This window comes from Muscardinus avellanarius, assembly GCF_963383645.1.
Source record: "Muscardinus avellanarius genome assembly, chromosome: 13".
Taxonomy (NCBI): domain Eukaryota; kingdom Metazoa; phylum Chordata; class Mammalia; order Rodentia; family Gliridae; genus Muscardinus; species Muscardinus avellanarius.
The window spans coordinates 28246971-28319059 of record NC_137799.1 but is presented as its reverse complement, the minus strand read 5'-3'; the positions used below and the strand labels follow the sequence as shown (position 1 = coordinate 28319059).

The 72089-nt window shown below is 40.1% G+C and overlaps 1 protein-coding gene across 1 annotated transcript; it reads left to right on the top strand.

The window, feature by feature from the left end:
* Positions 1 to 20800: 20800 nt before the first annotated feature.
* On the top strand, positions 20801 to 66284 carry RAD23B (RAD23 homolog B, nucleotide excision repair protein; the record flags this gene model as incomplete). Its single annotated transcript, XM_080709517.1, has 10 exons — positions 20801 to 20866; positions 38143 to 38224; positions 41727 to 41806; positions 48416 to 48690; positions 52744 to 52799; positions 54378 to 54505; positions 57325 to 57460; positions 60282 to 60409; positions 61553 to 61771; positions 66171 to 66284. The coding sequence occupies 10 exons, from the start codon at positions 20801 to 20803 to the stop codon at positions 66282 to 66284; spliced, it is 1284 nt and encodes a 427-aa protein (XP_080565643.1).
* Between the last annotated feature and the right edge of the window lie 5805 nt (positions 66285 to 72089).

Here is a 72089-nt window from a genome sequence, read left to right as displayed (position 1 = left end):
TTTAAATAATAAGTAGTCATTGGCTTTGTATGTATCTGATGAGTTTGCTAAATACTGAATGTGCTTACTGGGCTTGTGGGAGACAGAAATGTGATTTGTGCCAAGTTTACCAAGATAAAAAAATATTTCCAAAACATGACCTCTTCAAAGAAATCCTATTCCAAACATCATAACATAATGCATTGGTTTTTTAAGAATTTGAGCTTAAAATAAACATGTTTTCATTTATTGATTGAATTTGAAATACATCTTATAATTTGTTTTCCTTATTTGAAACAAATAAGCTGGGCATGGTGATACATGCCTGCAGGAACACTGGATCAAGGCCAACCTCAACAACTTATCGAGGCCCTCTGCAACTTAGTGAGACTCTATTTGGTTGAAGGTGTAGCTAGAGGTAGAATATCCCCAAATTCAACTCTCAGTACAAAAAAAAGGAAGGTAGATTCATTATTGAAATTTTGTAAAAAATGGTAACATTTTAATAATCAGTTATTCCATTACCATGAGCTAATCATAATTCACATTCTGATTTTTTCTTCAAGTGACTTTTTTTGGCTTTATACATAAGCACTTATTGTGGTGATAGTGGTTTATTATTTTTCAAAACTAAGATTATGCTATATAAGGATATCAATGTGGCATCCATATATATATATATATATATATATATATATATATATTTTTTTTTTTTTTTTTTGGTGGTACTGGGGATGGAACCCTTCTACCTCTGGGTAGTTTTCAGAAGCGGCTCTATCTTGAGGTGGCCCGGGTTCTCTCTTGAGCGGGTATCCCCACTTTCCTAAATAAACCTCTGTCTTTAACTGGCGGGTGCTGAAATTCTTATCAGCCACGAAAGCCAAGGACTCCATCCATCCTGACTTCCGGAGGTGAGGCCTGGACCTTTCGCTCCCTGACTAAACTCCATAAAATCTCTGCTTCAAATCAGCAGGAAAATAGGTTTTATTCAAAGGCAGCTTTGATGGAAGATAGAGGAAACTTTTATGTCTCAAATCTCCATCTTCAGACAACTCAGGGGCCGGGAATGCTTTTCTCAGGCAACAAAGTGGGATGAAAGGCAGGAGATATACATATGCAGACTTAGATATCCAGAGCCTGCCCCTCTCAGCCTCCTGGCCTCCAGCAGGCCAGGGGTGGGGGGCAGCCTGAGCCTGTACTCTTCCCACAAGAAAGTACAGAAAAAGAAGGTATCAGGAAGGTCAGAAGTTAAAGCAATTTGTAGATTTTAATCCTCAGTATGAGGAAATTGCCCTTAATTTCTACGTTTCACATATGCAAAAAATAAAATGGTGTTGGACTTTACCTGACAACATATACAAAAATTTAAAATTTATAATGATCAAAGGCTTTACTTTTTTTTTTTTTTTTAAGGTACTAGGGATGGAACCCAGGGGCATCAGGGGCATTCTACCTCCAAGCTCCACCACAGCCCAATTTTTTATTCTTTTTTTTTGAAACCCGGTCTCACTGAGTTGCAAGGGGCCTCACTAAGTAGCTGAGAGTGGTCGCAAACCTGCCATCCTCCAGTCTCAGCCTCCCAAATGCTGGGATTACAAGTGTGTGCCACCGCCTAGCTTAAAGGCTTAACATTCTAATTTTTTTTTTTTTTTTTTTTTTTTGGTGGTACTGGGGGTGGAACCCAGAGGCCTTCTACCTCTGGGCTATACTCCCAGACCTATTTTATATTTTTATTTGGAAACAGGGTCTCACTAAGTTGCTGAGAGCCTCACTAAGTACCTGAGGCTGGCTTTGAACCTGTGCAATCCTCCTGTCTCAGCCTCCCAAACGCGGGGATTACAAGCGTGCACCACCACGCCCGGGCGAGGCTTAATATTCTAAAACCAAAACACTATTGGACAAAAAACACAGGGTAAAGCTTCAAATCATTAGATTTGGCAATGATTTCTTGTATATAAACTGAAAGCATAAAGATCTTTTTTTTTTCTTTATTTGTTTGTTTTTGTACTGGAAATTGAACCCAGGGGCATTCTTCCACCAAGCTATACCCCCAGATCTTTTATTTTTATTTTGAAACAGGGTCTTGCTAAGTTGCTGAAGTTGGCCCTAAACCTCAGGCATTCACCATCCTCTGGCTGACAGTGTATTCATCAAATTCTACAAATTTATGCCTCCAACGACACTGTTCACAGGGTAAAAAGGCTGATCAAAGAATGGGAGGAAATATTTGCCAAACACTTGTCTGATAAGGGATTAATATCAGAATATAGCAAGGTTGTAACACTCAACAACAAACAACGCAATTCAAAAACTGGCCAAGTACTCAGACTTTTCGCCAAAGGAGATATACAGATGACTGATAAGTATAGCATATGCATCAACATCATCAATTATTAGGGAAATGAAATCAAAACTGCAATCAGATAATGACCTCCTGCTCTTTGATTATCAGAAAGCAAACAAAATTCCACATGCGGTAAGGAAGTAAAGAAGTATAATTGTACAGCCTCTATGGCATAATCTGAGTATGGCAGTTTCTTGTAAAATTAAACATGGAATTAGTATTTGATTTAGCAATTCCATTTCTGGGTGTATTGAAAGAGATTTGAAATTATATTTACATATTCATATTTGCAGCAGCATTGTTAGCAATAAAGGGTGGAAATAACCCAAATATCCATTATTAAGTGAATAAAAATAGTACCTATATATAAAATGAAATAATATTGAATAATATTAAATATTGAATAATATTAATTTCATTTTTTTGTGTGTGTGGTACTGGGGATGGAACCCAGGGGCATTCTACCTCCAAGTTACACCCCCAACCCTATTTTTTTATTCTTTATTTTGAAACAGGGTCTCACTGAGTTGCCAAAGGCCTCTCTAAGTAGCTGAGGCTGTCCCTGAACTGTGATCCTCCTGTCTCAGCCTCCCAAATGCTGGGATTACAAGCATCCGCCACCATGCCCAGCTTAATTCTATTTTTAAAAAGGAATGGCTTTCTGATACATGCTACAACACAGATGTATCTTGAAGATACGCTAAATGAAATAAGGACACACAAGGACAAATATTGTATGATTTTGTTTATATGAGGCAGCCAGAATAGTCAAGTTCTTAGTGACAGGAAGTAGAACACAGTTTACAAGACAGAGAAAAACAATGGATAAAGAGTTTCTTTTTTGGGAGAAAAGAAAACTTGGGGAGATTCATATGGGACATGATTGCTCAACAGTGTAAATGTAATTAACGCCACAAAAAGCACACATTTAAAATCTATCAAAATGATCAATGTTATTTGTCTTTTGTTGTGATTAAAAAATAAAATTTAAAAAGCAAACAGCTTTCCCAGAAAGTGATAAATGCTGTAAATACCGCACAGATAGTCTTTCCCCTAGGGTGTTTCTCAGACACCTACTTTAAAACTTCAGTCCTCATCTCACCCTGATATTTCTTATCCTTCATATTGACTTTAATGTCTCTTGTGACTACCATTATTTAATATTTTATAATTTTACCTTTGTTTTAATTGCATATTTCTTTAGAATATAAGCTCCATAAAAACAGAAATTTTTGCACCCTGCCCTTTTTTTTTTTTTTTTGCTTTATAGTTAGTGACTACTGTTACAGTGAAAACACACAGTAAATAGTCAATAAATATTTTCTGAATGAGCAGATAAAATGCCAAGGGAATTGAGAGGAAGGAAAAGTGACTTCCTGGACAGTTAAAGAAAATCTTCAAAGAGAATGTAAATTTACCACTGCCATTAGTTTCATTGTTTCTTGGTTGTTTTATAAATGCTCTTATGTTTTCTTTTCCTCTTGTTGTTTTCTTTTGTGATCTGATGATTTTCTGTAATGGCATGCTTTGATTCTTTTCTCTCTTTTCTTTATTACTATAGGTTTTTGATTACCAAGAGACTTTCACAAAACATCATGTCATCTTACAAGTCTGTTTTTAAGCTAATAACAACTCTGATTGCACACAGCATAAGTACTGTTCTTATACTCCCCCACCCCACTTTGGTTTTGATGTAACACTACGTTTATTTATTTATTTATTTATTTATTTATTTATTTATTTATTTTGATGGTACTGGGAACCTAGGTACATCAGTCCTTTTGTGTGTGAGGGGAGGGTACTAGGGAAGGAACCCAGGGGCCTTCTACCTCTGGGCTACAATCTCAAATCTATTTTATATTTTATTTGGAAACAGGGTTTCATTAAGTTGCAGAGTGCCTCACTAAGTAACTGAGGCTGGCTTTGAACTTGAGAGACCTTCCTGTCTCAGCCTACCAAGTACTGGGATTACAAGCATATGCCACCACACCTGGTTTATTTTTTTTTTAATTTACTAAGTTACCCCATGCTGGCCTAGAACCTTTAATCCTCCAGTCTGAGATTCCTCAAGTACTAGGATTACAGGTGTGCACCATCATAACTGGCTACATCTTTTTATACTGTATATCTGTTAACAAGCTAATGCAGTAAGAGTTATTGTTAGCACTTTTATATTTTAATTTTTATTCTAGAACTGTGATTTATGTATTACCAATGCAGCGTTATTCTAAATTTGGCTCTATATTTACTATTACCAGTCAGTTTTATACAGTTGTTTCTATATATTCAAAGGATACTGGTTCAGGATTCTCTCCCCCTGCAGACACCAAAGTCTGCAGATGATCAAGTTCCTTATATAAGATGGCATATTATTTACATCTAACCTATGCACATCTTCCAATACAATTTAAATAGTCTCTAAATTACTTTTAAGAATACAGTGTAAGCTGGGTGTGGTGGTACAGGCTTGTAATCCCAGTACTTGGGAGGTTGAGATAAGAGAATCGTGATTCACAGCCAACCTCAGCAATTTGTAAGGCCCTGTGGAACTTAGTGAGACCCTGTCTTCCTTCCTTCCTTCCTTCCTTCCTTCCTTCCTTCCTTCCTTCCTTCCTTCCTCTTCTTTCTTTCTTTCTTTCTTTCTTTCTTTCTTTCTTTCTTTCTTTCTTTCTTTCTTTCTTTCTTTCTTTTTCTTTCTTGTGGTGCTGGGGATTGAGCACCAGGGCCATTCTACCTCTGAGCTACACCCCTAGCCTGATCTTTTAATTATTTAGAAACAGGTCTCAGCCAGGTATGGTGGTGCAAGCTTGTAATCCCAACATTTAGGAGAATGAGACAGGAGGATCAAAGTTTGAGGACAGCCTCAGCTACTTAGTGAGGCCCTATGCAACTCAGCGAGACCCTGTTTCAAAATAAAGAGTAAAAAATAGGGCTGGGGGTTTGGGTCGAAGGTAGAATATCCCTGGGTTCCATCCCCAGTAAACACACACACACACACACACACACACACACACACACACACACACACACACAGAAATTTGCTTATGTCTTCTGTTTCTGTTTGACTTTGTTCATTTACTAATATGTCAGTGGATATCTAAAGTTTTTTATATTAATTTCCTCTCCTTGTTATAACTAAATTCCATTAAACTGAATGGACTAAAATACAATGTATTATTTCACAATTCTGGAGATTAGAAGTCATAAATCAAGGCGTCATTCATAGGGCCTCTGAAGGCCCTATGGAAGAATATCCACAGGTACCAGAGTTAGAATTTAAACATATCTTCTGCAAAACTGGTTAGCCATATGCAGAAAAATGAAAATAAACCCCACTTTCTCACTCTGCACAAGAATCAATTCTAGATAGATCAAAGACTTGGAAATCAGACCAGAGCCCCTGAGGCTCCTTGAAGAGGGCATAGGTCCAACACTGCAACACACAAGCACAGGTAAAAACTGTCTCAACAAGACCCCAAAGGCACAAGAAACTAAAAGGTGAATCAATACATGGGATTGCATGAAACTGAAGAGCTTCTGTACAGCAAAAGAAACTATCAAGAACTTCAACAGAGCCAACAGATTGGGAAATTTTTGCGAACTACTCTTCCAATAGAGGGCTAATATCTAGACTATACAGAGAATTCAAGAAACTCAGCACTAAGAAAATAACCCAATCCAAAAATGGGCAAGTGAATTAAATAGACACTTTACAAAAGAAGAAATTCAAATGGCCAATAAATGCATGAAAAAAATGCTCAATATCATTAGCAATCAGAAAGATGCAAATCAAAACTACCCTGAGATTTCACCTAACTCCAACTAGAACAGCAATCATTCAAAACACAAACAACAACAGATGCTGGCAAGGATGTGGAGAAGTGGGAACTCTAATGCATTTTTGGTGAGATTGCAAATTACTGTAACCACTTTGGAAAACAGTATGGAGGATCCTCAGAAGAATGGGAACAAGCTTACCATATGATCCAGCAATACCTCTTCTGGATATTGACCCAAAAGAATGGAAACCAAACTACCAAACTAATGCCTGAGTATCTATGTTCAGAGCTGCACAATTCACAATTGCCAAACTATGGAACCAGCCAAGATGTCCATCAACAGATGAATGGATTACAAAACTATGGGATATGTACACAATGGAATTTTACCCAGCCAGAAAGAAAAACACAATTACATCATTTACAGGGAAGTGGATGGAACTGGAGCACATTATGCTAAGTGAGATTAGTCAGTCACACAAAATAAGAAATCTAATTCCCTCCTTAATATGTGGAAGCTAGGGAGAAGATGGGTCATAGAAAGGACTCTAGATGAAAAAAGAGATACCATAAATGAGCAAATAAGATGACTTAACTGAGGGGGATGAGATGGTTTGGGAAGAGCAAAATTCCCTAATATACATGATGTACATTAACAAACATATCAAAGTCAATCACTGAGCCATACATAAGAAGCAGGGAGGAGGAGGGAATGGGGTGAGAATTGATAAGGGCTAACCGGGAGATGTGTGCATGTATGCCTTTACCATCTTGTACTCCATTAAGATATATGACTGCAATGCACCAATAAAAAATAAATAAACATATCTCTTGGGCAGACACAATGCAACCTGCAGCAGTTTTAAAAAATCTAACATAATTCTAGCACTAACACTTTTCTCTACTGAAGGGGGTTAACTAATGTTTACACTGTACCCTCAGATCCTATATTAATTAGGTATGTACTAGGATCTTTGAGGTTATCGTTTTGATTCTTTGCTCTATATTTCTATTCTTGTACCAGAAGGAGATAGAAATATATCTTTAAATAGTTTATAATAATTTCAACAAGTGGTTGACTATGAAGATATTGAAGTGCTGTATAATGCAGCAACACAACTGATTTATTTCCATCTGCCAAAAACCTGTACTCTGACCACAGAAGCTTCATTTCTGTCTCTGGGACAGTGTTTTTGTTTTTTTTTAATCATAAAAGCTGTGTGATAAAGAGAGGGGTACAAGTTTCACTTTATTTAGGAGTATACCCTCTTTATCACCCTCCCCTCCACTGTGCCTTTGATTTTATTTTTAACTTAACCACAATGTGGACTGTTTCAACTTTATAATAATTTGTAACTTCAATGAGGAGCCAAAGAAAGAATGAGACAGATTGGGAATACAAATGGGAACCAGAGACTATAAAATCAATTTTACTTAACATTGAATATGCAAGAATAGATATATTAGTGGAGCAATTGCTAGCTGAATTTCAAGCATTTTTAGTCCTGAGGCGCGCGCTCTCTCTCTCTCTCTCTCTCTCTCTCTCTCTCTCTCTCTCTCTCTCTCTCTCTCTTTTTTGTGGTGCTGGGGATGGAACCCAGGGGCATTCTATCTCTGAGCTACACCCCTGCCCTATTTTTATCCTTTATTTTGAAATAGTGTCTCACTAAGTTGCATAAGGCCTCACTAAGTAGATAAGGCTGGCCACAAACCTGGATCCTCCTGTCTCAGCCTCCCAAGTACTAGAATTATAGTACTGAAGCCTGAGACTCTTCTTAATTAATATATAGTATAATAGCTTTGCAAAACATAGGCAGGCTTATATGGCAAAAATATCAAAACTAAATATGAGTCCATGAAAAGAAAACTTTCCATTTCAAGTCCTAAGAAATATTTTTAATCCTCTAAATAAAGTTTCTTCTAAAGCCTATAAGGTTGTATTCATTTGCTCAGAATTTATTTCGTAAGATAATATTCTAATTCCAATGTGATTTTCAGAACATTTGGCCAATCCATAGATTAGACAGCCAGCTATGAAAAACAATATATGAAAGCTGAAAAGCTGACAGGGCCCCTATCTGTTTCCCACCACACCCAAAGTCAAGCAGTCCTTGCTGGCTTCCTCAAACATTCTTCAACCCCAGGACAGAAGACTGATCTTTCCCTTGTATATTTCTCCTGATAAACTACTCTCACAGATTCAGAGGCTCATCCAATACAGCGCTTGACATGCAAACACATCCCATTAAGTGCTGAAGAATAAACAGTAAGAATATGTGATTTCAACAAAATGTCCCTTCTGATTTTTAGCTCAAGAGACAAGCCAGATATATTTGAACAAAACAACAACAACAACAACAAACAAAACAAAAAAACAAAAAAAAATGTGTTAATATCAGCCAGCCAGATGTGGTGGCACAGGCTTGTAATCCCAGTACTTGGGAGGCTAAGACAGGAAGATCGTAGGTTCAAAGCCAGTCTCAGCAACTTAGCAAAACAAACAAACAAACAACAACAACAACAACAAAAACCCTCAACAACTTAGTGAGAACCTATTTCAAAATAAAAACTAAAAAAGGGATGGAGGTTTAACTCAGAAATAGGATGTTCCTGGGTTCAATTCCTAGTACCAAGTAAAATCAGCTTTAACTGGAAATGAGAAACCTTGTTGGAAGGAGACAAGAAATACTGAGTTTGACAGGGGGTAGGGAGAGACTGCTTAGACATATTGAACTTAAACAAAAGCTCTATTTCACAATTTGTTGCTAGCAATTTTTCTACTCTCTCTTGCAAAACTGATGAAAAAAAAATCAGTTCAAATAAGAAAAAGAATGTTGAGTTGCGTAAATGGTACTGTTTAAACATAAAAATTGTGAATGCCAAGCCTTTGCTCCAGAAACTTGCTGATTGCGTCGTAGAACCAATTTCCCGAATCATACTTAGATAGCTGGACCAAGAAATGTCTTTAGGGGTCTTTACGTAGACTGGACAAGGCTTTGGTGGGTACAGGAATTGAAGTTAAGAACCACCTATATGGACAAATGTCTTTCCAAAGATTGTAATAAATGTAAACTCACCAGCGAACTGTAAAAATGTCACTCCTATCCATATTTAATTTTATTTATTTTTTTAATTTTATTTTTTAAATTTTATTTATTTTTTAAAATTTTTTTAGCCTCCCAAGTACTGGGGGTGGAAACCAGGAGCTTTTATACCTCTGGGCGATAATCCCATACCTATTTTATACTTTATTTGGAAACAGGGTCTCACTAAGTTGCTAAGAGCCTCACTAAGTAGCTGAGGCTGGCTTCAAACTTGTGCAATCCTCCTGTCTCAACCTCCCAAGTGCTGGGATTACAAGCATGTGCCACCACACCTGGCTCATACTTTATATTATTGGAGGTTATTAAGGTTTTTTTTTTTTTGGTGTGTGTGTGTGTGTGTGTGTGTGTGTGTGTGTGTGTGTGTGTGCACGGTACTGGGGAGCGAAGCCAAGGGGATTCTACCTCTGAGCTACACTCCCACCCTATATATATATATATATTTTTTTTTTTTTTGTGGTACTGGGGTTCCTGGAAGCCCTTCTACCTCCGGGCTACACTCCCAGACCTATTTTATATTTTTATTTAGAAACAGGGTCTCCTAAGCCAGCGCGCGCGGCTGGCTTCGAACCTGTGCGATCCTCCTGTCTCCGCCTCCCAAGCGTGGGGATTACAGGCGTGTGCCACCACGCCCGGCTATTTTTTAATTCTTTATTTTGAAACAGGGTCTCACTAAGTTGCAGAGGGTCTCACTAAGTAGCTGAGGTTGGCAAAGAACCTGTAATCCTCCTGTCTCAGCCTCCCAAGTACTGGGATTACGGGCCTGCGCCACCACATCTGGCTTGGTTTTTGAGTTTTAATTACTTAACTGTAATATGTAAGAGCTGGAGGAGTGCTTCAGTGATAATAACATTTGTCTAGTGTGCATGATGCCCTAGGTTCAATCCCCAGCAGCACACATAAACACAAACACACAATACACATCCATATATTTATACATAAATATATTTAATATATCAATTAAATGTTATATAAAAGTATGTTAAAATATTTATATTTATATATTTAACTTTAATCTAAAATAGCTAGAAGTGTGCTTCAGTGATAAATGGCTTATCTCGTATGCATGAGGCACTCGGTTCAATCTCCAGCAACACACACACACACACACACACACACACACACACACACACACACCTTGTTTCAATATTCACTTTCTTAATTGAGCTCTTTCTTTTTCTCTTCTAGACACACTTCTTGGTGCCTATAGAATGAAGAGTCAGCAAAACTAAGGTCCCTGCCTTCTAAGAAGGGAGATGGTACTATACAATGAGTATGATAAATAAAGTAAAGGACCTGGGCGTGGTGGTGCACGCCTGTAATCCCAGGACTTGGGAAGCTGAGACAGGATTACAAGTGCAAGGCCAGCCTAGGCAACTTAGTGGGACCCTGTTTCAAAGTAAAAAATAAAATAGGGCTTGTAGGTGTAATAACCTTAATAACCTCCAGTAACATAAAATTGTGGGTGTATCTCAGAGATAGAATGCCCCTGGGTTTGATCTCTGGTAACATATACACAAAATTAAATCATCTAGTGCATTAGACGATAGCAAGTTTAAAGGGGGAAGAAAGCTGGGTAAGGGGCATGAGGGAAGGCTGGCTTGGGAAGTGTTGGGTGTTTTGTCATATTAACTAGGGTAATCAAGGGGTCAGGAGAGAGTTGGCGGAGAAAAAGATATTTAAGCAATGAGGAGTGGAGGAAAGGGCAGCTATCTACAGAAGAGTGTTTCTGGAAGGGAGAATAAAAGCCTTAAGTGGGAGTGGAAGTGGGAGTGGGAGTGGGAGTGGGCCTGACCAGCTTGTGGGACAGCAGGGAGGCCAGAGAAGATAGAATGGAGTGACCCCAGGGAAATGTGTAGTAATGAACTAAGAAAGATGAGGAGGAGAGAGAAAGACAAGTCATGTCAGGCGGGTTCTAGACCATTTTAAGGACACAGGATTTTGCTGAATGGAGTAGGGAACCATTACAATGTTTTAGTAAGAGTGGACTGACCTGATATATGCCGTGAAGAATCCGCTCTTGTTTTTCGAACAGACAATAAAGATGCAAGAGAGGAAGCATGATGTGCCCATAAATGGAGCAACCATGGTGGCAATGATAGGGAAATTGTGGTCCCTTGCCATTAACTCTCACCAAGCTAATATAGTCACCATTGCCTCTGAATGCCCAACCTGCCAGCAACAGAAACTGGTGCTGGATTCCCAATATTCGAGGAAGCAATTGGCCTCTTGGCGGCAGGTTGAGTGCATTGGGCCCTTTGCATGCTGCAAGCAATTTGTTCTTATAGATATTCCTGGTATATATTTCAATTTCATGCCCAGAGAGTTTCAGCCTACACCACTATGTAGGAATTCAGAGTACTTAGGCATAGTATTTCAAACAACATAGCATCTGACCAGGGGACCCACTGGGAAATACACTGCTCATCTTACCCTTTAAGAGAAACTTACCTGGGAGAAGTGAAGTTAGCTGTGAGCAATTCCTGGGCAACCTGGAGGTACTGAGCCTGGCTGCTATACTAGAGCCTGGCTGGTATACTAGAGACTAACCAGGGATCACTGTAATGGGCAATCTTCACTCCAGAGCTGCCCCACTGGGTTGGCTGACACTGTCAAATCTGCACAGAATATGAATCTTTCTCTGCCCAATTCTGCTTCCCTCTCTCCTTCCTTCTCCTTCATTCCAACAAGAACCATATCAGCATTGTGGTATCCTGCTTCCGCCCCTTTAATTTTCACATTTGATGCCCACCAACAAAATACTCATACTCCTGTGTTTCAGTGTCTGACTTTATATAGTGGATAGAATCTCTTATAAATAAGTGAATCATGGGACTGAGAAACCTGGGGTGTGGGAGCAGAGGGAGATTGAGGAAGCCAGAAGTCTAAGCTTAGAAGATAAAGATAGTTTATAAGCTCAATTTTTATGGGCTGAAATTACTTTTGAAAGTATTTTTAAATTGTGGTATGCTTCCAATGTGCCTTTAATAACGAGTTGAAAAACCTTTATTACACTAAGAAAATATTTTTGTACTTGGCAAAATGTTAACATTCTACAAACATCTAGAATTTGGAAAGAGGTTTTATGAATATAAAATTAGTGTCATAAATCACTAGGCAGCTTATAAACACTAAGGGAACCATGCTCACCAGCTAGGCAAGGCTGTGGTTTTACTGTGCTTTTTTTTTTTTTTTCTACTTTGGTGTTAGGACATCTCTAGAGTGGCCATAAGCTTGTATAGTCAATCTCTAGGACAAGGTCTGATGGTTCAGGTGTGTTGGTCAGGTGATACACAATAAAAAGTTGGAACCAAAATGCTCAAAGCAGAAGAAAATTATTATTTACAGATCCCAGAGGTTAGGGGTGCCAACAAGAGGCCTATGGGGGGTCTGGAGGCATCAGGGAGCTCAACCAGCTCGGGGTGGGGGGATCAGGACTGAGGAACCTGTAGAGCTAAGCCCTTATTGAAGCCGTCAAAATTATCCCTTAGGCTTTCCTGCTGGGGGAGGTTTGAGGATTGCTTAAAGAAAACATGTACACTGAGCCGGGCGTGGTGGCGCACGCTTGTAATCCCCGCGCTTGGGAGGCTGAGACAGGAGGATCACACAGGTTCAAAGCCAGCCTCAGCTAATGAGGCTCTCAGCAACTTAGTGAGACCCTGTTTCCAAATAAAATATAAATTAGGTCTGGGAGTATAGCCCAGAGGTAGAAAGCCCCTGGGTTCCACCCCCAGTACCACCAAAAATATAAAAAATCAAAAAAAAAAAGACATGTATACCAGGTATACATGTTTGTAATCCCAGCATTTGGGAGGCTGAGACAGGAGGATCAGCTACTTAGTGAGGTCCTTTGCAACATGGTGAGACCTTGTTTCAAAAGAAAAAGAATAAAAAATAGGGCTGGGGGTGTTGCTTGGAGGTAGAATGACCCTAGGTCCCATCTCCAGTACCGAAAAAAAAAAAAAAAAGTACAAAGGGATGGATGCTTATTTACCTGACTCTGGCGTTAACTATTTAGTTTTACTGATGTCACAGTTGTGCATAACAAGTGGGTTTTGAGTCACTGCGATACAAGACAAGTGGGCTATATTGCAAACAACCATGTGGGAACTAGGTAAAAGGTGATAGGGTACAAATGGGTTTCAAATAACTCATATCAGGCCTAAAAACAGATGTTAAGGCAGCAATGACATTAACCAAATTTATGACATGTTTGCCTATGGAAGAGCTTCAATGGGACTGTTATTTTTCTGGATAGGATCCAGCATCAGATTTTGTCCATCATTGTATTTCTGACACAATGCCTGGTAGAGTGTAGGCACTCAGAGAACATGAATAGATGAGTAGACTGATATCCTGCAGAAGGCCATCGGTTAGGGTAGGCCTCCAGGATTCCAAGGGAGTTCTCTGACACGAACTCACATTTGATGAGTCTCTCTCACATGACACATCAACGCCACCAGCAAAGCCTGTCAGCTCCATCTTCAATAAATCCAGAACCCGGCCACTTCTTACGCTTGTGTGGCTTCCACCCTGATACCAGTCACCACTGTCATTTGAACTAATTCAATAATCTCCTAACTGATGTCTTTGATACAAATCACTATCATTTGAACTAATTCAATAACCTCCTAACTGATCTCTTTGCATCCTTGCCTTCTCTAGGAATCTCCCCATCTGGAAACCAAAGCCATCCTTTCTCTTAGAAGGTAGCTTCTCTGCTCGAACACTCCCAGGACTTCCCATGTTACTCAGAATTAAAGCCTAAGTCTTTACCACATTTTCCACCCTTGGGCCTGCCTGCGTTATCAGCAGAGTTCTTTTCCCGGCTTCTTCGGCTGAGCCCTTTATTTTCCTTCCCTATGCCTGATGTATTTCTACCTCATGGCCTTGTGTCTATCTGGACATGATAAGTGCAATATGTGTGTGAACATTTATGGCTAATATTATTGCTTCCCCTATTTGGTCCCCTCTCATTTTCCACAGTAACTGCATGGCTGGCTTCTTTGCTTCTGTCTACTCTAGTTTCACCTCACTAGGGAGACTTCTCTTGATTAATCTGTGTGTCAGTCTGGAAAATGTCACAATGCCAATTAGGTATTTTATGGGTTGAGTTGTGTCCTCCCCCTCACCACCAAAAATAAAAAGAGACATTGAAGACCAAAACCCCAGTACCTCAGAATGTGACCTTATTTGGAAATAGGGTCATTATAGAAGCAATTGGTTAGATGAAGTCACACTGAAGTCATTCAGGGTGAGCGCTTCATCCAGTATGACTGGCGTCCTATGTTTCAGAAAAGCCCAGTGAATGAGAACTGGCTGCCAACAGTGGAAGGTGCCAAAGAACCAAAGAAAGAAGCAGATGAATCCAGGATTGCACTAAATGTAATTTATTAGGGACTTTTGTACAGAAGTGTGCCTTGGGTGGCAGCAAGGCAGGAGGAAGGATTATGTTGTTAATTTAGACAAAAGTGGACCCCAGCCAACCCTAATATACCTGGGCTTTCTCAAAAACTATTAACATATTAAATGTTGGTTAAGAAACAATGCAGGGGCATAGCATAAAACAACTATCTTTTATTGTGCCTGTGTGGTACTAGAGACTGAACCCTGGGACATTCTTTTTTTTTTTTTTTTTTTCTTTTTTGGTGGTACTGGGGTTCCTGGAAGCCCTTCTACCTCTGGGCTACACTCCCAGACTTATTTTTTTTTTATACTTTTTTATTTGGAAACAGGGTCTCCTAAGCCAGCGCGCGCGGCTGGCTTTGAACCTGCGCGATCCTCCTGTCTCTGCCTCCCAAGCGCGGGGATTACAAGCGTGCGCCACCACACCTGGCCGAACCCTGGGACATTCTAACACTGAGCTTTTTTGTTTTGAAACAGGGTTTTTCTAGGTTGCTGAGGCTGGCCTGGAACCCGTGATCCTCCTGTCTCAGCCTCCCAAGTACTAGGATTACAGGTGTGTGCCACCATGCCTGACTTCTTGTATTTTTCTCCCCAGTACTGGGAATGGAACCCGGGGGCATTCTACCTCCAAGCTACACCCCCAGCCCTATTTTTTATTCTTTATTATTTTGAAACAAGGTCTCACTAGGTTGCAGAGGGCCTAAGTAGCTGAGGTTAGCCGTGAATTCAGATCTTCCTGTCTCAACTTCCCAAGCACTGGGATTACAAGCGTGCGCCACCATGCCTGGCTTGACTTCAACTATTTTGATGACTGTTTTGTCTTATAGGGCTTTGAACACATGCCAGGGTCACTTGGCAGGAAATGAGGGTTATGACCAAATGGCATGAGTCAAGATAAGATGGATCTCTATACCTTATAAGAAGAGACACAGGGACATAAATGCAAAAAGGGAGGAAGTCATATACTGATGGAGGTGGAGACTGAAGTGCTAGAGCTGCAAACCAAGGGCTGCAAAGAACTGCTGCAAAGCCTGGTGTGCTGGCATACGCTTGCAATCTAGCAGTTGAGAGGCTGAGACAGGAGGATCACAGTTCAGGGACAGCCTCAGCTACTCAGTGAGACCCTTTGCAACTCAGCGAGACCCTGTTTCAAAATAAAGAACAAAAAATGGGGCTGGGGGTGTGGCTCGGAGGTAGAATGCCCCTGGGTTCCATCCCGAGTACCACATTAAAAAAAAAAAAAAAAAAAAAAGTCAGCCGGGTGTGGTGGCACACACTTGTACTCCCCGCGCTTGGGAGGCAGAGACAGGAGGATCGCGCAGGTTCGAAGCCAGCAGTGCTGGCTTAAGAGACCCTGTTTCCAAATTTAAAAAAGTATAAAAATAGGTCTGGGAGTGTAGCCCGGAGGTAGAAGGGTTTCCAGGAACCCCAGTACCACCAAAAAAAAAAAAAAAAAAAAAAAAAAATCAGCAGCAAGGAGACAGAGAATTCTCCCTGGGGGGGAGGGAGGGAGGGAGAGAGAGAGAGAGAGAGACAGATAGACAGACAGACAGACACACTCTTTGGTCTAGCTGCCCAAACAAAGTAATTTAGGTATAATTCCAGGAAGAAGGGACTCTACAATGTGGAAGACTATAGGGAAACTACAGGGAAAGTGCAGGACTCTGGAGTGAGAAATAAGGCTCTCTGGGCCTGAAGGGGCAAGGTAGGGAGCAGTTACTAGAATCTGTGAGTCACCAGGAGAGGAGCCACCTTACAGAAGCAATGCCCTTGTACTGCCGTCCACACACAGTAATGAATTCCCTCACTTCACTTTCTTCCTCCTGCCTCCTGCAGAGACGCTCCAGGAAGCCAGCTGAGGTCCTCTGGATAGGTGGATAGGTCAGCCTTCTTGGGGCTAATTGCTGGGTGAAGAAGGGGAAGAAAACATATTTAAACATTCTCTGTAGCAACAGTCCCTTTTCCCCAGCTCGATTGATCCTCAAGTGCTTTTTTAGAATAGTACTTATCATCACCTCATATTTTATGTGTTTTGATTTTTAGTTTCTTCTATTCATCTAATTATTATCCTACTAAAATACAAACTTCATGAGCGCAGAGAGTATCTGCCTACTCTATCTCCAGCATCTTGAACAGTTTCTGGTTTGAACAGTCTCAAAAACTACTTGTGGCCTGGCATGGTGGGGCACACTTGTAATCCCCATGCTTGGGAGGCTGAGACAGGAGGATAGCACAGATTCAAAGCCAGTCTCAGCTACTTAGGCTCTCAGCAACTTAATGAGACTCTGTTTCAACGTAAAATATAAAATAGGTCTGGAGGCCCTGGGTTCCACTCTCAGTACCACAACAACAACAAAAAAATTACTTGTGAAATGAATGAATTGTACCAAGTCTGGTATTTACAGCCTAGTGCTATGGTTTGGACACAGTTTAATACGTCCCTCAAGGGTTTGTGTGATAAAATTTAATCCACATGTGAGGTATTATTAAGATGGTAGAGCTGGGCGTGGTGGCGCATGCTTGTAATCCCAGCACTTGGGAGGCTGAGACAGGAGGATAGCACAGGTTCAAAGCCAGCTGCAGCTACTTAGTAAGGCTCTCAGCAACTTAGTGAGATGCTGTTTCAAAATAAAATATAAAATAGGTCTGGAAGTATAGCCCAGAGGTAGAAAGCCCCTGGGTTCCACCCCCAGTACCACCAAAAAAAAAAAAAAAGAGGATGGTAGAAATTTCACTGACTATAGTATCTATGGGTAGGGCCTTTGAGAGGTGATCAAAATTAGGTAAGGTCACCAGGGTTAAGCCCTCGATTGAATACTGGTAATTCTATAAGAGGAAGAAAGCCAGACATACACAGACATGCACACTTTATGTCTCTTTCCCATGTGGTTCCCTTGTGATACCTTGGACTCTTTCAGGAAGGAATCCATTAACAAATGAGGCCCTTAGACCTTGCACCTCCAGAAACATGAGCCAGAATAGACCTTTTTTCTTTACAAAGTTCCCCAGCCTCAGATATTTCATTATAGTAACACAAACTGGACTAATATACCTAGTATTTCCTAGGTTGGCAGCTGCTGCCTATTCTTTTGTTCATCCTATTCCCTGAAACTATTTGACTGATTTCCAAAAATGCAAGCAAAATTCTTTGGCTTGTTTTTAACAAGTATCTGGAATTGATGACTCCCTCTCATCATTTTTTTCTTGGCCTAATAACTATAGAAGCGAAGCTTGAGACCTTGCCTACTAGCAAGTCATCTTAGTGGCTTTTGTATTGTGCCACAGGGGTATAATCTTATTATATAGCATGTGAACTGTAGGACTCTGGAGTCAGGCAACTACATCCTACAGAGATCCAAATAGTATACACATTTTGTTTTATTGGGTAAAAAATTATTATGTCTGAGCTGGGAATGGTGGTGCACACTTATAATCCCAGTATTTGGGAGGCTGAGACAGGAGGATCGCAGGTTCCTAGCCAGCCTCAGATACGTATCCAGGCCCTCTGCAACTTAGTGAAACCCTGCTTCAAAATAAAGAATAAGCCGGGTGTGGTGGTGCACCACTTGTAATTCCCACACTTTGGAGGCTGAGACAGGAGGATTGCGCAGGTTCAAAGCCAGCCTCAGCTACTTAGTGAGGCTCTCAGCAACTTAGTGAGACCCTGTTTCCAAATAAAATAGAAAAATAGTTCTATGGTTTGGACACAGTTTAATACGTTAATAGGGGGAGTATGGCCCAGAGGTAGAAAGCCCCTGGGTTCCACCTCCAGAACCCCCCCCCCAAAATAATAATAATAAATAAGGCTGGGGGGTGTAACTCAGAGGTAGAATGCCCTGGGGATTCAATCCCCATTACTGCTATGTGTGTGTGTGTGTGTGTGTGTGTGTGTGTGTGTGTGTGTGTGTATTATACCTGGCATACAGTTTTTTATAGAAATTAAAAAAAAAACAATTTTTATCTCAACCCTACTTTTTTTTTTTTGCCGTAGGGGGATGAAACCCAGAGGCTGCTGACATTTATTGTGTGCCTGCAATATGTTAGGATTCTTAGGTGCTAGACATTTATCAATGAGCAAAACGAAATCCATGCCTTTGTGCAGCTTGTTTTGTGTGTGTGTGGTAATGGAGATTGAACCCAGGAGCATTCTACTTCTGAGCTACACCCCCAGCTCTATTTTACTTTTATTTTGAAACAGGTCTCACTAGGTTGATGAGAGTTTCACTATTTGCTGAGGTTACACTCAAACCTGTGATTCTCCTATCGCAGCCTCTCAAATACAGGGATTACAAGCATGGGCCACCACGCCCAGTGTGCAGCTTCTGATAAACATAATAAATATGTACAAAGCTGGGTGTGGTAGCACACACCTGTAATCCCAGTACATGGGAGATGAGACAGAAGCACAAGTTCGAGTAACAAAATTCTCAGCAACCTAGTGAGACCCTGTTTCAAAACAAAAAATAAAAAGGGCTGGGGGTGGGGGAGACCTCAGAAGTAGAATGCCCCAGGGTTCAATTTTCATTACTCCCTCCACAATAAACGAAGTAATTAATAAATGCACTATATGGTAACCAGAGGAAAATAAATTCTATATAAGGGATGGAACAGAAGCTGGGACTGAGGCACACGCTTGTAATCCCAGTACTTGGGAGGCTGAGACAGGAGGATATCAAGTTTGAGGTCAACCTTTGCTACTTAGTAAGGCCCTCTGTAACTTAGTGAGACCCTGTTTCAAAATAAAGAATAAAGCAGGGCGTGGTGGCAGACACTTGTAATCCCAGCAATTGGGAGGCTGAGACAGGAGGATCACACAAGTTCAAAGCCAGCATCAGCTTCTCAGTGAGGCTCTCAGCTACTTAGTGAGACCCTGTTTCCAAATAAAGTATAAATAGGTCTGGGAGTACAGCCTGGAGGTAGAAAAAAACCCTGGGTTTCACCCCCAGTACCACCACCAATAATAATAATAATATTAATAATAATAATAATAAATAATAATGAAAGAATAAAAAAATAGGGTTGTAGTTATAGCTAGGAGTAGAATGCCCCTGGGCTCAACCGCCTGTGCTGCAGAAGGGGGGAGGGGTAGGGCAGGATAATGGAGCTAAAAATCTTGCAATTTTAAGTAATGTGGCCCGGGTACATCTCACTGCGAAGGTGACATCTGAGCAAAGGTGTACTCTGGATAAAATCAACAATCCCACGCGGGAAAGAGTAAGACGAAGCGGTGAAAGGAGGGCTGATGTACCCAGTTCTAAAAACTTCTGGATGAGAGGGGAACCACAAGGCAGTTCTGCCTACTGGAGGGCCATAACTAGAACCTCCGTTTAAAATCTGTCCTCCTGTTTAAGACCAAGGTCCAAAAGCCAGCGAGAGAACTCCAGCCTGGCGCTGGGGTCTGTGCCCCAGGGTTAGAGAATCGGTCGACACCACAAAGGCTCCCGCAGCGTCGGTGCTGGCGCACGACCGTGGTTACGTGATCCTCCAACTTACACTCCGCCCCGACTACCGCCCTGGGTCCCGGCTCCCAGGCTCAGCATCCGTCTCCACGTAGCGCTTCCCCGGAGACGGATGGCGCAACTCGCGCAGCAGGGCGGAGTCTGGACATGGGCGGAGCGGCGGCGAGCAGACGACGCGCGCCGAGCTGCGAACGCGACGAGGAAGCCCGGAGGCCCGCCGCCGCCCGCGGTGTGCGCCTGCGCACGGCGGATCTAGGTCGCCGACAGCCCAGAGCCGCCGGCCCCGCCCCACTTCCGGGGCGGAGCTCCTGTTCGCGCCTGCGCACAGCCTCGCCGCACCCTGCGCCTGCGCGCTTCGCCGGCCCGGCCCCATCCCCCCCAGGTTTTTTCTGGTGGGGGAGGGGGCACGTCTCGGCGAGTCACGATGATGGCGGCCACCATCCCGTGGTGAGGTAGCGGATTCTCTGCAGCTCTCGCGGAGCCCCTGGCGCCTCCGGCGCGCTCGGCGGCTGGCGCGTGAGGAAGCACGGCGGCCCTCGCTCGCGGGGAAGGCCGCAGTCGCGGGCGCAGCGGCGCGGCCCGGGGGAGAGGCCGCTGCGAGGGGCGAATGTGACCAGCCCCCACCCCCACCGCCTTCCTCCCGAGAGCGCGGGCGACCCCGGGGCGGCCCGGCCACAGACCCCGCCCAGCGGCCAGCACCCGGCGAGGCCCGGCGGCGAGCTCGGCGGCACCATGCAGGTCACCCTGAAGACCCTCCAGCAGCAGACCTTCAAGATCGACATCGACCCCGAGGAGACGGTACGCGCGGCCGCGTGCGGGGCCGGGGCTCGGGAGCGCGGCGCGGCGGCGGGCCGGGCGGCGGGCCGGCCTCCCAGCGCCCGGGCTTTGTGGCCGGAGGCCCCCGGGAGGCGGTGGCGGGGCGCAGAGGCCCGGGCAGATGGCGGGGCGGCCCGGAGCGCGTGGTGGGGCTGGGGGAGGGGAGGGGAGCGGGCGGCGGCGGCGCAGGTGGGGGAGGGCGGGGACCCGGGAGGCCCGGAGGTCTAGGACTGGGTAACCCGAGATGGTGAGCCTTAAAAAAGTCTCGGGTTCCTTCTGCAGCCACCGAGGTGAGTGGCGAGGGGCTGTGGGAAGGAATTCTGGGCCCCCTTCTCCCTAGAGTCGCAAATCCTCTTTTTCTTTGCGTAACCTGGGGACAATTTACGACCGCGTTTTCAGCCTCCGAACTCACGCCCACCCGTAAATTACACTCAGGCCTTTTTGGTAGTTAAAGTTTTTTTTTTTTTAAATTTTTTTTATTAGAAACCTTCAAATACAGGCTCAAACTCAACTCTAGATTTAACAGGTCCTCTCTTTAGAAGTCTTGGAACGACGGACATTCCACAGTATAGTAGCATTTGAAATGAAGAAAGAATATAGTAACTTAAACTTTCTTCTGCTGATTATGTCTTAAATACTTAACAAGGCCACTGATAAATTCTAATTTTGTCTTCTGTGTTTCTGACTGCAAAAAGACGCTGTGTTGAAGTAAATAAAACTATACCAAGAATCTAAAAAGGCAGTGAGTGTAAATTTACTCATGTTCTAGAATTGAGATATTGTACACCGTTAAGAATGTTGTAATGCAAAGTTTAAACCACCAACTTGCCACCCATTTATATTTTAAAAAGTAATTGCTTCTATTTCGGGTGGAGATCGGGGCTTGATAATTAAATAAACAACAGCCTTTTGTGGCTCTGTAACTTACTTGCTACGACCTTGGGCAGATTACCCATTCCCTACAATAGGAATAATACCTGTAGAGATGGGAGGATTAAATGGTGTTTAGTTGGTGAACAATAAATGAGACTCGTTTCTCAGTGGATACTTTTGAGTGAAAATATAATGCTGTGTTTTATCTTTCACTTAGTCATCTAAAGTTTTCTACATCTTTAATTGCTTAATATATGGAGAGTTCCCGACATTTTTGGAGTTGTGACACAAAATGACTTGATGCCAATATTTTTCATTATTTGAAGTATGATATGCAATTCTTTTGTGTGTGGTTCTGGGGATTAAACTCAAAGTTATTCTACCTCCGAGCTACACCCCCCCCCAGTCCTATTTTATTTTTATGAAACAGGGTCTTACTAGGTAGATGAGCGGCTCACTACTTTCTGAGGCCGTCTTAGAACCTGCCATACTTCAGTGATAGCCTTCCAAGTCGCCACCCCCCCTCCCCTCCTTGGTGGTACTGAGGATTGAACCTAGGGGTGATCTACTTCTGAGTACAGCCCCATCCCTATTTTGTATTTTGAAACAGAGTCTCTAAATTGCTGAGACTGTCCCCAAACCTGTGATCTTCCAGTCTCAGCCTGCCAGGTACTGGGATTTACAGGAATGTGTCAAACAAAACTACATAAAATATCTCTCTGGCTTTGGTTTTTTGTTGTGATATTGGTGCTAGTCTAACTTTATCACCATTTAATATTGAGAATTCCAGAATTACTGAAACCTAAAAACAAATATTTGTGGGTTTATTGAAGTTTTACAATGACTCCCCACACCACTGAAGTATTGTCTGTAAGATTTATTTAGCTCTTTAGGCACTTTACACATACATTATTATCTAAGAGCCAGTGTTGTTGCTGTTTTTTTTAATTTAATTTAATTTTTATTTATTTTATTTATTTTTTTGGTGGTGGTACTGGAGGTGGAACCCAGGGGCTTTCTTAACTCCAGGCTACACTCCCAGACCTATTTTATATTTTATTTGGAAACAGGGTCTCACTAAGTTACTGAGAGCCTCACTAAGTAGCTGAGGCTGGCTTCGAACCCATGCGATCCTCCAGTCTCAGCCTCCCAAGTGTGGGGATTACAAGCGTGCACCACCACGTCCGGCTTCCGGTGTTGTATTTGTATAAAATCCTTAACCACATTTACTGTTTTACATTTTATTTCCAGGGAAAGTAGTAAGATTTTCTGTGAGGCTAACATTACATAAGTCTATTTTCAGTACATTGTTAGAGTGGTTTCAACTGCATATACTATTCATACAGTTTGTTGCTGTTAACATAGATGTAAAAACTAACACACTGGCCAGGTGCAGTGGCGCACACTTGTAATCCCTGCGCTTGGTAGGCTGAGACGAGGATCACACGGGTTCGAAGCCAGCCTCAGCTACTTAGTGAGGTTTTCAGCAACTTAGTGAGACCCTGTTTCCAAATAAAATATAAAAAAGGTCTGGGAGTATAGCTGGGAGGTAGAAAGCCTCTGGGTTCCACTCCTAGTACCACCATAAAAATAAAAATAAAACTAACACTGAAAATATTTGTCAAGACAGGTATTCTAATTCCATTTTGGAAGTCTCTTATTATTTTGTACTATTGACCATTACCATACCACTGTCTTTATTATTAGCCTTTGCAAAGGTCATTTAATTTTTACAATGGTAATGCACGCCCTCTTATATTTAAGCACTAAGCAACAAATGAGAAATGTTACCTGTGAGGTGGGGAAACTTTTGCTAAGGCTTCTGCTTCATTATATGATGATCTAAATGGAAGAAATAGCGTTCTTAAGATGTCTAATAGACCACTACCATAAAATTTTTAACAATTCTTTAGTTTGATGGTGTGTTGGACATTTAGCAGAAAATGAAATGCACCCAGATTTTACGCTCAGACCCAAAGTCATATATATGTATGTATATATTTTTTTGTGTTGCTGTTAACTTAAATCCATTAAGAACAGGTAAGCTGAACATGGTAGACCATTCTTGTAATCTCAGTATTTGGGAGGCTTAGATAAGAAGATGGCAGGGTTGAGGCGAGCCTCAGCAACTTAGCAAGACCATTTCAAAATAAAGTCTGTGAGTGTAGTTCAAAGGTAGAAAGCCCCTAGGTTCAATCCCAAGTACCAAAATCTAAAACCAAATCAAAACAGACTCAAGAGTAAAAAGTTTTAGTAATACAGTACAGTATTTTGTTGCATCACTGAAAAACTGACCAAGAACATCTGCTGCTGCTAACTGTGGTTGTGAGCTTTGAATAACCAGGGTGAGGGAAGTAAATTTGAGATGACACTAAGTGTGACAGCTGAAATGTTATATTACTATAATAAGAGACATAAAAACTGTATAGCTGGAGCTAGTCGTGGTGACACATGCTTGTAATCCCAGTATTTGGGAGACTCAGACAGGAGGATCATAGGTTTGTGGCCAGCCTCCGCTACTTAGAAAGGCCCTCTGCAACTTAGTAAGACCCTGTTTCAAAATAAAGAATAAAAAATAAAGCTGGGGGGCATAGCTTGGAGGTAGACAATACTGTACTCTAGGGTGTGGTGGCACAGGCTTGTAATCCCAGTACATGGAGGGCCTGAGACGGGAGGATCACAGGTTCACCAAAAGTCTCAGCTACTTAGTGAAGCCCTCCATAACTTAGTGGGACCCTGTTACAGAAATAATGAATGAAGAATAGGGCTGGGGGCAATTCCTAGTATTGCAAAAAACAAAACAAAAAGCTGTAAATACATTGGATGATTCTAATAAATCTAATAAAGTAGCTCTAATTTCTATAAAGAACATACTTAGGGTACCCATAATAGTCTGCAAAGAATTACCTCATTTTGTGGTTTCTCTATGATAATGGTGATTTTTATAAAGTACTGCTTTAGTACTTGTCCACTATATAGTATTTGGTAATTTATATTAGTGCTTTATTCCCATAATGGCTTTATTTTTAATATAGTTATGATAGGTATATTGCCTCATTATAGAAGTTTTCTAGATTATTAAAGTATTGAGTGGTAAACACATTAAAATACATTGCAGAGGTGAAATGAAGGGTTCTTGGCTTCTTGGTAGACTAAATACAGGATGAAACTGGATATCTGATAATAGTTTCTGTCAATCTTGCTCTTCTCATGCTGGGCACATAGTAGGTATTTAATGAAGATCTTTTGAATGAATTGAGTGCTTTGTGTGTGTGGTACTAGAGATGGAACCCAGGGTCTTTCTACCTCCAGGCTATACTCCCAGACCTATTTTATGTTTTATTTGGAAGCAAGGTCTCACTAAGTTGCCCAGAGCCTCACTAAGTAGCTGGGGTCAGCCTCGAATCTGTGTGATCCTCCTCTCTCAGCCTCCCAAGTACTGGGATTACAAGCATGTACCACCAGGCCTGGCTACATTTTTTTCCCCCCTGAACTGTCAAGTTAGTGATCCCTCACTGTAATGTGCTGATTTGTTTATGTAACAAATATTTGTTGAGTGTTTATAGATGTCAAAACTTGCTGTCATTTTGCCTACATTTTAGAGGGATATAAAAGTCAAGAAACAAATTTAAAGAACTAGGTAATGGTAAGTGCTATGTAGAAAACTGGAATAAGGTGAATTGATGTGATAGTGCTTGACTGGGTGACTACTTTTTTTTTAATCTAGGTTTTGGTTACGTAAATTGTGTGGACACTTGTGTTCTTTCTGAGATGTGGAAGACTTTGACATGGGAACTGGATTGGGGCTCGAGATGGAACTTACACTTAAGTTTAAGATGTTTGTTAAACATCAGACATTTGAGTGGAGATGCTATGAGTATATTACAGAGAGAAGTTGGAGCTGGAGATGGAGCATATGGTTTCCTGAGTTGAGATTTTGGTAGATGAGGTTTAGGGATGAATCCTAGATAGCATTAATATTTGGAGATGGGCAGAGGTACCTTTAAGGTAGAAAGAATCAAGAAAAATGTTTCAAGGAGGAAAAAGGGTTAAGTGTATCTAATGCTTGTGAGATCAAAAGTAAGAGAAGAGCAGGAGAGAGGTAGTCTTCCAGTAGAGAGGGGACCAAAAACAAGGTCAAGTGAATTGAACAATGAGTGGGAAGTGAAGAAGTGGATGTAGTAACTATGGATGGACATACACTGTTAATTTTCCAAGACATCCTTTTCCCTGATGTAGCTGCTTTTATTTATGGGTTAAGCAGTATGAAATTGAGCTTCATAGCATGTGATATTGTTCTTTAAAAATCCATCCCACATATTATAAAAAACATTGTATATTTTATTTCTTTCTGGGGTTGGAACCCAGAGGCATTCTACCTCCGAGCTATGCCCCAGCCCTATTTTATATTCTTTATTTTGAAACAGGGTCTCACTGAGTTGCAAAGGGCCTCACTAAGTAACTGAGGCTGTCTGTGAACCCGGATCCTCCTGTCTCAGCCTCCCAAGTACTGGGATTACAAGCGTGCACCACCACGCCTGGCCATATTGTATATTTTAAGAAAGAAATGAAAACCAACAGTAAATGGTTTTGGTAGTTTCACTGTCTTTTGTAAATCTTTGTTTTCTATCCTATAATCTTTTTGTCCAATGGTCTTTACTTCTACTCCAACTATTCAGTTCCAACACTAGTAACTAGTCTTCATCACTATTACTAACTTTACCTCTTTCCCATCACCAGTAATCTGTTTATAGCATCCCACACTAACTTCATTCAAATTCCAATTCTAATGTCTTTTGATCCACTTGCTCCAATCTCCTTTTTACTGGCCCTCGCTCATGCTACCACTTCACCCTTTGCCTAGCCAAAATGGAGTCAGTGGTTATACTTACTGCCTCAGAAGGAAGAGTCAGCAGACTGAGTTTCAGTCCTGCCTGAACTACGTGCTTTGTAACCTTGGGCAGGTTACCCAGGTAGTACATGTTGCCTTGTTTGTTTGTTTTGTTTTGTTTTGTTTTTTGTGGTACTTGGGGGTGGAACCCAGGGGCTTTTCTACCTCTGGGCTATACTCAGTCCTATTTTATACTTTATTTGGAAACAGGGTCTCACTAAGTAGCTGAGAGCCTCACTCAGTAGCTGAGGCTGGCTTCGAACCTGTGCGATCCTCCTGTTTCAGCCTCCCAAGCGCGGGGATTACAAGTGTGCACCACCATGCCTGGTTATTGCCTTATTTGTAAAACAAGGATAATAGTTTGAAAGAACTACCTTCAGGTTTTAAAGGTTCTGTGAGTTTGAGGAAGTGTGTATATAGTGCTTAAGGACCGTTATAGTGCTTGGCAACATAGTCCAACTCTGACATATTCTTGCTTTGAAGACCCCCAATATAATCAAATTTAACTTGATTTTGTGCTTGCACCTATGCAGCCAGAGTCGAATACGTAGCTACATGGACTTGGTCTCACTTAAACACACAAAGCATAAAAATTATTTGGACCCATAGTTTGCTACCTGACAGTCATACATTTTACTAGTTCATTCACTCTTCACTGCCAAAGAGAGATGTCATATTGTCTCTTCTCCTTGATTGTAGTGATAACCCTACTTTTTATTTTATTGAGAATTTCAAAACAGTCAGAATAGAGCTTCTCCAAGGTCCTACTACAGCTTTCTCCCTGCCAGCCTCTTAACTGCTTTCCTTCTTTCCTTTTTTTAAAATGGAAGTTATACCAGGCGTGGTGGTGCAGGCTTGTAATCTCAGTACTGGGGAGGCTGAAATAGGGTTGTACTGGTTCAAAGCCAGCCTTAGCTACTTAGTGAGGCTCTCAGCAACTTAGTGAAACCCTGTTTTCAAATAAAATATAAAATAGGTCTGGGAGTATAGCACAGAGGTAGAAGCCCCCTAAGTTCTGTCCTCAGCACCGCAAAAAAATAAAAAATAACATGGAAGTCATAATAATTGATCTGCCTACCTTAAAATTGATGTGAAAATCAGGTCAGATCATAGACCTGAGTGAGTTGTGGATAACGTGGACTGTGAAATTAAAACTGAGTTGTGATATTTTTACATAAGTTCTGCTTTTATCAGAGTTCCTTTTTATTGGTCAATCATTTCACTGTTTTTTGTTTGTTTTGTACTAGGAATTGGATCCAGGGGACATTCTACCTCTAATTTATATCCTCAACACTTTATTTTTTGAAACAGGGACTTGCTAACTTGCTGAGGCTGGCCTCAAACCTGCATTCCTCCTTGTCCCAGCCTACCAAGTACTGGGATTACACGTATGCACCACCATGCCTGGCTTCACTATCTTTTCCTTAAAAAGGTTTGTGTGAAGCCAGGTGCCATGTAATCCCAGTCGAAGCCAGTGTGCATGATGACTTAGTAAGACACCGTGTGTGTGTGGGTGGGGGGGGTAGCTCAGTGGCAGAACACTCCTGTGTTCTACACATGCACCAAAGGTTTAGGAGATATTCTCATTCTCAGCTTGACATAATCAGTATTTTTGAACAGTATGTAAGAACAGTGACAAGATTTGGCTATTTTAACCTAAAAGTTGAACTTCTTTTTTATTTTTTTAATGGACAGGTAATTATAAAATTTCAGTTCGTTTTCTTAAAGAAATGTGTTAAATTCAGTCCTGCTATAGCAGAATGAATCCTGTAAAGAACATTATACCATCTATTTCCTGTAAGTTCAGGTAGATACATTTCTGCCTAGTGTCTTAGAAAGCCTGCTTTACAACTAAGTGCTCTTCAGGTAGATAGCTACAAATGACCTGAACAAATCCTAGATGCTTTACCTCACACACATACCTGATTGTATTAGGTAGGCAGCTTTTCCTGACTTTTTGTAATTCATTTAGACTCATTTTTTTGCCTCTATAGACATTTTCATTTTTTATTTGTTTATTGTGGTACTGGGGAGTGAAACCCAGGGATACTTTACGACTGACTTATATATTCCCAGCCCATTTTATTTTGAGACAAGGTTTCGCTGAATTGTCCAGACTGATCTCAAACTTGTGGTTCTCTTGCTTTAGGCTCCCTAGTAGCTAGGATTGCAGTTTGGTGCCATCACACCCAGCTCTGTAGAACTTTTAAAAAGCTCTGTGTGTCTTGGAGTTCTACTTATTCAGTATCTGATCTCTGTCTCTTTTGGTCTTAAGCTATACTGTCAGAAATCTATTTTATAAAAGCAGTTAAGTTGATACGTTGAAGTTTGCTTAGGAGTCTTAACTGTACTACTTTATGACATTTTTGTAGGAGAAATGGATTTTGGATTTAAAAGTATAGATTATTGGATTATAACTCCTATTCAAGAATTATCTGCTTATTGTCTATTCTCACACACACAAAAAGGATATCTCTATATTACATTCTTTTCTTATTTATTTTTTTATTTATTTTGCGGTACTGGAGATGGAACCCAGGGCCATTGTACCTCCTGAGCTACACCCCAGGTGCTATTTTTTAATCTTTTTACTTTTTGAAACAGGGTGTCACTGAGTTGTGAAGGGCCTCGCTAAGTAGCTGAGGCTGTCCACAAACCGCAATCCTCTAGTCTTTGCCTCCGGAATACCGGGATTACTAGCTTGCTTCACCACACCTGGCGTCTATATTGCATTATTTTATCCTTTGGGTTCAGAGAGAAAATTTCTCCCATTTGCACTGAAGTCATCAGCCACTTTTATAATTCTTTTTTTTTTTTTTTTTTTTTTTTTTTTTTTTAGAAGTATCCAGAACCTATTGGCGTGGTGGTGCATGTTTGTAATCCCAGTACTTGGGAGGCAGAGACAAGAGGATCACACAGGTTCAAAGCTAGCCTCAGCTACTTAGGCTCTCAGCAACTTAGTGAGACCCTGTTTCCAAGTAAAGTATAAAATAGGTCTGGGAGTGTAGCCCAGAGTTAGAAAGCCCCTCTGGGTTTCATCCCCTGTACCACCAAATAAGCCAAAGTGCTTAATTTAGGGAAGATTTAGGTAAGCAAATCTAGAAGCCGTTTTTCAGTAAAATACATATGGTTGAAATGTCTGGAGAATATCCAGTGAAGGTGTCCAGTACTGCAGAGATGAGAGGTGGGCTAGGTATACAGATGTTGTCTGGATGGCTAGATATACAGATGGTATATGGACAGTCTTGGAAGTCTGTGTAGAAGAAAGGATAGCCTTGAGCATAACCCTGAGTAACACTAAAGGTTTGGCCAACAAAGGGTTTTACTGAGGAGTAAATAGATTGATAGGAAACTGGAAAAGCATGGTGGCAGGAAAAGGAGGGCCAAGCCAGCAATGTCAAATGTGACAGGATTAGATAGTGCAGGGTTAAGAAATGTCTAATGGCTGGGCGTGGTGGCACACTTGGTGTAATCCCAATACTTGGAGGCTTGAAATAGGATCCTAGGTTCAAGACCAGCCTCAGCAACTGAGTGAGACTCGATAACCTACTGAGACCCTGTTTCAAAGCTAAATAAAAAGGGGATGGGGCTATAGCTCAGGTAGAATGTTCTTGGACTCAATCCCATCACTACCCAAAAAAAGGCAATTTTGGTAGTGCACGCTTGTGTTCCCAGTTATTTGAGAAGTTGAGATTTGAGGTCAACGACTTAGTATGACCCTGTTTAAAAGTAAAGGGGTGGGGGGTATAGCTTAGAGGTAGAAGGCCCCTGGGTTCAATCCCTAGTACTTAGAAAAATGTATTATGATTATGATACAAAATTCAGCCATGTTTGTAAAAGCAGTTTAAAGAGAGCTGTGTGTGTGTGTGTGGGGGGTTATGCGCTACTGAAAAAAATAAGCTGCAAAATAAGAATAAAATCCATGTTTTAAATGTGAGGTAAAAATAAGGGAAGACAATATATGTGTTTAATTTTTTTAAGAATGCTTTGAGCTTGGCATTATTATTCCAGTAGCATGGAACACATGATCCTCCTGTCTCAGCCTACCAAATATTGGAATTATAAGTGTGCACCACCATACCTGGTTGTTGTGTTTTTAAAATGATAGAGAATTTGGTCTATTTAAGTGTGAATGGAAGTGAACTGATTTTTGATATAGAAGTTGATCAAAAGTTGTGCAATGGGAGGAGACAATGGATTTAGAAATCTCACTAGAAAAGGGAGCCAGAGAACAAATGGAGTTAGATTTTAAAGGAACTGGATAGGTCTTTCCTTTAATAGGCTGTGAAAGGAGATTAGGTGGGTCAGGATGCAGCATGTCGGTTCGGTGGCAGGAAGTTGAGGGTAAATTCCTCTCATGTCTTCTGTGTTTGGAATAAGGTAGAAAGTAGACATCTGTAGAGAAGGAAGTGTTAGGCATCAGAGTTAGAGGAGAAGGCTATCCAAGTGAACAAAGGATTTAGTGGATCTTTCTTTTTCTCTAGTAGCATTTAACTGTGTGTTGGTGGGGTTACTGGGATTAAAATCAGAGGGACTCTACCTCCAAATTTACTCGCACCCTGATTTTCTTATTTGAAAACAGGGTATTGCTAAGTTGCTGCAGCTGGCTTCAAATTTGCGATCCTCTTGTCTCAGATTTCCAAGTACTGAGATTACAGGTGTGCACCATCATACCCAGCTTCCAGTACATTTAGAAGATGGGTTATAAGCCGGGCGTGGTGGCACATGCTTGTAATCCCAGCACTTAGGAGGCTGAGACAGGAGGATCATATAGGTTCGAAGCCAGCCTCAGCTACTTAGTGAGGCTCTCAACAACTTAGTGAGACCCTGTTTCCAAATAAAATATAAAATAGGTCTGGGAGTGTAGCCCAGAGGTAGAAAAGCCCATGGGTTCCACCCGCAGTACCACCCACACCCACAAAAAGAGAAGATGGGATTATAAATGTGGGTAGACATTCAAGTAAAATTAAAGGTTGAGATTTGTTTAGCTAAGTGAGGTGGGAAAGCCTGGCGTGGTGGCGCACGGTTGTAATCCTGGCGCTTGGGAGACTGAGACAGGAGGATCGCACAGGTTCAAAGCCAGCCTCAGCTACGCAGTGAGGCTCTCAGCAACTTAATGAGGCCCTGTTTCCAAATAAAATATATAAAATAGGTCTGGGAGTGTAGCCTGGAGGTAGAAGGCCTCTGGGTTCCATCCCCAGTACCACATATACACACACACAAAGCAGTTGAGTGAGGTGGAAGAGAGTGTAGATCAGAGTGGTTAAATACAGAAATTGAGTCCTGTTGGTCCAAATAAGAGAATTTGCCTGACAGAAGCAGCAGAAAGACAAAGGAGTCTAGTATTAGGAAGAAGATGATAGAAAGAATGTGGTGTTGCCTACACTGACTAGGGCAGTAGTGAAGATAGGAGTGAAAGTAGGAGGCTCTAGGAACCAAAGTATCAGTGGGGTTCTGAACCAAGTGTGAACTTGTTTAGAGCTGGTAGGAGCAAGAAATTGTTCATTATTTCACACATAGAGCAGTTTCGATGGATGACAGAATTTAGCCTGCGTCCTTTGAGAAGGTGTAAATGGATTGGAAGTAAGTAAAGATCATTAGCAACCATCCCCAGCTAATTACAGTTTTGATTTGCTTGAAGTAAAATTTACTTTTAATTTACAGGGATATGTCTGGTTCAGTTCCTCTGTTTTGATACTATGAAACTAGAGAGCAGTATATTCCTTGTGACCTAAATCTTTGTAATAAATAAATATTTGATTAGTACTGGAAATAACAATATAATTTCTGTTGGATAACTATATTAATTAAACTCTGTCTTAACTATTTTACTCATTGTAGCCCGTCAGGAATGATATTTGTATTTTTTTTCTTTAAACATTTTGTTTCTTGTACTTTTCTTTCATGTGTTTCCATAGTATATACATTTATTCATTCATTCAGCACCTTGAGCACTCAGTATATGCTCAAACCACTATGAACTGTTCAGAAAATAAGGTTCACTCATAGTTGTACACTTGGTCTTTAATTCATTTGTGGTTTTTACCACTTAATTATATTCACAAATACTGTATTTTTTGTCTTTATAAACAAAAAAGGTTTCACCATAGAGCACTCCAACTGTGCTGTGTTATCCCCTAGTTGGCCTTGGGCAAATCATTTAGCAAGTGGGATGGCAGTTTTCAAAAGACTCCTTTGCACTTAGAAGTTATTGAGGACTCCAAAATAACTTAGATCACAGAGCAGTGAGCTAACTAACAATGTTTTACATATTTTGCAAATCTAATGTTTTTTTTTTTTTTAATTTTATTTTATTGGTGCACTGTATTCATACATCATAGTGGGATACAAACTTTTGTAGACATACATGCACACATCGCCCAGTCAGCCCCCACCCGATCCCCACCCCATTCTCTCCCCATCCCTCCCTCCCATGCTTGGCTTAGTGGTTGACATCTAGTATTATAGCAATTTATCCAAAATTAAAAATGATAATCTCACATAACAGTTTCATTTGTCTGATACCAAGCTTTTGATGACTTAAAGATAACATTTCAATACTTCTTTTTGCTTTCTTTCTTACCAGAGAATATTTTTTTCTTTTTTTTAGGTGAAACTATCATATATTTATTTTTCAGAAAAAAATCTATCCTGATATGGAATATGGACTCTAGATACCCAAAACAATCTCGAAGCAAAAACAAAGCTAGAAGATGTATATTTTCTGATTTCAAACCATATAAAGCTACAATAATTGAAACAGTGTAGTACTGTTCTAAAGGCAGATATATAGACCATTGGAGTTAAATACAAGCCTAGAGCTAACTTCTTCCCTATATTGTCAAGTTATTTTTGACAAGGTTTCCACGAAGATTTGGTGGTGGAAATAATAATCTTTTAACTAAATATTGTTGAAAAATAATAATTACATGGAAAAGAATAAAATTGGACCCTTACCTAATCCCACATACAAGTATTAACTCAAACTAGATAAAACACCTAAATATAAATCTTAAGACTATAAACTTTTAGGAGAAAATCTGGGTCATAAAACCTCACAACATTGAAATTAGCAGTGATTTCTTGGATATGATTTCAATGGCACAGGCAACAGAAGAATATACAAACTCCCTAAAAAATAAAAGAAAATATTGTATATCCAAAGACAATGTAAACAGAGTTAAAAGTTACTAATAGAATTGGATAAAATATTTCCAAATGCTATATCTGAAGGTATATTAATATTCCAACTAGAAATCCTAAAAATTAACAACAATAAAGGCAAACAATACAATTTAGAGATAGGTAAAAGACTAACATAAATAATGAATCTCCACAGATAACCAATCTTAGTTGTCTGTTGGATGGAAACTCTTGTTTCTCTGGTTCTGGTGAGTGTTACCTATTTCTTCTTTGTAGTTAATCTCTTTGAGTATTTTCTCTAGCGCTGGTTTTGAAGACATAAATTCCTTCAGTTTCTGTTTGTCATGGAAGCTTCTTATTTCTCCATCTAATTTGATAGAAAGTTTTGCTGGATAGGAAATTTTTGGCTGGAAGTTGTTTTCTTTCAGAGTTTGGAATATGTTACTCCAAGCCCTTCTGGCTCTCATGACTTGGTTTGGGAAGTCTGGAGTGATTCTAACTGGTTTGCCTCTGAATGTCACTTGGCCCTTTGTTTTTGTTGCCTTTAAGATTCTCTGCTTGGCTTCCACATTGGTCATTTTGACAATTATATGGCGTGGGGATCCTCTTCTCCGATCCTGTCTAAAGGGAGTTCTATAAGTTTCCTGGATCTGTGTATCAACCTCTTGCTCTATATTTGGAAAATTTTCTGCTATTACTTCCTTGAAGAGATTGTTGATCCCTTTGGTATCACTTTCTTTTCCCTCCTCTATTCCAATAATTCTTAGGTTAGCTCTCTTAAAATGGGCCCATATTTCTTCAATGTCAGATTCCTGCTGTTGGATATCTTTTTCTAGATTAGAAACTATGCATTCATTTTTGGATTGCTCATCTTCTAAGAGCGAGATTCTGTTCTCCATGTGGTCTAATCGGTTGTTTGTGCTCTGAATTGAGGCCTTTACTTCATTAATTGCATCCTTTATCTCTTTTTGGCTCTCTCTGAGTTCTTTTCGAAGCACCTCTATTATTTCTACAGTTATTTTCCTGATTTGATCTTCTAGAAATCTCTGATTTTCTGTTTTATCAGGTTCTGATGTTGTGGGGTTGTGCACATTCATTACTTCAGTGTTATTCCTCTTTCCCATGATTTCGGAGGTTTGTGCCTTCTCTGGGTTCTTCCCTTGGGTCACTATGGCTTCACTTAAGGTGCTCTGGATCTCGAGTCTGTATTATCTCAGACCCTACTACTCCTTTACTGGGTTGTATCATAGAGTCTCCGACCCAGGGAGTCGATAGAGGCTGCTTTAAACTATGGGGGGTGCCAGGTTGCACGCTCTCCTATGGTGTGATATCTCTGCCACCACCACTCCCTCACTGGGTCAAGTCCCAGGAGGCACAATACTGGGATTTCTCCTCTGTGGCCCGCAATTTGACTCACTGTTCTTGAGTACGTAGATGTAGCTGTACTGGACTCCGTGAATTCACTGCTGCTGCCGCCGCCGGTGGCAATATGGCGCCTCTGCCACTCCCTCGGCCATGAGGCTGGCGTATTTTTTCTTCTCTGGTTTTGATTTTCACTCTGAATCCCTGCAGCGTGTGCTGAGCTCAGCCACTGGGAGCTTTAAATGCTGTCTGCGCCGAAAGATCCCGCCTGGCTGTTCCGCATCGGCTCACCTCGGCTTGCTGTAGCCGTCCGCTGAGTTCGCCGCTGCTGCCGGCAGTATGGCGCTGCTGCCGCGTCCTCGGGCGCGTGTGTCTCCTCTGTGGCCCTGCGCTCTGTTCTCAGTCCGCTTTCTCTCTGGAGCCTGGTGGTTTTTTTGTTTTTCTGGTGATGGTGTTGTCTGGCTATGAAAGGCGCTCTTTTTGTGGTAATGGAGATTGGTTGTTAGCGGGACTCTTAAGCCCCGCTTTTCTCGGTCGCCATCTTCCCGGAAGTCCAAATCTAATGTTTTGATCGGCTAATTTAGCAGGCCTCTGACAGAGGGTAGTAAAGGTAAATAATGGCTTGACTTTGCAGCCCACCTTATCTGGTCTTTACGCAGTTGAATCATAGACTTGTTAAAGAAGCTGTGGGTTTCTTGTTTTTAAAGTTTATTGGTATTGATTTTCTGAGTTTTGTGTTTTTTAAAGTTCTTATGGATAGGTTTACCTTTGAAATTTGGAGCAGCAGAAAATAACATGTTAAGATTTTTGGATGTTGAGGGGAGTGATAACTAACCCATTTTAGGAAGATCAGTGTAGCAAGAGTGATTTATATGGTGTTTGCGAAATGTGCTAAAGCTTGGATTCATAATGAAGATTTTGGATTCTAATCACCACCAAGTAGCAGTGTGGTATGAGGCAGGTTATTTAGCTTCTTCTGTCTCTTCATCTATATAATTGAGTTGGATTATTTTCATTGGTTCCAGAGTTTTAAGGATTATGTGAAATTTTGTCTGCTAATGTATTTGAAATTGTTTTGTTTGGTTTGGAAATAGCCTGTTGAAGTCAGCATTCTCACTGCTGCGACCCAGGTATGGTATGGTGGTACATACCCATAATTCCATGCTTGAGGCTGAGGAAGGAGGATTGCAGGTTTGAGGATAGCCTCAGCATTATAATGAGACTCTCAACAACTTAGCATGACCCTGTTTCAAAAATAAAAAGGGCTGGGGTATGATTTGGAGGTAGAATATTTTTGGGTTGATCTCCAGTGCCACAAAATAGTTAACATAAAGCTGCGTGAGGGGCTAACAGTTCTGGAGGTTTCAGGCTTCAGTGTATGTTAGGTGGGGTCACCTCAGGAGCTCTCAGGGTGAGGCAGTGGGAAGCAGAGCAGGGGGCCACACCTGACCTGCCTACCTGCCATACAGTAAGACCCTAACCAGTGGACTTACTCACGAGATTGGAAATCTCAAGTCTTAATCACATCACCTGAACATTTCTGCCAAAAGAAAAGTTTTTTCAGGAAATAATACCTATTCAAACATAATGTCCCCCCCCTCCCCCCCCGCAGTACTGGGGATGGAACCCAGGGGCATTCTACCTCCAAGCTACACACCCACCCTTTTTTTTTATTCTTTATTTTGAAACAGAGTCTCACTGAGTTGCAAAGGGCCTCACTAAGTAGTAGCTGAGGCTGTCCACGAACCCAGATCCTCCTGTCTCAGCCTCCCAAAAGCTGGGATTTCAAGTGTGCACCACCACACCTCACTCCTCCATTGTGTTTTAATTGGTTCTTTAAAAATCCCTTGGGCAATTTTTTTTTTTTTTTTTTTTTTTGGTGTGGGTCTGGGGATGTAATCCAGTAATCCAGGGGCATTTGACCGAGCTACACCCCCTACCCTATTTTGTATTTTTATTTTTAAACAGGGTCTAAGTTGCAGAGGGCCTCACTTAAGTAGCTGAGGCTGTCTGCGAACTGCGATCTTCCAGTCTCAGCCTCCTGAATACTGGGATTACAAGCATGTGCCACCACGCCTGGCTCTGCCTTGGGCAATTATAATGAAACAGTACAATACTCTTGAAATGGATTGCCCTTTTTTTGTAGTACTGGAGGGGGTGTGTGTGTGTGTGTCTGTGTGTGTGTGTGTGTGTGTGTGTGTGTGTGTGTGTGTGTGTGTGTGTTTATTGGTGATGGAAATCAGGGACTTTCTACCTCCAAGCTATACCCATAGCCCTTTTTATTTTTGTTTTGAAACAGTCTCACTAGGTAGATGAGTCTCAAATTGCAGAGGCTGTGTTTGAATCTGGGATTATAAGTGTGTGCCACCACGCCCAGCCATATTTATTTATTTTGTGGTATTAGGTTTGAACCCCAGGGCATTCTCCATGCTACACCTCTAGCCCTATTTATTATTTATTTTGAGGCAGTCTCAGTTAATTAGTGAAGTTGTGGAGGGCCTCACTAATTAACTGAGGCTGACCGTGGACCTGTGATCAGCCTCCCAACTACTTAGGATTACAAACTACCACACCTGGCTTATATTTGCTTTTAATAAAGTGTTCTTATTATAGATAAAACTTTTATTTCGCAGACATTTTAGTTTAGAATCTTGTTTACTTTTATACTCTGGAAAATAAACCCGTAAACTTTGTGCAAAAATAAACCTTTTAATTTTGAAATCTTTATTTTAAATTAGTTTGTCAAGTCAACTAGTAAAGTTATTAATAGGTTACCAAGGTTGGTAAAACAAAGTTTATGGCTCTTGTGTCTAGTAATTCAGGTTAATGATGAGTATTTTGGATATAATACTGGAAAGTCATGATCTTGTAGTTTTGGGGTGCCTTCATAATTAAAATGTGTTAAAATTTTTATCATGTATCATTCAGCATCCAGGTTGTCAGTTTTTTGTTCAGGCTTTTAAAAAATATATCTTTATTGTTTCTATAGGTGAAAGCATTGAAAGAGAAGATTGAATCTGAAAAGGGGAAAGATGCCTTTCCAGTAGCAGGTCAAAAATTAATTTATGCAGGTATGAATTAAATATCAAAGTTAATATACTATGTCTTACTCATAGTGATGTTTTGCTTTTAGAAATGTTCTTTTACAATTTGTAGTATATTCGAATTGGTTGTCAGAAACATGGTTATATAAGTAAAAACAGTCATTTGAATAAGGCAATATTCAGAAATCTCTTTATTCACATTTGTCCCATATATTTTTTCATTGAATTATATTAGTTTTATCTTTTGTAAGCATTGAATAAATGGCTTGTGTGTTTTTAATCGAACTAAGCATTTGGGGTTATTTATTTTTATTTTTGAGGAACTGAGATTGGAACCCAGGGGCATGCTACACACAGCCCTGGTTTTTTTTTTTTTTTTTTTTTTTTTTGATTTGTTTTTTGTTTGTTTGTTCTGTTTTTTTGGTGGCGGTACTAGGGGTTCTGGAAGCCCTTCTACCTCCGGGCTACACTCTGAGACCTATTTTATATATATATTTTATTTTATATATATATATATGTGGAAACAGGGTCTCTTAAGCCAGCCAGTCCTCCTGTCTGCCTCCCAAGCGTGCACCATGCCCGGCTTTCTTTTTTTTTTTTTTTTTTTAATTCTTGTGTGATAACTATGGATAGAACCCAGGGGCATTCTACCTTCAAGCTATACCCCCAACCCATTTTTTACTCTTTTAATTACTTATTTTATTTATTTTGTGGTACTGGGGGTGGAACCCAGATGCTTTCTACCTCCAGGCTATATTCCCAGACCTATTTTCTATTTTATTTGAAAACAGGGTCATACTAAGTTACTGAGAGCCTCACTAAGTAGCCGGGGCTGGCTTCAAACCTGTGCGGTCCTCCTGTCTCAGCCTCCTAAGCATGGGGATTACAAGCGTGGGCCACCACACCCGGCTACTCTTTTTTTTTTTAGGGTCTGGGAATGGAACCCAGGGTCATTCGACCTCTGAGCTACACCCCCAGCCCTGTGTTTCATTCTTTATTTTGAAACAGAGTCTCACTAAGTTGCAGAGGACCTCTCTAAGTAGCTGAGGCTGTCCACAAACCGGGATCCTCTGGTCTCAGCCTCCTGAATGCTGGTATTATAAGCATGCGCCACCACGCCCGGCTACTCTTTTATTTTGAAACAGGTTTTATTAAGTTACAGATGGCCTCACAAATTACTGAGGTTAGCCACAAACCTGTGATCCTCCTGTTTCAGCCTCTGAAGTACTAGGATAACGGGTATGCATCACCATACCTGGCTTATTCATTCCATTAATACAGGATCTCTTGATTGCACAGGTTCGAAGACAGCCTCAGCTACTTAGTGAGGCTCTTAGCAAATTAGTGAGAGCTTGCTTCCAAATAGAAATATAAAATAGGTCTGTAAGAATAGCCTGGAGGTAGAAGGCTCTCTTGGGTTCCATCCCCAGTACTAAAAAAAAAAAAAAAAAAAAAACAGGATCTCATTAAGTAGCTGAGGCTGACCATGAACCTAGATCCTCTTGTGTCGGCCTCCCAAGTACTGGGATTATAAGCATGCACCACCATGCTCGGCTTTTTAAAATATATTGAATTGGAACTGTATTTGGCTTATTTGTATACTTATCATTCCTATAAAATTAAACAACTTTTTGAAATAAATTATCAAAATTGGCTTGAAGAATACAAAAAACTTTATATGTCAGAGATATCATAAAGTATCAGAAGTAAAAGGAATTAATGTTTAGATATATAAAGAGTTCTTAGAAATCAGTAAGGAAAGATGACCTCGTAAAAAGGCAGCTCAAGATGTGAAAAAGAAATTGCAAATTTCATTAGCCTCTTTGGTAACTAGGAAAATGTATGCTTAAAATAGACTTGCTCTCCAGCCAGGTGTGGTGGTACACACTTTTTATCCCAGCATTTGGGAGGCTGAGACAGGAGGATTGTGGTTCATGGGCAGCCTCAGCTACTTAGGCCATTTACAATTCAGTAAGACCCTATTTCAAAATAAGGAATAAAAAATAGAGCTGGGAGTATAACTCAGAGGTAGAATGACCCTGTCTTCAGTCCCCAGTACCACACACACAAAACAATAGACTTGATATCCAAATTTTAATATAGGATTCTTTATTCTTCAACGAAAACAACCGTGGTTGAAGATGTCATTGTAGTTGATCTTTGCCTCCAGATTCTTATTTTCTTCCAGATAAAGATCTTGTAGTATTTCTTTAAATAAGATGGTATAGAGGAGATTCTGTCCTAGTGATCTAGCCCTACTATTTTTATAGAGGCATTCATAAAATTGCAATTTTGGTATCAGTCAGCCTATTGTCTCTTTTTTGCAGAGACACCATTCCTTTTTGTGTTAATGCTTGCAGGTTTTTTGCTTGTTTGTTTTGGTTTGTTTGTTTTTGTGGGTATGGGGTTGGAACCCCCAGGGGCATTCTACCTTCGGGCTATACCCCAGCCCTACTTTTTATTCTTTATTTTGAAACAGGGTCTCATTGAGTTACAGAGGGCCTAAGTAGCTGAGGCTGTCTGCGAACCATAATCCTTCTGTCTCGGCCTCTCAAATGCTGGGGTTACAAGCAATTACAAACATGCGCCACCATTCCCAGCTTGATGCAATGACTTTTTTTTTTTTTTTTTTTTGGTGGTACTTCGGTTCCTGGAAGCCCTTCTACCTCCGGGCTACACTCCCAGTTTTTTTTTTTTTTTTTTTTTTTTGGAAACAGGGTCTCCTAAACCAGCGCGCGCGGCTGGCTTCGAACCTGCGCGATCCTCCTGTTTCTGCCTCCCAAGTGCCGCAGGGATTACAAGCGTGCGCCACCACGCCCGGCTGCAATGACTTTTTTAAAATGGAAAACTAAATTTAAGGGATCGCGCAGGTTCGAAGTCAGCCGTGCTGGCGTAAGAGACCCTGTTTCAAAAATATAAAATAGGTCTGGGAGTGTAGCCCAGAGGAAGGAGGGCTTCCAGGAACCCCAGTACCACCAAAAAAAAAAAAAAAAAACTAAGGAAAAGGAAATCTCAAAGAGTCATTACAACTTCAGCATGACCGGTCTTTAAGGTGTTTTTGTAGATTTCACTGGAACATTTTTGATTTGTCAAATATCTGGTACTTTGGGAGCAGGAAATTTATTCTTTCCTTCAAATAAAGATTTTAATTTCCCAATGAATAACTGGATAAACACAGTATTGAATTGCCTTTGTCTTCAAAATCTCCCCTTTCTCAGAACCTATTCATATTTCCTTGGCCAGCAGTATTTCTAATAATCAATACATTTTTAGCATTGCTTAGCTTTCTAAAAAGTACAGAATATGTTCGACATCATTTAGTCAAACAAATGTTTGTGCATTTGTAACTGTTTCCAGTCTTGTTTATTATTTTGACTGATTGGTTATTATTTTCCTTAAGGAAAGTATTAATAAGTAGAATTAACATTGGTGATTGTTTAGTTAATTAACTATTATTAGAAAGTTGTTTAGGTTTCATTTATGTGTCAGTGACTACTATGCCTTAAATAATATTTTTTTCTCTAATTAGGCAAAATCCTTAATGATGATACTGCTCTCAAAGAATATAAAATTGATGAGAAAAACTTCGTGGTGGTTATGGTGACAAAAGTAAGTTGTACCCTTGTTTTCTATATCATTTTGTGTGTTTTAAAAAATAAAGATACCATGTCAATAGTGGACACAGTTTATGCATATTTATAGCACTGTATATTTAATTACTAATAATAAAGATTTTTGAAATTTACCTCAGAACCATAAAATCAGTAACTTTATATACTTGTACTGTTCGTATAAGTTTTATTTAAACCTAAACAATTTAAATACAAAATGTCAAATTAAAATTAGTTTTGCTGGAGTAAATTACTATGCATTTATTTTGAAATATGCTTAGCAGTGGATTAAAAATCTTGTTATTCTTTAGCTTTTTTTTGTTTTGTTTTGTTTTTTTTTTTTTTTTTTGTGGTACTGGGGTTCCTGGAAGCCCTTCTACCTCCGGGCTACACTCCCAGACCTATTTTTACATTTTTTTTATTTGGAAACAGGGTCTCCTAAGCGGCTGGCTTCGAACCTGCGCGATCCTCCTGTCTCTGCCTCCCAAGCGCGGGGATTACAAGCCTGCGCCACCACGCCCGGCTTATTTAGCTTTTAATAAGGGTACTTTAAGGGACTTGGTAAGTTTTTACCTAAGTCTGACACATGCTTCAGGGCATAAAAGACATTATGGAAGCTCATTGTTTCAGTGATTAAGTTTTTTATTGAGGAAACAAATTAGAAACTAAAGAGGGAGAAAGGCTACTAAGTAAATGTTGGAGTGTTTTTTGTGAGGAAGTTTTAAAGAAAAACAGTTTTGTGATTAAACATTTGGGATAATTAACATAGAAATAGAAATTTTTCTTTATAGCAGAGAAGGAATCATGCAGTGAAGAGTTAAGACAAATACTAAGTAGTGCTACTCATGGCACTACTGTTAAGAACTGAATTGTGAGAATCTAAGAGTAGCTTTTCAGTACTATAATGAAATACCATATGGAGACAGCTACTTTATAAGATGTAAAAGGCTCTTTAGTTCAGAGAGTTGGAAGCTAGAAGTCCAGAGAGCATGGCAAAATCTCTGGCAAGGGCATCTCTTACCTACATCACATCATAGCGGGAGCACTAATGTATTTCTATCACACAGGCCTTCCCCTTCCCTTGGGTGTGAGTGTGTTTTACTCAAGATTGGACCCAGGGCCTTTCTATCTCTGAGCTATACACCCCAGGCCTATTTTATTTTATTTTTAAACAGGATCTTACTCAGTTGCCAAGGACCTTGCTTAGTTGATCAGACTAGCCTCAACCTGTGATCCTCCTCTCAGCCTCCTAAATCCTGGGATCGCAGGTGTATACCCACTGTACCTAGCCTCTCCCTCTCTATACAGCAATCAAGATTCAGTCCTGGGGTTCTACCCTAATGATCTCATTAGCTTCAGAAAGTCTTGACTCTTTAAGGTCTCTGTCAAACTAAGTATGCTTAGATAAGGCTTTGATGATTAAGTTGCATGAGAATGGAGGTGGGGTGGGGGCTGGTGACAAGCAGTGTTAACTTGGAGCACAGAAAGTAAGTTTATTTTATTATTTATTTTATTTTATTTTTTAGCACTGGGAATTGAAAGTACATGAGCCTCTGGGGGATGAACCTTACTCAAATCATAGCCTGGGCTAATCAGAAAGTCTCTTCTCCCCAGAAACTAAGCTCAGTTATTAAATGGTTTCAAGTTTCATGATCATATGCAAAACAGATTCTTGCTAATTCTCACATCAAGTAGTATTTGCTTTATTTTTCTTTTGTTATTAGGGGATCCTACAGCCTCAGCCCTATTTTAGTTTTTATTTTGAAACAGGTATCGCTAAATTCCAAGGGTCTCCCTAAATTGCTGGCGCTGGTCTAGAACCTATACTCCTCCTGTCCCCCCATCTCAAGTTCTAGGATTACAGGTATGTGCCACCATGCCTGGCTCTCAAGTATTTATTTTATTTTTTTGTAGTAATGGAGATTAAACCCAGGGGCCTTCTACCTCTGAGATACACACCCAGACTTATTTTATTTTGAAGCAGGGTTTCACTAAGTTGTGGAGGGCCTCACTAATTTGCTGAGGCTTGCCTCAAACCTGCAATCCTTCTGTCTCAGCCTCCCAAGTACTGGGATTACAGGCATGTACCACCACACAGGCTGAAAAGAAGTTTAAATGGGTAATAGTAACCAATTTATCAAATACTGAAGGTATAAATGTGACGGTTATTTTCAAAGTCACAAAATAATTGATAGTGGTAGGAAATACAGTTGAAATAAGTGTGTGTGTGTGTGTGTGTGTGCGCGCGCGCACATGGTGTACTGGATATTAAACCCAGAGGCATTCTACCTTCCAGCTACATCTGCACCTTGATTTTATTTCTAGGTTGATGAGAGTCTCACTGAGGCTGTCCTTGAATTTTTGATCTTCCTGTCAGCCTCCCAAGTATTGGGATTACAGGCCTGTGCTACCAGGCCCAGCTAAAAAATAAATCTTAATTACTGTATATTTTTGTGCTGGGAAACAAAAAACAGTTGAACAGTGTGTGTGTGTGTGTGTGTGTGTGTGTGTGTGTGTGTGTGTGTGTGTGTGTGTGTTTGGGTTTGAAAATTTATTTATTTATTTATTGTGGTACTGGGGGTGGAACCCAGGGGCATTCTACCTCCAGGCTATATCTCCAGACCTATTTTAGTTTTTATTTTGAAAAAGGGTCTCACTGAGCTGGGGCAGGCCTCACAGGTTGCTGAACTTAACTGTGAACTCGTGACCCTCCTGTCTCCGCCTCCTACATACAGAGATTACCAGTGTGCCCCACCAAGCCTGGCAAAAGTTCAGTTTTAAATAGAGAAGCAGTGTCATATGAGGAAACTTTGTATAATCTAGTTTAGGGGCTTTTTCTTCTAGTTGTAAAATATACTTAACACTATATTTACAATTTAACCACTTCTAAGTATGTAGCTTAGCAGTGTGTTTTAGCAGATCATGATGTAGCCACAGAATCCACCATCAGAGCTTTCATGTTCCCATATTGAAGTTCTTTACTCACTAAACAAGACTTTTTTTTTCCTTCCCAACCTCCAGCAACTATCATATTCCCTCCCTCCCTCCCTCCCCCCCCCTCTCTCTCTCTCTTCCTTTTTTTTTTTTTTTTTATGGTCCTGGAGACTTAACCTTTATGGGGGAGAGAGGTTTCTATCTCTGAGCTACATCCCCAGTCCTACTTTTTATTGTATTTATTTATTTTAAGTTTGCAAAGCCGGGCGTGGTGGTGCACGCTTGTAATCCCTGAACCTGGGATGCTGAGACAGGAGGATTGCACAGGTTTGAAGCCAGCCTCAGTTACTTAGTGAGGCTCTCAGCAACTTAGTGAGACTCTGTTCCCAAATAAAATATAAAAATAGGTCTGGGAGTATAGCCTGGAGGTAGAAAGACCCTGGGGTTTCGTTCCCAGTGACACCAAAAATAATAATAATAATTTTGTGGTACTGGGGTTGTAAACCAAGGGCACCCTACCTCCAGGCTACACCACCAGCCTTTTTTTTTTTTTTTTTTTTTTTTTGAAACAGGGTCTCACTGAGTTACAAAGGACCTCACTAAGTAGCTGAGGCTGGCCACAAACCAGGATCCTCCTTAGCATCTCTAGTGCTGGGATTGCAAGTGTGCGTCATCACGCATGGCTCCAGCCCTACTTTTTAAAGTTTTTATTTTGAAACAGTCTTACTAGAGTGATGGAATCTTACTTCTTCTGAGGCTGTCTTCAACCTGTGATCCTCCTGTCTCAGCCTCCCAAGTATTAGATTACACACGTGTGCACCACCACTTCTCGCCATCATTATACTTTATGTCTCTGGATTTTTATCCACTCTAGTTTCTCTTTTAAGTAGGATCCTGCAGTAGTCTTTTTGTGAGTTGGTATTGCTACTTTAAAGAATAATGTCTTTGAAGTTCATCTGTGTTGTTACATGTGTCATAATTTCTTTCTTTTTAAAGTTGAATAATATTTCTCATCTTGCTTTTATACATAGTGTATAAAGATAAATGTACTAGGCGAATACTTGCTTATTCTATTATTGATTATGTATTTCTTTAATGTTATGGTAACTTCAGAATGTAACTAAGAATTAGAAAAATTTTCAGATTAGGTACATTTTTAGTAACAGGTACTTGGAGCCCTATTTATTGTATTACACAGAACCCTAATGATATTCATGGTCATTTGATTTTAAGTTAGTAGTAGAAGCCAGCTAGACATGGTGGTATAAGCTAGTAGACCCCATATACCACCATGGTATAGCTGGGACAGGAGGATAACAGATTGGAGGCCAGCCTTAGCAACTTAGTGAGACTCTACTTAAAAAAAATAAAAGTAAGCCGGGCATGGTGGTGCACACTTGTAATCCCAGCATTCAGGAGGCTCAGACAGGGGATCACAGTTCATGGACAGCCTCAGCTACTACTTAGTGAGGCCCTTTGCAACTCAGTGACACCTGTTTCAAAAATAGAGAATAAAAAATAGGGCTGGAGGTGTTCTCGCAGGTAGAATGCCTCTGGGGTCCAACCCTGGTACTGAAAAAAAGAAAAAGTAGAAGCCAACTATTAGAAGGGAAGAAGGTGTTTATAAATAGGCATTATAGAAACAATGAGAAACCTTGTTATGAAGAGAGGGAAAAAAAATATTAAGATGAAAGCCAGGTGTGTTGGCGCATGCTTGTAATCCCAGCATTTGGGAGTCTGAGACAGGAGGATCGCCATTTGTGGACAGCCTCAGCTACTTAAGTGAGGCTCTTTGCAACTCAGTGAGACCATGTTTCCAAATAAAGACTAAAAAATAGGGTAGAGGGTGTAGCTCTGAGGTCAAATGCCTCTGGGTTCCATCCCTAGATTCCCCCCCCACACACACACACACAAATGTATGTATGTATGTAAACAAAAAAAAACTTCAGAAAAGCACAGGAGTTTGGTACTATTTGGAAGAGGACCGACTAGACCTCAGTCTATCACAGTATTCTGTTAATCACAGATAATTAAGGATAATGCTAAATGAGTATAATGCATTTAAAATACATTTTTATCAGGTGGTGCTACACACCTATAATCCCAGTAGTTGGGAGAATAAAAAAGGAAGATTATGGGTTCAGTCAGCATTTCAGCAAGACCCCTCAGTAGCAGCTGTTATTATTATTTGAAACAGGATCTGACTAAGAAGTTGAGGCTAGCAAAGAACCTGTGATCCTTGTCTTTCAACCCCCCAAATACTGGGATTACAGGCTTGCACCTCCACGCCTGGTTCCTTAATAGCTTTTAGGCCCTGTTTCAGAATGAACAATAAAATGGGGTTTGAGCTAGTAACTCAGAGGTAGAATGCCCCTGAGTTAAATCTTCATTATCAATAAAGCAATAAATAAACACATTTTCATCTAGATTGGCTATTACATTTTGATGCTTAAAAGTAGAAATTTTCTCTCTGTGCAGCTCCAGTTTATCCAGAATAGGTCATTGCCTGAGGATTTCCATTTATAGTAGTTTTCTAACATTAAAAATCTTCAGGGTATTATATTGACAGTTAAATAACGTTATAGAGTGAAATACAAGACTCATTGTAGAGAAAAAAGGGTAAATGACACTGGTATTTTTTTTAAACCTTCCTTGCACTAGCCACTTTTCCCCCAACATACTTCTGTTAATTTGAATCAAACAGGACACAGACAACTGGTTGCTTTCACAGTTAGTTGTTTTACGCTCGAGACAGGTGATGCTGTTTTAATGCCATCTCCCACCACAACAGCTTATTTTTGTTACCGAGCTAGCCAGTGAGTCTTGATAGACCTTCAGAGAAAAAGTACTCATAGTATGGTTTTTATATATAATGTAATGTAATTGCTTCTTGCTCTGTGGGAAGCTTTTTCTGCTTTAGAAAGTGCTGAGCATATGATTATGCATTTATTTAGCCTTGATTTCTTTGTTGATGTACATATCTCAAAATGTGCATCTCTTTTTGTACTTGTGCATGTTGATTTATAGTCGATGTTGCGATTTTCTGCCTTCTAAAGTTTAACAGTATTTGGCATGTTCAATAACAATCATACTTTTTCATTTCAAGGAAATTATTTTGGTAATGCTTTTAAGTGACAAATAGTTTAAAGTTATACTCGAGATATATAAAATGTTTTCAGGAAAATATTCTACTTTTTCTTATTTTCCATGTTAACTTGATATAAAGGTTGAAATCGTTGGTTAAACCTAATTGTGGTTGACAATATAAATGTTCTTAGAAACTTTGAAAAGTAACAGTGATTCATTTTGAAACTTTTTATGTGTGTGTGGCACTAGGGAGTGAACCCAGGGGCATTCTACCTCCAAGCTACACTCTCAGCCCTATTTTTAATTTTTTAATTTGAAATAAGGTCTCACTAAGTTGTGGAGAATCTCAATAAGTAGCTGAGGCTGGCAGTGCACCTGCGGTCCTCCTGTCCCAGCCTTCCAAGTACCAGGATTACAAGCATGTGCCACCATGCCTTGCTTCATTTTGATGAACATATTGATCATGTCATTTTACAAAATTATATTCAGGTTACAAGTTTGTATTAGTATTTGTAACTTGTAATAATATAATCTAACTAGACATCACATAATATGTTAAAATTATTTTGCTTTTTAATCTGTTTAGCCCAAAGCAGTGACAACACCAGCACCAGCTACAACTCAGCAATCAAATCCTGCCACCACCACCACCACCACAGTTAGCTCCTCCACAGCAACAACTGTGGTTCAGGCCCCAGCCACCACCCCTGCTGTGGCTCCCACTTCCACACCTGTGTCCACCACTCCAGCACCAACCACAGCATCCTCTGAGCCTGCGCCCGCTAGTGCAGCTCAGCAAGAGAAACCTGCAGAAAAGCCAGTAGAGACACCAGTGGCTACCAGCCCAACATCAACTGACAGGTAAGAGCTGGATTTTAGGAAATTGCATCTCATAATAGGTGTTTAACAAGAACATCTGCATATATTTATTTTGAATATTATTTTGATCAAATTGGCTTCCAATACACTGTTAAATTTTTTTAAACTTTGGAATCTGACTAAACCATGTACTTGTGTCTATTTTGATATAGGTATACATTCCCATAATTGAGATTTCTATGCTCTGTGTTGATTTTTTGTTTTCTTTCAGGAGGGACAAAGTCATTGTTCATTTTGAGTTAATGAGTTAATGTTATTAAATACAAAAGATCAAGGAAGAAGCATTGCCACTCCAATGATTTTTTTTTTTTTAATGTGGCTTATATGCTTTCTGGTCATAGTCATGTTTCATAAGTATTCTTTCACATCAGTAGATTTCCAGTTGGCTGCATAGCACTATGTTTTGGTTCTGGTATAACCTTATATATAGTGGTACAAAGTTCTTATAACCTTAGATAATATAACATTGGTGTTTTACATCATCTGTAAAGTGTAAGTGATGGTAGGACTCTCTCTTACAAGGTTTAAGTGAAATAATTGTCATGTATTTAACACAGCACAGGGTAAGTAGTAACTGCCAAGAGAGAATCAGCATTGTTGTCTTACCTAACACCTTTTGTTGAACCTATGGATTGTTTGGATTTGTCGCAGCTCTCCCTGTCTTTGTGAATTTCCATAGATACTTAAGCTTCTGTCTGTGTAGGTCTTTAGAAAAAAAGATAAAGTGCCAAAATATTTGGGGAGCAAGAAATAATTTTTTGTGGGAGTTTGCATTAAACAGTTTATGTCAAGGACCCCTCTCCATGATAATAAAATGACCAAATCATGATTATCTTGGCCGAAAACCATACAGGGGAATCTCTACTTTTATCTAAGAGCTTGAGTTATATTATAGCTAGCCTTCAGTAGCACTGCACCTGTTTGTGTTCTGTGACTTAATGCAGCTCAGGTCTTAAGTAGCAATGGTTATATGAAATTAAAGACATGATGGAAAACTGAGCAGTGACTAGAAAGAACCTCCTGCCATGGAAAGTGTTTGTGATGTGCTCCACAATAATCAGAAGCATAGAGAGGTGTGCATATGTTCCAAGATGCACAGTGGATGCCTGGAACCACACATAGTACCAAATCCTGTATGTTATGTTTTTGTTTTGTTTACATTTTTGATGGTGGGTACTGAACCCAGGGGCATTTTACTTCTGATCCCTAACTACCCCCATCCCTGTTTATTTTTTTATTTTGAAGTAGTGTCTTGGGCTAGGTTGTAGTGGTGCACACTTGTAATCCCAGTACGTGGGAGGCTGAGACAGGAGGGTTACAGGTTCGCAACCAGCCTCCGCTAAGTAGTGAGACCCTCCACAACTTAATGAGATCCTGTTTCAAAATAAAGACTAAAAAGCACCCCTGGGGGTGTAGTTCAGAAGTAGAATGCTGGGATTATAAGCTACCACGCCCGGCTTAATCAACAAGTTTTAATATGCTGATGTCATCAATTTAAATTTCTATATATTTCTTTTTTTTTTTTTTCCTTCTTGGCAGTACAGTTTACTTATTCTGGAGAGACATGGTTACCTTTTCAGATCTGTAGAAGGGTGCATAAATGAGTTTATGGTCCATGATCCAGGAAAGCAGACACCAGAGTTTCTTACTTGGTTGGACTGTTAGTTATTTTTCAATATTAAGCGCATAATAAAAGGATATACTATGAGAAAGGATGAGAGAAACTCAGAAAACAATCTGCTCTAGCATGCTGTAGTCTCTAAATTTGTGTTGTAAAACATCCAGCATCCTATAAAACATTGAACTTAGTAAATAAATATTAGGACATATATTGGTATGAGTATGGGTTGCAAGGAATTTTGTTCTTCACCTCTGGCCTGAAGTGTCATTATTAGGAATGTTATTTCTTTAGAGTACAGATTCTACTTGTTGAATATCTATCGACCCTAGAGAAACTAGAGTTGTGCACATGACTGCTTTAGTTGAGGACAAGTTCAAATCAACCTAAATCTCTATCAAAAAGGGAAGGATTTACCTGGGCGTGGTGGCTCATGCTTGTAATCCCCGAGTTTGGGAGGCTGAGATAGGAGGATCGCACAGGTTCAAAGCCACAGGTTCAAAGCCAGCCTCAGCTATTGAGTGAGGCTCTCAGCAACTTAATGAGACCCTGTTTCCAAATAAAATATAAAATAGGTCTGGAAGTATAGCCCGGAGGTAGAAAGCCTCTGGGTTCTACCCCCAGTACCACCAAAAAAAAAAAAAAAAAGGGAAGGATTTGCTCAGTGTTTAAGTTCTACTAGAGGAACAGCATTACTCAAAGTGTGGTAGTCTATAGGCTACAATCAGAATATTCTACCTGTGGATTGGATCCCAGAAGTCTGTATTTAAATAAACTTTCCTGGCAAATTCTTAGGCCCACTAAGTTTTGAGAAGCCTTGATACACATAGAGTTAAAGCATGTAGTAGATAGCATATTAGATGAAAGTGATTTCAAGGCTTTTATTAAATGAGAAAAGCTGGTGGCAAAACAGTATAGGCAACAAACAAAAGCTCTTAGAATAACATTAAATTTTTTGTTGGTGTGCCTATTAATGTTTAGGAAGAAAATAGCAAAGGTCTCAGTCTGAAAATGGTTTCCTCTGTTGTTGAGGAGGAGGAAATTGGTGAGGCTGAATTAAGATTGAAGAATGGTGGTTAAAGTATACCTCGGTCTTTCTTTTTGGGGAGTGGGTGAATAATGGGGATTGAAACTTAGTCCTTAAAAGGAATGTTTAAAATGATTTTGAAAATAGTGCAAGTATTTTGAAGATTTATCCTATCAGGCACTAAAATGTATGAATGGACAGTAATGGTTAAAACAGTTTAGAATGATTCATGTTGGAAAAATTGTGTTGTAGGAATAGGCAGTAGTCTAGAAATAGAAACAATTAGGGACTTAATATATGATAAAGATGTAACTTGAGACCATTGTAGAGGAATTGCTGTTGGGATAAATGCTTCCATCTGAAGGGAAAAAAGATGGATCTGCCGTATTGTATGCATAAAAGTAAATTATAGTTGGATAAAGACTTAATGTAAAAATGAATAAACCATCTACTGGTTAAAGAAGAGAAAAAGAAGAATAAAAGTTGAGGATCTGACTACACATTTCTGAATAAGAGCTTGATTTGGTCCACTAAATGGGATACTGTGCGGGGGGGGGGGGGATTGAAGTAGATCTGATTGTGTTGACATGGAGTAATTGTTAAGTTAAAAAGGTACATAAACAAATGACTCAAGTCATTATTCTTTACAGTATAAACCTGTTATCTTAGTGGTTGCTGCTGGGGTGGGGATCTTGGGCAGGAAAAGTACTTGATTTTTATATATTCTTCCTGAGATGTTACCTTTTCAATGTGTTATTTTTGCTGCCTTAAAGTTAGTGATACATTTTAAATTATCAGCAGTAACCACACCCACAACACTGGAGTATAATAGTGTTACTTGATGGAGTTAATGAAAAAACTGAGTTTTCTTTTTAATTGGTTTCTCTTAGAATCGAACTTGGATTTATCCACATCTGCTTTTTTTGCATGCACTGTATTCTTGGACATGTGCGCCTGCTTTCAGCTTTGTCATTCAAAGCTTAATTGTAAAACTTCACTATGTAGACTTTCCACCCGTTTGCTTTCTACATGTGTTCCTTTTATCATGTCCTGCTTTTGATGTTTTTTTTTTTGCTGTGACTTGATTTATACATTTTAATTGTGTCATATTTTTCACATTTGTGAAAAGAATATACAATCTGTAAAGACATTTTTATTTGGGGATATTTTAAATGGTAGATTTTTAGAATAGGAATATTCTAATTGAAAAATTTCCCAAACCATGTAAGTTACAGATAAAGTTTTTGGATTTAATCTAGAGAGTGGTTAAGCAATGTAGCAAAATTGCTATATTTAATTAAAGTCCAGAGATTTTTTCATAAATTAGTAGCTAATTAATATAAATTAAGTTTTATGTACTTTGTAATTTTTTTCTAAAAACCTTTTACAGTACATCAGGAGATTCTTCTCGGTCAAACCTTTTTGAAGATGCAACAAGTGCTCTTGGTAAGTATCTACCTTACATGGATGGTATCTCACTAGAGATAGAGAAGTGGAAGCTTCACTCTCTTGGACCATGATAATGTGTTAATTTTATGGTTACTTACAGTTGGTTTAGGTAATTGTGCAGTTAGTGGTGTTAATGAATACTTCAGGATTTTTTATATTCAGTTTTTTGAACCCCACTCATACAGTTCACTCCTTAAAGAAGCAAATAATTTTTCATTTTCCAAATGCAAATATTAAGTGTAGTCTAAAGGTATGAGCTGTATGTAAATTTATTACAATGTGCCTTTGAAAGGTATAAGATTTTCCTCCATTTACCTCACACGTCTTATTTATTTATCTCCAGCATTCATCCCACTTTTTGGCCCTGTTTCCCATCTGCATCTCATTTACTTCTATTGACTTCTTTTCTCAACTTTTCATTTTACCTGTTGAATAAACTTTCCAGAGGGAGGCAGAGTCATGTCCAGTGTTGTTGTCTAAGGATGACCTGTAGGGCATGTTTAGTTGCTGATCAGGATAAGTATCAGAGGGAAAGGTGGGAGAGGATCAGTCTGCTTTGAGGTGGCAGGATGAGCAACAGTACCCGGAACACAAGTGAAAGAAGAAAATTTTAAGTGAAGTGAGCTTGGGGTTGACGCTGTTTATTTGATCAGTGTTGTCTGCTGTTTCCATGAAAAGTGAGTTGAGTCCAGCTGAGAGGATTAGAAAGAGCCTGTAGGCAGTGACTTATTGGAATAATACCAGCCTTGTGTAGTATACGAGATGGTCTTTTTCTAGCTACTAACCTTCATTTTGATTGTTTTGATAATAAATGGTGTCAAAAGAAAACTGCAAACCTGTTATGCCAATGAGTTGTTTGCTTGAAATGCCGTCCTGTTTTCAAAAAATTGAGTTTATATATCTCTTATAGATTACCTTTACTGGCCTGCTGCTAACACTTTCTCAGTTTATAATTCATATATCTGTTAAACTTTGGGGTATACTAGTTTTTTGTTGCTCTCATAATAAGTTACCACAACTTACTGTTTTATAGTATAGTGAAGTCGGAGACAAGGCCTCCTGGCTAACATGACAGGGTCAGTGGGGCTGTGTTCTTTCTGTATACTAGGGGACGAACCTGTTTTCTTGTCCTTTCTACCTTCTGGAGGCTTTGCACACTTTGTAGCTTATAGCCCCTTTCTCCATCCCAAAGGCAAGCACATAGCTTCTCTGATGCTTCTTTTGCCCACTCATCCCTTTGACTTTATCTGCCTCTTTCTACTTTTAAGGTTTCCTGTGATGACATTGTTCTAGGGTGAGTTCTATATCTTGAAATCAGACAATTAGCTATTTCAGTTATAGCTACAGCTTCACTTCCCTTTTTTCAGATAATCTAACATATTTATAGGTTTCCAGGTTTAAGGCTTAGACATCTCTGAGGGACCATTATTCTGTTTTACTTAATGTGTGTTGTAATTTATACTGCTATTTCTTTTTATAATTCTAAATAGTATGTGCAAAACGTATATATAATATTTAATATATTAGAGAATGTTTATTAAGTGTTCCTGGCCTTTTCTCTTCTCCCTTTTTTAGTGACAGGTCAGTCTTATGAGAACATGGTAACTGAGATCATGTCAATGGGCTATGAGCGAGAGCAAGTAATTGCAGCCCTGAGAGCCAGTTTCAACAATCCTGACAGAGCAGTGGAGTACCTTTTAATGGTGAGAAACAGTTTACTTTCCTTCTATTTGTTTAAGATAAAGGCTGAAAGAAAGATTTTTTTAAAAGAGTTCACTAGAGAAGAAGAATGTATACTAGATAATTTATATAATGCTTTTAATTTTCCTAGGATGTTAACATTTTGTGTTGATAAAGTACTGACTTTTTAGTCTTAAAACTGCTCCAACCTGGGTGTGGTGGCACATGCTTATAATCTCAGTACTTGGGGAGGCTGAGACCAGAGGTTCGAGGGGTGCAGCCAACCTCAACAACTTGAGGCCCTCCGCCTTAGATCTTGTTTCAAAATAAAAAACATAAAGTAGGGCTGTAGGCAGTGGGTGTGGCTCAGAGGTAGAATACCCTTCTCTATTTGTCTTTATGCTTCGTTTTCTAATTAAGTCTGAATTGCCCCAGAGATCATCTTAGATAGCCACTGTCATAGCTCTTTGGAGGAAGCAGTCCACAGTGTGCAGCACAATCCTTCTTTTCTTTGTGGCACTTTTGTTGGAAACTCCTTCCCAGGTGCCAGCTGCCCTCTGGAGGGCCTCAGCACACCACTCTCTGCTCTGCCCTCACCTGTGCCTGTGCATTTATGTGTGAAATTCACAACTTTGTCTTGCCATATCATTTTATCTTTTTGAGTTATCTCTCCTAGTATCCACATGAGTGGTGCCTTTAAAGATGCTGGCAGCTCATTTATATATTTAATTTAGAATTGAAGAATCATTTGGTTGATAATTTTTTTGTGGCTCTGTTTCAGGAGACCTCCTCCCCCAGACAGTATAAAATTATTGCCTTTTATTGAATGGCTTTAATTTATACTTGACTTAGAATTCTGCCTAGATACTTTGATCTAATTCCTGAAGTTTTGAGGTATTTAAAAAAAAAAAGCCGGGCGTGGTGGCGCACGCTTATAATCCCCACACTTGGGAGGTGGAGACAGGAGGATCCCGCAGGTTCGAAGCCAGCCACGCAGGCGTAAGAGACCCTGTTTCCAAATAAAAATATAAAATAGGTCTGGGAGTGTAGCCCGGAGGTAGAAGGGCTTCCAGGAACCCCAGTACCACAAAAAAAAAAAAAAAAAAAAAAATCACTCCCAAGTTGCTGTTTTTATTTTCCCCAGTACTGAGGATAGAACCCAGGGGCATTCTACCTCCAAGCTCTACCCCCTGCCTTATTTTTTATTATTTATTTATTTATTTATTTTGAAACAGGGTCTCATTAAGTTGTGGGGGGCCTCACTAAGTAGCTGAAGCTGTCTGTGAACAGCTATCCTCTGGTCTCAGCCTCCAGAATGCTAGGATTACAAGCATGTGCCACCACACCCCCAAGTTGTTGAATCTTAAAGCTACAAATGTAGCATCAAATACAAATACATAAACAGATGAGAAATGAGTTCATGAAAATTTAAAAGGTTTTTGCTATATTTGGTATTTATTTCATAGACTGAAAAAAACCTACTTTAGACTGGTTAACATTCAAGTTAAATTTTTTGGTTTTGTCTATTGCAGGTTCACAGATGGCCTTTAGCTACTTAGTGAGACCTTGTTTCAAAATAAAGAATTAAAAAGAAATAGGGCTGGGGAAGGGATAGAGCTCAGAGGTAGAATGCTCCTGGGTTCAATCTTTAGTACTGCAAAAAAAAGAAAGAGCGAGGGGAGGAAAGGGTCTCACTAAGTATCACAGGCTGACCTCAAATTTGCAATCTTTTTGCCTCAGCTTCCTGAGTACGCACCACCATGACAGGCTTAAAATCTAAGAATTTGCTAAAAACACTTTTTAATAGTTGTGGTTGAAAAGTCTATAAATCATGTACATCAAAATAAGGTGTCCCAAAAGTCTTTCTCTGAGTTACACCCCCAGCCCTATTTCATTTTATTTTGAAACAGGGTCTCAGTGGGTTGATGAAGTTTCACTTCTTGCTGAGGCTGACAAACCTGCTCTCCTTTCTCAACTTCCCAAGTACTGGGATTACAGGCCGGCGCCATCATGCCTGGCATGAAAGCTTTTATGATGCTTAAAAGTCAGAGCAATGTGTAGCACAAAACCTTGGTTATGTGTAGTTTTAATGTGATCTATTAGTATTTTTTAAATTTAAATAATGAGATGTTTAGTATAGGTGTCTTATTGGATATCACAACTAATGAGCATTTTTGTCATTGTGTCTCTCTCCTTCCTTTCTACCTTCTTACCTTCCTGCCTCCTTGTGCTGGGGACTGAGCCCAGGGATTCTACCTCGAAGCTACACCTTAAGCCCTATTTTGAAGCAGAGTCTCGCTAAATTGCTGGCAGCCTCACAGAATTGCTGAGGCTGGCTTCGAGCCTGTGATCCTTTTTTTTTTTTTTTTTTTTTTTTGGTGGTACTGGGGGTGGAACCCAGAGGCTTTCTATCTCCCGCTATACTCCCAGAGCTATTTTATATTTTATTTGGAAACAGGGTCTCACTAAGTTGCTGAGAGCCTCACTAAGTAGCTGCGGCTGGCTTCGAACCTGTGCGATCCTCCTGTCTCAGCCTCCCAAGCACGGGGATTACAAGCGTGCGCCACCACGCCCGGCGAGCCTGTAATCCTTCTGTCACAGACTCCCAAGTACTGGGATTACAGGCATGTGCCACTATGCCCTGCTCACTTGGACCATTTCTAATTCATTTGAATCTGTATACTTTCATAATCCCTTTTATAATCTATTTTAACTGAATTAGACAACTGTTTTATGCTTTTGTATATTAGACAGGGATATTAAATAGTGTATCCACCTTTGACTTCACTGGTTTTTTGTTGTTGTTTATTGGGGAGTTTTAAGCTTGGACATTGTGTTGTAGGGAATCCCTGGAGATAGAGAAAGTCAGGCCGTGATTGACCCTTCTCAGGCAGCTAGTACTGGGACGCCTCAGTCTTCAGCAGTGGCGGCAGCTGCAGCGACTACAACAGCAGCGACTACAACAGCGAGTTCTGGAGGTAAAGTGGAAGCTTCTGGATGGGGAAGAAATGATCATGGATTTTAGTGTAAACGGTTTAATCTGAAATATTTTAGAGGTGAGGTTCATTCTTGAAGCATTTAGATAACTTTTAAGATAAGTTCTATAAGCCACACGTGGTGTGGTGCACGCTGGTAATTTCAGTATTGGGAGGCTGAGACAGGAGGATCACAGGTTTCTGGCCAGCCTTAACTACTTAGTGAGGCACTCCACAACTTAGTGAGATCCTGTTTCAAAATAAAGAAAATAGGGATGAGGGGTGTAGGTTGGAGGTAGAATGTCCCCGGGTTCAATCCCCAGTACAGGAGGGGTGGGGTGGGGGTGGGATCTTCATTTGCAGCCAGGTGCGGTGGCGCACACTTGTAATCCAGCACTTGGGAGGCTGAGACAGGAGGATCGCACAGGTTCAAAGCCAGCCTCAGCATTTAGTGAGGCTCTCAGCAACTTAGTGAGACCCTGTTTTAAAATAAGAATAAAAAAGAGGGCTGGGAGTGTCGCTTGGAAGTAGAATGCCCCTGGATTTCATCTCCAGTATGAGGGAGGGGAGGTCTCCATTTGCTAATGTTAAAGAGAGTTTAGAAGAAATTCTACCAAGTGTATTAAACATCATTGCCACAGTTTTATGAAAGGACATGGTCTGGTTTATTCTAAGGAAAAGATGCATTTTAGTTTGCATTCTGAAGTACTTAAACATCTAAGGAAATAAAGCCCTGAGATATTTACAGTTTAATATCTAAAGAGGAAAAGCAAAGTTTGAATTCAGATCTCCTTACTGGTCAGTCCTCACACTTCCATTAATTTAGGGCTGGCTGCAGAGCAAAGCCTAAGCCTGTGGTAGACCCAAGAGTTATGTTCTCTTTGCTGCGTTTCCTAGCTCTCATTAAAGTAAGTTCTGATTAGCCTCGAACCTCCCCTAAGAACTTTACACACCTCTCCCAGAGGACAAGGCTTTGGTGTTGGGCTCTATGTGGTGATGGAAGACAGAGGCCACAGCTTCAATTCTGATAGAGGATGTGTCCCAATCAGCACGTATGAGGTGATTTAGTCACCCCCTGGTCATTTTTGTTATCTATAAAACTAGTATTATACAAATAACAACCATGTGTTAATGTCCATTTTTATTTGTTTATTTATTTATTTATTTTTGCCGGTCTGGGGGTGGAACCCAGAGGCATTTGACTTCCAAGCTACACCCCATGCCCTATTTTTTTATTCTTTATTTTGAAACAGGATCTCACTAAGTTGCAGAGGGCCTCACTAAGTAGCTGAGGCTGTCCGTGAACCGTGATCCTCTGGTCTCAGCCTCCCAAATGCTGGGATTACAAGTGTGTGCCACCACGCCCGGCTTAATAATGATCATTTTAATTTTAGTGAATGTCTTCCCAAGAAATTTAGAAATGACAACATCTGAGAATTCTTGTTACTTACTAGTAACCTCATTAAAAATATAATTCTGTGTATGCAAGTCTCAGTTCATATAGCATAACCAAATGTAGTTCTTAGAATAAGGAATTAGATATATTAGTAGTAAATTATCTTATACTTTATCTCAATTTTTTTGTGTGTGTTTGTGTGGTACTAGGGTGTAACCCAGGGGCTATTCTACCTCTGGGCTATACTCCCAGACCTATTTTATGCTTTTATTTTGGAAACAAGGTCTCACTAAGTTGCTGAGAGCCTCACTCAGTAGCTGAGGCTGGCTTTGAACCTGTGGGATCCTCCTGTCTCTGCCTCCTACGCTCTGGGATCACAAGTGTGCACCACCACACCCAGCTACCTCAAGTTTTTAGAGATCCCAAATGTTTGAATTTAATGGTAATGAGCAAGTCTTTTCTCTAATTGCATTTAAGTTTGTATTAAATATCCCCCTGATTTACAAACCTGATATTAATCTTTAGTACTAAATACTTTCACTTCGCTTTGGTTTAGCATTTCCAAGGAATTCACATTCAGGTTGTGTTCTTTGAGAGTATTTGGTTTTGTAGTCATGTGCCCCCATAAAATTTTGGTCAAAACACTGGTCCCATAAGATCATAAGATTATATTGCTTAGTGATGTCATTTATAGCCATTTGTTTTCCTGAGTAATATGTTTGATGTTTATACAGTGACAGAATTGCCTGGCCAGGCATTTCTAAGAATGTTTCCCTGTCCTTAAGTGATGTGTTGCTGTTATATAAAGTAACTGCTTTTTGTTTTTGTTAGTTTGGGTATGTTTTCTGTTGTTGCTGCTGCTGCTGCTACTACTGGGTGTGTGTGTGTGTGTGTGTGTGTGTGTGTGTGTGTGTGTGTGTGTGTTACTAGGGATTGAACCCAGGGGCATTTTACTTCTGAGCTATACTCCCAGACCCAATTTTATTTTTTATTTTGAAACAGGGTCACACTAAAAAGCTAATACTGGCTTCAAACCTGCAATCCTCCTGTCTCTGCCTCCCAGTACTGGGATTACAAGCGTGCACCACCACACCTGGCTGTTTGTTTGCTTGTGTGTGTTTACTTTGGAAACAGGATCTCACTAAGTTGCTGCAGCCTAAGTTGTTGAGGCTGGCTTCCATCCTGGGGTCCTCCTGTCTCAGCCTCCCACGTGACTGGGATTATAAGACATGAACCGCCATACCTGGCTTGGTATTTTTCATAGAAACTTTTGAGCAACTTGAACAGCTTTCAACACTTTTTTTTGAGAGAACACATCTGAGAACTCATTTTTCACTTAGTAATATTTGTTGGAAAAATGTGTGATTTTTAAACCAGCCCTTTGTTACATGTATTTTCTGACTTTGTTTTAAAATGTTTGTATTTCAGGACATCCCCTTGAATTTTTACGGAATCAGCCTCAGTTTCAACAGATGAGACAAATTATTCAGCAGAATCCTTCACTGCTTCCAGCACTGCTACAACAAATAGGTCGAGAAAATCCTCAATTACTTCAGGTAATTATTTAGTGAGTTTTAATTTAAAGTTCATGAACATCTTTCTCCTCCTGAACAGATAGGAATATTGTAAAAAGTAGTGGGATATTGAGCTTGGATTAATTTAAGCTAGTCAAATAATAATTTGGGAAACTTTTTCTCTTTTTTTCTTACATATTCCTAGTGTTACCATTGTTAGAGAATTTGAGAAGCCATTTAACAAAGAAACTGCTAGATTTTATAAATATCTTTTTCCATCCTGGAAATTGGACCTGGAGGCATTCTACCTCTAAACTATACCTTTGGCCTTTTAAAAAAAAATTATGTTGAAAGAGGATCTCACCAGGTAGCTGAGAGTCTCACTGCATTGCTGAGGCTGTCCTTGAACCTGTGATCCTCCTGTCTTAACTTCCTAAGTACTAGGATTGAAGATGCATGTAACCCCATGTGGCTCTATAAATCACTTTATATAAGCTTACCACCAGTGGGGCACTGCTTCTTAGAAAACATAGCTATGGGTTTATTTAATGCTCTGATTAGAAAGCATTTGAGTGTTGTATAAAGTATTAAGTTTCTTAAATAATATGCAAGAAATTACTCTTTTGTGTGGTATTGGGGTTCCTGAAAGCTCTTCTACCTCCGGGCTACACTCCCAGACCTATTTTTACATTTTTATTTATTTTTATTTTATTTATTTATTTATTTATTTATTTATTTATTTATTTATTTATTGGTGGTACTGGGGTTCCTGGAAGCCCTTCTATCTCCGGGCTACACTCCCAGACCTATTTTTTTACATTTTTATTTGGAAACAGGGTCTCCTAAGTCAACGCGCGCGGCTGGCTTCGAACCTGCGTGATCCTCCTGTCTCTGCCTCCCAAGCGCGGGGATTACAAGCGTGCGCCACCACGCCCGGCTACATTTTTATTTGGAAACAGGGTCTCCTAAGCCAGCGCATGCAGATGGCTTTGAACCTGCGTGATCCTCCTGTCTCTGCCCTCCCAAGCGTGGGGATTACAAGCGTGCACCACCACACCCGGCAAGAAATTACTTTTAAAATATTGAAATTGCAAAGTAATTTTATTTTATTTATATTTAGAATAGCTATTTTTCTGAAGATATTTAATGTCAGTGTATTTTTCTCTGTCCTTCAAATAACCACAGCAAATTAGCCAACACCAGGAGCATTTTATTCAGATGTTAAATGAACCAGTTCAAGAAGCTGGTAGTCAAGGAGGAGGAGGAGGAGGAGGTGGAGGAGGAGGAAGTGGAGGTGGAGGTGGAAGTGGAAGTGGAGGTGGCACTGGAGGAATTGCAGAAGCTGGAAGTGGGCATATGAACTACATTCAAGTAACACCTCAGGAAAAAGAAGCTATAGAAAGGGTGAGTTCAAGTAAAAATAAAGATTCTGTTTGTTAGTCACGTGTTACATATTTAGTAGTCACGTGGGGCTTAGTGGCTAATGTTGAGTGGCCCAGATGTGGAGCGTTTCTGTTCACTGTAGTTGTTCTTTCAAGCAACCTTGCCCTCAGGGCTGCAGTAAGGACAGTCTCTTAGCTCTGCTTCCCCACCTGGTCCTCTGGGAAGCCCAGGACTAGAAGTACAGTGCCTTTTTTGCATGAAACTATATATGATCCAAAAATTTCATTGATGTTTTAAAAATCAAGGAAGAAAATCTTAAAGCATGTACCCAAATTCTAAATTATTTCTTTTTTTATATTTCAAATTGTACTTCACTTTTGTCACTAAAATGTAAAATAAATGTATACATGAGTTACATAAGAATTTAGTTCAGTAAACATCAGATTTCAGCTGATTCTCTTTCTGTTATTACTAGGCTGATCAGTGCTGGTCATGGCACTGAAGTGACCATACTGTGTGGGTGTTTACTTGTTTGTTTAGGTGCTAGGGATTGAACCCAGCGGCATTCTACTCCAGAACTATATCCCCAGCCCTCTATTTTTATTTTAAAACATTCTCATTAAGAATCTGAGGATGGCCTCATGCCAAAAAGCCTGACATGGTGGCTCACGCTTGTAATCCCAGCATTTGGGAGGCTGAGGTAGGAGGATAGTGGTTTACGGCCAGCCTCAGCCTCAGTGAGACCCTGTTTCAAAATAAAGAATAAAAGCATAGGGCCAGAGGTATAGCTCGGAAGTAGAATGCCCCTGGATTCCATCCCCAATACTGCAAAAAGATAAAGAAGTCCTGGGATTATAGGCGTGTGCTACTATGCCCAACAAGATTTATTTCTTCCTTTTAATATTTGAATATTTGGTGAACAGTTTTTACCCAATCTTGTTTTTTTGAGATGGAAATCAGATAAATTGAATTATAACTTAATATACTTTAAAAAGTTATCTAGACAGTAGTTTGTATGATAGGTGGTGGGAGTGTTCAGGGTTTATTTTATTTTATTTTTTATTTATTTTTTTTATTTATTTATTTATTTTTTTTGCGGTACTGGGGTTCCTGGAAGCCCTTCTACCTCTGGGCTACACTCCCAGACCTATTTTTACATTTTTATTTGGAAACAGGGTCTCCTAAGCCAGCGCGCACGGCTGGCTTCGAACCTGCGCGATCCTCCTGTTTCCGCCTCCCAAGCGCAGGGATTACAAGCGTGTGCCACCACGCCCGGCAGGGTTTATAATTATGTGTTTTCTAAGCTATATTTTATTCATTTGTTTATTTATTTATTTATTTTGGTACTGGTAGTTGAACCCAGATCTTAAGCCCATGCTAGGCAAGCACTCTATCACTGAGCTATACCCTCAGGCCTTTTGAGGTTTTGTTTGTTTGTTTGTTTGTTTGTTTGTTTGTTTTTTGAGTCAAGATCTCACTAAGTTGCCAAGGCAGGTCTTGAACCTGTGTTCCTTTTGCCTCCACCTCCCAAGTAGTTAGGATTGCAGGTATGTGTCATGCTACCTGACAAATACAACTTAATACGTGTTTCCCAAGATGGTGTGTGTGTGTGTGTGTGTGTGTGTGTGTGTGTGTGTGTGTGTGTAGTCGCAAAGGGCCTCACTAAGTAGTTGAGGTTGGCTGCAAACTCGGACCCTCCTTTCCCAGCCTCCCAAATGCTGGGATTAAAAGCATGTGCCACTCTGCCTGGCTTCTTTTAATTTTTTATTTTGAAATAGAGTCTAAGTTGCAGAGGCTGGCCTTGAACCTGCAGTCCTTGCATCAGCCTTCTAAGTACTGAAATTATAAGGTTATGCCACCTAGCCTAGCTAATGTCACCATTTTGTGTGTGTGTGTGTGTGTGTGTGTGTGTGTGTAATGGTAAAGTAGATTGAAATAGCATAAATTTTGATTTCATAATATGTAGTGATACTAATAATAAATCACCTGTTTTTTCTAGTATAAAGTAATTGCCAGTAATGTTTAATCCAAATGAAACACATGAGTTTCTTTAAGAAATGAATCATTTAGCAATTTGTGGTAGTGTGTGCCTGTAATTTCAGTAATTTGGGAGGCTGAGACAAGAGGATTTGCAGATTTGAGGCCAACCTCAGCAACATAGCAAAAGACTTCAGCAAATTAGTGAGATCTTGTTTCAAAATAAAATATGGAATTGGGTTGAGGGTTGAGGTTGAATGCCTCCGAGTTTATCCCTTATAGACACCCAAAAAAAAAAAAAAAAAAAAAAAGGAAATCACTTAAAGTGAAGCGCAGCGATGAGCAGCACCCAGCGCTTGGGAAGCTGAGGCGAGAGGCACAGGTTTAGAGCAGCCTCAGCAGCGTAGCGAGGCCCTGACCAGAATTTTTACTTATTTTGTGTGGTCCTAGTGATTGAACCCAGGGGCTTTCTACTGCCCAGCTATACCTCCAGTCCTATTAAATTTCTTATTTTGAAATAAGGACTCACTGATTCCTGAGGTTGTACTCAAGCCTGCGGTCCGATCCTCTGTCTCAACTTCCCAAATTCGAGGATTACAGGCTACCATACCCTGCCTACTTGCTATCTGTGTGTCTATTTTGTGGTGCTGAGGGTTTTGTTGTTGTTTTGTTTTGTTTGTTTGTTTTTGTACTGGGGGTAGAACCCAGGGGCTTTTCTACCTCCGGGTTATACTCCCAGGCCTATTTTATACTTTTTTATTTGGAAATAGGGTCTCACTAAGTTGCTGAGAGCCTCAATAGCTGAGGCTGGCTTTAAACCTGTGCGATCCTCCTGTCTCAGCCTCCCGAGCACTGGGATTATAAGCGTTGTACCACCACGCCCAGCTGATACTGAGGATTAAACCCTGGTACATTCTATCTATGAGCTATACCCACAGCCCCCCTTTTTTTTTTTTTAAATAGGGTCATGGTGTTGGTGGGGTTGATGAGTTTTACTTCTTGCTGAGGTTGTCCTCAAACCTTGGATTCTGCATCTCATCCTCCCAAGTACTGGGATTGCAGGCATGCACCACCATGCCCCATCTATTTCAAAATTTTAATAAAAGGGTTGGGGGTTTGGTCAGAGGTAGAATGTTCCTGGGTTCTATCCCCAGTACCAAAAAAGAAATAAAACATTTAAAAATAATTCAATGTGATGATTAAGCTTTCTCCAGATGTTCTTATTCTCATCTTCATACTTATAGTACTAGAAGCCATTTGATACATACATATTTTTTTACATTTCTTTGGGGTTGATTAATTTGGGTCTGGAGGGATCTTTGTCTTGTCTTTGTGTGCGTGTGTGTGTGTCTGTCTGTCTGCTGGGGATTGAGCCTAGAGGAATCCAACCTCTAAGCTATGCTCCCAGCCTGAATTTGGTTTTATATTTGGAAACAAAGCCTCCCTGCATGCCTAGGCTGCGTTTGAACCTACGGTCCTCCTTTCTCAGCTTTCCAAGTACTAGGATTACAGGTGTGTGCACCACAGCTAGCTAGGGTTACTTTCAAACCATGACAGCTTCTAATTTTTATTCTATTTTTATTTTTTTGTAGTACTGGGGATGGAACCCAGGAGCATTCGACCTTCGAGCTACACCCCCTGCCTTATTTTTTATTCTTTATTTTGAAACCTGGTCTCACTGAGTTGCGGAGGGCCTAAGAAGCTGAGGCTGTCCATGAACTGTGATTCTCCTGTCTCATCCTCCCGAATGCTGGGATTACAAGCATCCGCCACCACACCCAGCCTATTTTTTATTCTTTATTTTGAAACATGGTCTCCCTGAGTTGCAATGGGCCTCACTAAGTAGCTGACACTGTCCATGAACCGCGATCCTCCTGTCTCAGCCTCCCAAATGATGGGGTTACAAGCTTGTGCCACCATGCCCAGCTTTTAATTTTTCGTGTTATGGGCAACACATGTTTGCACAGTACCTGTTAGTCCAACAGCTTTAACAAGAACAAAGACTTTTTAGATGGTTGTAAGGGTTCCAACCAGCCCCTTAGGTCAGTTAGTGGATTCAAATCCAGGTAGGACTGAGTTCATTTATGTTTTTATTTTTTATTTTTATTTTTTGGTGGTAATGGGTTCCTGGAAGCCCTTCTGCCTCTGGGCTACACTCCCAGACCTATTTTATCCTTTTTTTTTTTTTTTTTTGAACAGGGTCTCTTAAGCCAGCATGGCAGGCTTCAAAACAATGCGATCCGCCTGTCTCTGCCTCCCAAGCACGGGGATTGCAAGTGTGCACCACCAAACCCGGCTCATGTAAAATTTTTTAAGCTCTTATTTTATGCGTAGTTTTTTTTAAGTGATGATCTGTTAGCATTATAGTGTAATTCATAATATGTGGAGAAAATTAAAAGTATGATAATTGGTGCAATGAATTTGTTGTTTCTTTCTCTTCTAGTTAAAGGCATTAGGATTTCCTGAAGGACTTGTGATACAAGCATATTTTGCTTGTGAGAAGAATGAGAATTTGGCTGCCAATTTTCTTCTACAGCAGAATTTTGATGAAGATTGAAAGGGACTCTTTTGTATCTCATACTTCACACCAGTGCATTACACTAACTTTGTTCACTGGATTGTCTGGGATGACTTGGGCTCATATCCGCAGTCCTTGGTATACGGTAGTAGATTGTTGGGGTGGGGAGGGAGGGATCTAGGACATAGGGCAGGGATAAATACAGTGCATGTCTGCTGCAATTAGCAGATGCCGCAAATCCACACCATGTAAAATATACAACCAAAAAAAAATCAGCTTTTGCAGGTCTTTATTTCTTCTATAAAACAGTAGGTTTCCCTAGGTTTCACTCTTTTTAGTATACTAGATCCAGAAATTTAGTGTAATGCCCTGCTTTATATTTCTTTGACCTAACATTGGTTTCTGAATCTTTGCTACCTAGAACTTACAGTCTCTATTTCATGGCAACACTGGATAATGCTTTCTGAAATTGAAAAAATTTGGAGCAACTGTAAACAGAAATGCCAAATTATTGATGGTTATTGTTGCTGCTTCACACAATTAAAAAATTAATGTGTATGAAAGCCCATTCTTTCATGTTAAATACTTGGGGTGGGGGAGGGAGAAAGGGAACTTTTTCTTAAATTGAAAATAATTACTGCTATTTTAAAATATCTTGATCATTGAATGTGAGACCCTTCTAACATGATTTGAGAAGCTGTGCAAGTATAGGCAGAGTTATTTTCCTGTTTACATTTTTTTGTTTGTTTTGGGGGAAATTTAGTAGGTGTCTAATTACTGTTTACTTCGTGGTTATATTGCAGTAAAAGATTTGAAACAACCATTGCATGTTTGCTTTTGATGTATCCCTTTGTGAAATTAGCACTTTTGGGGCCAATGGACAGATGCAGCATTCACTCTCCCCTTTCCTCAGCAGAAATGTGTTCGTCAGCAAGTCATGAGCCCAACCTGCCTTTAAAAAGTCCACAAAATGCGGATTCATTTCAAATTAATGGAAATGTTTCAAAGCTGGGTTTCTGATATTTGTAAATGTTTTTTCTTATTAGGTAAGAATGTATTACCATTAAAGTCATTAGTATTAATATTGCTTTCAAAAAGAGATGAACAGAACTTTAATTCAAGCATCTTTTACTTCACTTGAAAGACTGGCAAAATCTTTTGGAAGGGTTGGGAGATATGGCTGGAAAAGTACTCTGGAAAATATACAATCAAGATGTCTCATGGCATATTAAAAGAAAAACTCTTAATAGTAGGAGTGTTGGCTTTTGTTTTGTTTTGTTTTTTCCCCCCATCCCGGTTTTTTTCTTTAGAATCCCCTTCATGGATATTGTTATTTGATCATAAAGGGGGCAGATGTCTACTTGTTCAGTTTATCAGATCTATTTTCCTGAATATAAACAAGACTTTAAAGAAAAATATTTTTCCTAACATCTGATATGAGAAGATGAATTTGCACAGATTTTCCCCTGCATAATCTCTTGCAATGTCCTTAGCACAGTTTGGTGATGAATCTTTGAAGCTTTTATGTCATGCACTCATAACCTGTCTCATGAAAATAAATGAACCATGATTTTCCTTCACAGTGTACCATGTTTAATTTTCATGTTTATTCCATTAACATGATAGGATTTTGGACTTTGTATTACCTGTATGTTTTATAATGGATTGTGCATAATGTCTCAGGAGAATAAAATGAGAATTCATAAATATGTTTATCTTCCAAGGCAGAGCAATGAGTTGGGAAGAGGTCGGCATTTCTGGTTGAATAATGAAATATGTTCATTTATCTTAGGACAGTATCTGCTGTTTTATTGCTCAAAGCATAGTAAAAGAGGCAACGGGAAAACAACACTTGCTTCTTTTCTTGGGAAAGTTACAGCAGAAGTTGGTGGTTTGAAGCTTTTAGTCCTTGGACCACAAAACTACAAACAATAGGATTAATAATTGCCAGAAGACAGTTTGGGCCATGCTTTGGCCATTCTTCACACCACCATGTTTATCTACTTCTTAAAGAATCAGCTGAGACACCACAAATGAAATGGGCTTTTTGTGCCTTTTGCTGTTATTGTTTAATTTACAGAAATTTTTGGTAACTCTTAATGTAAGTGGCTATTGATTTTGGTGTTTTGCATTTTAGGTATAATGTCACCTATTTCCTGAATACTTATGTTTAGCAGCCGTATTGAAAATGTGAGGAATCCTGAGTTTATATTTGTAAAATTCTTTCGCCATCCTCTAGTCAAATAATTCTTTTCATTGTTTAAAAATACTGAAGTGTTCCATCGTATAATTTTTTCCTGTAACAGTTGGCTAGGATTCTAGAAAATTAATTATAAAATATTTTCAATACATTCAATATTGCATTTCTCATTTTTTAAATGACCCTCATGTAAATCTTAGGATGAAGGTTGATGATGTCTCTATCACTGATATTTCTGTTTCATTGAGTAGTTGGTGAGCATAACACAGGTGGTTAGGCACTAAATCGTTTTGTGTAGTCTCTAGGTTTTCTCAGCCAACACGTGGACCGTGATGGGATACTTGATGGGGATGTGAGTTGGGTGTCATGAAAGCTGCCAGAGGTTACAGTCAGATTCCTATTTTCCCCCGTCTTATGGCAGTCAACAGAAGACTGCTATGAAACATTCAACCGAAAATAGGCAGTTTCAAAGATGGAGTGCTTCCTGACCAAATCTATTTTATGTTCTCTGGCCATGAGGTTAGTGTACATGTCCTTTCAGTTGTCCTCCCTGTCCATTTTCTCTTCGTTCTAAGTCAGAGGCTGGCAAACTAGGTTCATGAGCCAAATCTGGTTTATTACCTATATAATTCACAAGTTAATAATGGGCTTTAAATGCTAATGATTTTTAAAACTTAGCAAGTGCATATTTGTTTACATTTTGTCTACAGCTACTCTTAAACAGTGACTGTCCTACCAAGCCTAAACAGTTTCTCTCTGGCCCAGAACAGAAAATTTTCCATAGTAGCAGTCACTCCCAGCATCTCTATTCAAAGAAGGGACAGCATTTGCCTGATGTGATATCCTGCTGATGTCTGGCTGCTTTGAAGCTGTTCGCTGTTACCTATTTCTGGTTCTTAGAGTATGATAGTGAAATTTACCACTGAGCACACTGTCAGAAGCACTTGGCATTGCAATAAAACAAAAAAGGTGGGTTAATACATCTGGGAGGTTGTGGGTCCCAGCATCACCCACAAGGGAGAGGAGTCGGGGAGGGCAGCAGGTGGACTTGGTTGGGTGACAGGGAGTGAAGGCGTGGACTCAAAGCAGCACTGTCACTAATGCTTGGGGAACTGTAAGGATAATATGTTGGTTGGAAAGAGCCTTTCCTGTCACAATGTAGTTAGATTTACAAGAATGGTCTCAAAGGAGGCTTCACCATGGAAACCGCTGGGAGAACCAGAGAAAATGGTGAGGGTACATTGCTTCCCGTGTTTGGCCTCTTCCATTGAACAGGAATAACAAGTGAGGCCTTTGTGATGCTAATGGGTCCTGTTTCCTAGCATGCCCTCACTTGTTTTTCAGGAGCACAAATTAAGAAAGTCATCCCAGACTTGTGCCTCCTATCTTGGTCAAACTTAGTTTTTCCTGTCTGTTGCCTTGCTATGGGCCTTCCCTTTCAAAAGCCTCTTTTAGAGCCTCCTGTAGCGAGCGTGTCACAGGTGGGAATGTGTAGAAAGAATATTCCACCCCAGGGGATGGCCTTCAGGGCACCCGGGGTCAGTATCCCTTGGGAGTTGGTTCCAGGACCACCCCACCCTGGAGAACACCAAAATCTGACCTGTTCATATACTACACAATATAAGTGCTACATAAATAGTTGTTATAAGTCTTGGTTGGGGGAATGACAGAAAATCTATAGGTTTTTACGACAGTGCTGGTTAGCGGAATAATTCTTTAAATGAATTTGTGTACGGTTCTCTAGAAAGAGCCAGTATGTGTAGAAGCATGAAATTTCTGGAATTGGCTCGTAGTTAGTCTCAGTGTGCTGTCTGTAAACTGAAGAACAGAAAGGTCAGTGGGTGATTGTATCCCTCGCCAAGGTCTGGGCAGGAGAGCACACGAGTATGAGTTGGAAGCCTCAAGCCCCAGCGTCTAGGAGTGGAAGGTGGGTGTCCTGGCCCTTCTTCCACCCTTCCTATTCAGGCCCCCAACAGACAGGATGATGCCCACCCACATTGGTGAGAGTGATCTCGCAATCCCACCATTTCAAATTGGAGTTGTTTATACCATCACAGGTATACCACTTTCCCAGACTTCTGGTGTCCTTCAGTCCACCCAATACGTAACCTTTGCAGGCTTTCCACACTGAAGCATTGTGGACCAGTATTATACTGCCGATTGAATTGCTACCTTAAGACCTAAGAGATATTTGATACGAATACTGGGTCAGAGACGGACAGCTTCCACTGCTCTAACAATGTTCAAAGTTGTCTCAAAACTGCTTTTAAGGTGTTTGTACAGTTATAGACTATTTTTGCACACAGCAGAAAGAACACTTTTATGCCTCAAAATTGGTAATATTTGATGGTGGGACAATGCCTTAGAACAGTTTAGGGTTGTATTTATTGAATGGTTTCTATGAGCTCAGGTGTTAGGGTTAGGGTTAGCATTTTAATCTATAGTTTTAGTGGTTTTGCCCAGAATTTATTTTTGGTTATTAGGTTTGCTTGTGTTTGATAACATTTTGTCCATTTTTTGTAATCTCCAATGCTAAAGAAGAAACTAAGAACGGTTAAATATTCTCCCTAATGTCTTAATTGCTTTTTTGTCAATTGTAAACATTTTCACTCATTTGGGGGTGGGGCAGGTTTGGGGATGGAACCCAGGGGCATTTGACCTCCGAGCTACACCCCCTGCCCTATTTTTTATTCTTTATTTTGAAATCAGGTCTCACTGAGTTGCAAAGGGCCTCACTAAGTAGCTGAGACTGTCCGTGAACTGCGATCCTCTGGTCTCAGCCTCCCGAATGCTGGGATTACAAGCGTGCGTCACCACGCCCGGCATTAATTTTTAACTCGGCAACTCGATGGTTTTATAATTTTACATTTTTTCCAAAGAGCTTTAGCAGTTTTTCCATTCTTACGCTATTTCAAGCTTATGGAAATGTTACAGGGACTTCACAAAGAGCCCATACATCCCATCACTACCTTTGAGAACCCTTTTAAAATTCCACTTGTCCTGATAATGCCCTCGAGAGAAGAATCCACTCCAGCTAAGATGCTGCATTTAGTTCATCTTCAACCCACAAGTTGTCTTCCTTGGTCTTCATGACCTTAGCATCTTTTAGTATCATAGGCCAGTTGCCATAGACTGTCCCTTTGATGGTGTTTGGTGTTTCCCAACACTGGCCTCTGCGCTTTTAGGAGGAGGTGGCATAGGGTCTTGATCGGTTCAGCACAGAGTATGTTCACTTCGACAGCTTGGGAGAATGTACAGCCTGCCCTGCTCTACTGGAAACTTACTCCTGTGCCTTTGTACTTCATATGGGGTTTGATGGGAAGATATTTTGAGCCTACTTCTCATCAAAATTTTACTCATTAGTTTTAACATCCACTGATTTATTTCCATGAATGATTGCTTGATGCTTGAGTTGTCACAGGTTTCACCAACGTGTGTTTCCTTACACTTGGCCTTTGGGTTCTGACACTCCCTTAGTGCTCTCAATATTTTAACTTCCTAGAGCACCCCACACCTGGAATCTGCCATTTCTCCAAGGAGCTCTGGTTCTCTTTTTACTGAGATTGAGTTTAGAAAAAATTGAGATGGTGCACACCTGTAGTCCCAGCTACTTGGGAAGCTGAGGCAGGAACATTGCCAAGTTC